Source organism: Juglans regia, chromosome 16, assembly GCF_001411555.2.
Source record: "Juglans regia cultivar Chandler chromosome 16, Walnut 2.0, whole genome shotgun sequence".
NCBI classification, from domain to species: Eukaryota; Viridiplantae; Streptophyta; class Magnoliopsida; order Fagales; family Juglandaceae; genus Juglans; species Juglans regia.
In genome coordinates, this window is record NC_049916.1 from 8,277,121 (window position 1) to 8,334,063 (window position 56,943).

At 36.0% G+C, this 56,943-nt stretch overlaps 3 protein-coding genes across 5 annotated transcripts; 2 read left to right on the forward strand and 1 right to left on the reverse strand.

Annotated features, from left to right (window-relative positions):
• Positions 1-12,555: 12,555 nt before the first annotated feature.
• On the forward strand, positions 12,556-12,924 carry LOC118344785. Its single transcript, XM_035686183.1, has one exon. It carries the CDS (start codon positions 12,556-12,558, stop codon positions 12,922-12,924), a length of 369 nt encoding a protein of 122 aa, XP_035542076.1.
• Positions 12,925-23,364: 10,440 nt separating this feature from the next.
• Positions 23,365-37,379, reverse strand: LOC108997632 (actin-histidine N-methyltransferase). 3 transcript variants are annotated; one of them, XM_018973983.2, is made up of 5 exons: positions 37,001-37,379; positions 33,121-33,287; positions 32,246-32,545; positions 31,877-32,140; positions 23,365-24,014 (listed from the first exon to the last, which is right to left on the reverse strand). In XM_018973983.2, the coding sequence occupies exons 1-5, from the start codon at positions 37,329-37,331 to the stop codon at positions 23,637-23,639; spliced, it is 1,440 nt and encodes a 479-aa protein (XP_018829528.1). In that variant the 5' UTR covers positions 37,332-37,379; the 3' UTR covers positions 23,365-23,636. The 3 variants fall into 3 exon arrangements, with proteins under 3 accessions (XP_018829528.1, XP_018829530.1, XP_018829529.1); XM_018973985.2 differs by having other exon boundaries at positions 33,121-33,297; positions 37,001-37,163; XM_018973984.2 differs by having other exon boundaries at positions 33,121-33,309; positions 37,001-37,163.
• Positions 37,380-43,713: 6,334 nt separating this feature from the next.
• LOC108997631 (ankyrin repeat-containing protein At2g01680) lies at positions 43,714-48,887 on the forward strand. Its single transcript, XM_018973981.2, has 3 exons — positions 43,714-44,384; positions 44,951-45,360; positions 47,810-48,887. Exons 1-3 carry the CDS (start codon positions 44,075-44,077, stop codon positions 48,683-48,685), a joined length of 1,596 nt encoding a protein of 531 aa, XP_018829526.1. The 5' UTR covers positions 43,714-44,074; the 3' UTR covers positions 48,686-48,887.
• Positions 48,888-56,943: the final 8,056 nt, after the last annotated feature.

A 56,943-nucleotide genomic window follows, 5' to 3' on the forward strand; every position in this document is an offset into this window, starting at 1 on the left:
TTTGGTTATAAAGGATGGTCATCGAGGTCTATCGTATGAGAATGCCTCCATCTTCGCTGGTCGAATCACATAGATCGTTAAAATATATGTTGAACTAATGCATTTAAGTTGGAGTTATATACCTGAGGAGAAGAAGCAAGAGCTTATTGACCTCGTTAGGGTAGGACTTTATATTATATTGACCCATTAAAATGTAGATGTTTATGTCATTTCTTTTAATGAGCATTTGATGACAATATGTGACAACAAATGTTTTGAACTTGCAGGTAGACTTTGTACTAGATTGGACAAAAGACAATGTTTGTGAAATGGTGATAACGCATTTGTCTGATAAATACAATGCGTATCATTATGAATTTCACCAAGTATACAAGAAATATGAATCGCATGAGGAAGCCCTATGTGGTGGGCTATCAATGGTGGAAAAACCTGCTTGGCAGCGGCTTTGTGACATGTGGGCAAGCGGGGCATTCAAGGTATATTCTAATTTTTATTTCAGCTTCTGCATATTTTATATTTACATTGCATATGTGACATGTATGTGTTACATGTGATATGATTTATTTTGCTACATTTTTAAATAATCAGTGAAGGAAGGAGGATGTAGCTAGCATTAAATATTGTTATAATGTATAGAAAGAATTACAAAATAATTTATTACTAACTTGAAGCATCAATCAAAACCATTAATATATAATCAGTGACAATTGCTTAGAATACACATCATATATATGACTGAAGCACATTTAAAGGACTTTGAATACACATCCTATACATTTAAACAAAGCCTAGGCAACGATCTTCATTATTTAATTACTAGATATTTAAACCCAAAATAAAGCAACCAAGTAAAGGAAACTTTCATCATTGTTCAAACACTGCTCAGGTGTCATGGGGGTTTGTAGGAATTAGCTAGCCAGCTAGGCCGCACGCTATGAATTCCTAGAGAAAAATGGGCACATTATTTTTCGCCCATTTTTCTGATTTTCTATCTATCAAATTAGAAAAATGGGCTAATTAACTTGTAGCACAAGAAGTTATTTTTAATAAATTGCACAATTAAAGTTTATTTCTCTAGTAAAGGACTAATAAATGCCATTTATCATACCAATTTTCTCTTTTCTATTCTTTTAATTAAAAAATTATGTATAAATGATCTATTTTCTGTCTTATAGCATTTATACCAATTTTTTTTTGTCTTATAGCATTAAGGGCTCCTTATATACCATTGCACAAATGCCATATAGTTGAATAAATGGTATTTGATATCCTTAAAAAAATGCAAAAGAAATCTCGAAGAAACATTACAAATAGGCAAAAGCTAAAGGTGAAGCATACAGGCGGGAGGAAGTCATTTGTTAGGATTTTGGAAGAGAATATTTGTACAATTTCTAATGTATAATATAAGTATTAAAACTATGTTGAGTTGAGCCTTAACTGACATGACTTGTAGCAGCGAGAGACATATGGACGCTTTCTATAAAGAAACACACTATTCAGTATGAAAGGGTAAATTTATCAATGTCACGACTGAACACAATTACAGGAGAATGTGTTCGATTTTATTTTTGGTAGATTATATATTGCATTAAAATCACAAGCATAGCTAGTTTTATTTTTCAATTATTTTCAAAATTTAATAGTGGAGAGATTGAATGAGAAAGACCTCGAAGAGGACATTGATGAAGTGACTAACGCTATTTTCAAAAACGTGTTAGGCTTCAAATCAGGGTACGCACAAGGGATGGGGTACATGGTCATTCCTGACCCCTTTCCTTTAATGAAGAAGAACAAATCTTTTATGCGTCTAGCGGAGGAAAATGAACAAAATAAGAGTGATGTGAAAATGTACAAGAGCAAACTAGACAGGATGATGGGTGATATTCAAGCTATGAGGAGGATTTTTCCGAGTATGAGAAAGCAATGAACTTTCAAGTGTCTGAGTTGGAGGGGAATAGTGAGTCTCATAGAGAGACTCAGCGAGATGGGAGCAGCAGAATTTTTTTGTGGAGGTGTTTTGTTGGGGTAACAATCCAATGGTCATGGCATTTTGAAACATACTGGAAATATTTTGCTAGCTACAACGTGTGAAGTGTTAGCTAGGATGTGTTAAAACCAGTGGTAGGGAAACGAAACTGGTTTTTATAGCAAAATTGCTAGAGTTTTGGGAATTCTATGATGAGATCTAACTTTTTATTGGTTGGTTAGATTCAAGATAGTGTATGTATTTGTCTACCTATTCAGATAGAGTTGTGGAAATTATGAAGGGGTAATTTGTCTATATTTTTTCCTTTAATTAATGGTTTGTAGATTGTGTATTTATTAAACCAAACTTGGGAGGCCAATGTCAGTGACTTTCATTCAGTTTCCAGGTTTCAACAAACTCATAATCAGTCAAATTTCATGGAAGTGCGTCATTTGTAGTTGGTGGTGATGAAGAGTAGTTCTGCTCATAGGCATACGTGAGATATTGCAAACATTGGACAACAGTAAGTATAAAACTTGGATTTGCTGAGATTGAAGTTATTTGTTGAATACATAGTTATGAATTATCCTACTACATCTCTGTTTGCACATATCTGAAGGTGTTGATATGCTTTGCAGGTTGGTTATATATATCAAGTAGTGATTGCAACTTCTAACAATTAGTTGGGCATGAGAAAGTATCCTTTATAAGATACTTATAAAGTTGGTTATGAGAAAGTCACTGGAAAATGTTATAAGATAGAGAGGATTTGCCTTATAAAGTTGGAGTATCCTATATAAGATACATGTAGATCTATGGGCGTTATAAGATAGAGAGGAAGTATATGTAAATGGATGAGAGGCCAAATATGTTTATTTATAAAAGTAAATTAAGAGAAATAAGAAATCTTTTTAAGAGTGAAACTCAACTTGTATAAAAATAACATGTTTGGGCACGAAAACCCAAATTTTACTTCAGAATGAAGCTATACATAATCTATTTGTTGGATGGGGAAGGCTGTAAGATCTCTGTAAAAGTTAACTAAATTCATGTAAACCTTTCAAAGTTAATGATAAAAGTCCATTGCCGATTTCTCCATATCAAGCATACCATGCAAATTCTCTTTTAAGTTTCAAAATCAATAATATATTGATCTCGGGATAGGCTGGTATTTTATAGTAATATTTTCATAATTAATTTGCTTGTTTTTCTCTCTATTTCTCATTTTCCATCAGTGTGGTTTATCGTCTTGAAAAATCTTAGCAAGATTTCCAGTGGGGCTAAGTCATCTAAAAATGACTACAACCTCGTTAAATGGTGTAGGATGTGCACTTAATAGATTATGGCACAATATATTGTGTGATCAGCCTTTAAGAACATTTCCCAGTATTGTTTAGCACCTCCCGCCATAAACAGGCTATGAATGGTTCTGTTCATGTAGATCTCTGAGAAATAGACCCCAATGAAATGTTGACATATATAATAAAGTGCATGATTGTTGTGTAAAGATAAATCTCTTGTTTCAATCAATTGTATGGTCAAGTCAGATTGATAATGTGCAGATTAAACGCTTCACATTTGTCATTTTCCATGCATCACCTTACACGTTTACTTGTAGAATGAAGAATTTTAAACTTTGGTTCAATGTTGCTGGGGGAGATATTTCTTTTTGATAGGTAGGCTAAGAAAGTGATCTATTTCTTGGCCAGTAGTGGAAGTTAATATTAAATATATATATATATATATATATATTAAAAGTGTTAATGATGTTGAGTTGAGCCTGAATTAATAATATACTTTATTTTTTTCAAGGAATTTTTTCTGCTTTCTTGTCCAATATTTTCCCATGCAAGTGGAGTAGCCATTGAAAAATGCTTAGATCTTTTTCTCTTCTTGGCACCTTTCTCGATCGGAAACTCTATGGTGGCCGAGTCTAGATCAATATTATACTTATTTAAATGTGTATTTGGATTATTCATGAACTGGTGGGACCACAATATGAACACTTGGGAATAGGTGTATGAAATCAAAGTGGTTGGATATGGAGTCAGTTTTAGCTAAGCAGTAGGTTAATCTCCCAGATTACATATTAGTCATCAGCTTGATTTTATTTGCTATTAGTAATGTCCTAATAGCTAGGAAATAATGTTTTCTATTGGCTAACATAGTTAAATACATGGTTTTTTCAGATAACTATGAGACACCATGCTTTGTGGATTAAGATGGGTTGTAGAATGACATCAATTGGAGAACACAAGAGCAACGACATGTTGCTGTGTGGAGTAATGTGTGTATATGTCACAAAATTATCATACATGTACTTGGCACAAGGATTTGTTATATTCATTATTGAACATGTTTGGTAATTCCCGTCTATACTTGAGTTCTATTTGCATTAATTGATGTATTGTCATGGCTTTAATACCCAGTGGACAAAATTACAAATTAATGTATTAATTATGTTATTTATATAATGTTGGTTATATTAACCTAGAGCATACATCATGGTCACTTTAGTCTTTATTCAAGAAACAAATTTTATTCTTTTATTCCATTCTTGTAACATAAAAGAATTCAGGACTTTTGCCTCTCCTAACAGGTTATAATTAGACTTGGTTGGAATCATTTGATATGGTATTGGTTTTATTCGTTGATGGTTTGTTGAGTTGCCATGAGGTGCAATAGAGTGATGTTTGAGTATTTGATTGTTAATTATCCCACAAAAAAATTGTAGGAAATAGGCTTTTTTCCTATAGGCAGATTTTGGTGGCAATTTCTCTTTTTAACAAGAGTTGATGTGGTCACAAATGGGTTATTTGCACAATAGTATTTCCCACAACTAATGTTCATGGAAAAATTGCATTTTCTGACTAATATTGGTAATGGATAATGCATATTCCTGACTGACTAAGTGCTCTTGTGATTGGTGGAAAATGGTTATTTCCACCAAAATTTGTTATGAAAATAACTCTTGTCCTATGAATAATGTGCATGGAAAATAAAGTTGATTCAACTTTTTGCGACGAAGAAACCAATGATTGGTGTCCATGGGAAATGTACATTTCCGACCAAAGTTAGCAATGATAAATAACTTTTTCCCGACCGACATTATTTTTTTCCCACTAAGAATAGACTTTTCCCACGAGTGTCACTCCCGGGAAAAAGTAGTATTTGTTGATTGAACTTTTTGCAATAAAGAAACTTTATGAGGAATTAGTACTACCAATGGCTAGTGTTCATGGGAAATGCACATTTCCGACCAAAGTTAGCAGTGGTAAGTAACTTTTTCCTGACTAACAAGCTTTGGTGAGAAATATTAATTTCTACCAAATTTCATTGTGGCAAAAAATCTATTTCCATGAATATTGTGCATGAGTATTTGCCACAACTTTTCCCATGGAGAATGATAGTATTTCCCACCACATCATACTATATGAAACCTTATTTACTACAAATAAAAAATGTTTTAATCACTACGGATGTCGTGGGAAAAAGATTAATGTTTTTCCCCTTAGCTTGTGGTGTTGGTGGAAAAAGATCATTTATTCACCAATTATATGCCACGAATCTCCCACGGAACAAATTGGTGAAAAAAAAAAAATTTCCCACTAAAGATAGGTTTTTTCCCATAAGTGTCGCTCCCAGGAAAATTTGCTATTTGTTGAAATGGCAATATCTTGCATGCAGTACCATTAATCATAGAGTGAGAGAGAGAAAGAATTAATGTCAAATATTGCAACTAATATAATGAGACACAGCTTAATTATATTATTCTTTGCTTGAATTCAGGTAGCCATAAATCCACCAAATTAACTTTGTGGTCTTGGCTAATGAGAGTCTCTCTAGCTAACTATATATATAGTACGTGCGTCGAATACCACTTGCAATTTTATTTTACTTTTTTATTTTTTTGGGGTGAATGGTGGCTTTTAAATTTGGCTCCAGTTACATGAGGCAGTCGTACGTTGTATATATATTGCCCATACATGCATGCATCCTCCCAGCTCGATCGTCCATCCGAGATTCCTACTGCTTGATTCTTTTTGCAATTCTTAAGGTCGTAGGATTAATATTTAAGGAAGTTAATGAATGTCGGAGAATAAAAAAGTCACACCATAATTTAACGGTTTGCACCAAACAGTGAATTAATATTACAGAAATGCTAAACGTTTCGAATTGGTGTTTCGAAATCTTTTTTTTGTTTTTTTTACATAGTGATTAAGGAAGTATTTTTTAATAATATTATGAATTTTTTATTTTTTTAAAAAATATTTTTAATGATTAAAAAAATACATAAAAATAAAAAAATAATAAAAAGATAAAATGTACTTTTCGGGATACCAATTCGAGATAAATTTTCGGTGGATGTAGTCTTACTCTTAATATTATGTCCTATATATTATTTTGCAATTCTAAGTAGTCTTCTATTTGCTAATTAATTATTAATTATGTGACAGTTTTCTTTGTTATAAAGGTAAGCGCATTATATTGTTATATTGTTATCCAAGTTATCCAAAAAATAAAGTATTCAATGAAATACAGTATAAACATTGATTAGGACTCTCTCAATATATATATATATAATGCATTAACATTAAATGCTAAGGTTTTAATTTTAGACTATTTTTATTCAATTTTTTCTTTCCCCTTTTTCAAAACCCTTTAAAACATTTTAATTCAAATTATTTTACTGTTATTCACAAACTATCTTACTATTATTCACATATTTCTTATCTTATCTCAACTCTTCTATATAAGGGGTGTAATCAGTCTGGTCCTTGGGGGAGGTCACGAATTGAAAATTTTGGTCCACGCTTTTTATTAGACCGGACTGATTACACCTATAAACCAGACCAGACCGTTAGCTTTCTGTCCGGTCAATCCGATTCGATCCATGATTGTTTTTTTTTTTTTTTGACAAATAAATTAATACAAAAAGGTGATTAAATTAGTAAAATTAAAATTAAATGAGCTCTTTAATGTAGATTATGTAACTAACTCATTAAAAAAATAATTAATTATAATTATATTTATGATGTTAATAGTTACTAATTTAGTACTTTAGTATTCATGATGGCCTATATTAAAATTTTAATATTTTATATATGGTTAATGAATATTATATAATTTCATTGTCCATAGATTATTCATACTTACTTACAACTTAGGTATATTAAAAAAAATTACCTAATTACTTTAATTAGATGTAAATAGTAGAGTATGTATCTACATATAATAACATATATATATTATCGTATGATATATTAGTTAATTGATAGCATATATTATTTTACATTTTATATAGTCAATGGTGATAGATTACATGAAAATTACATATTAACTTATACAACAACTATATAAAATAATATATTATATATTTAAAAAACTATATGTAAATATTTCGGTCCAATTTAGTTCTGTCCGGTACAAAAAAACCACATCTCGGGACCGAATAGAAAACCGAATTTCTCATACACCATGGACCGAGACTGACCAACTTGTAAAAAATTAAATTGAATAAAAAAAAAGTTATAAAGGTACAAAATCCATGCTCTCTAATCCGATAAAAAAAAGTAATTTAGATATAATTTTAAGACGGGCAAATCTTATATATTTTTTTTAAAAACTAATGGAGTTCATATTAAAATATGAATTTTCTCATGTAAATTTTAAATTTATCTATTTTTTTAAAATAGGATATATAAGACTTGTACACCGTATGACTGTAAAACCTTTTTCTCCCGTCTAAAATTCTACTTATATTTACGAAAATTTTTAAAATATATATATATTAAGAAAAAGAAAAAAAAAAGTGGGGTGGGCTGGGGTGGGGTGGGTGGGACAATGGAATTTGTAACTTTCTTTTTCAAAAGCCCAACCTTATCAAACTGACCATCCACCCTCGAAAAATTAAAGTGGCCCAATTAGGCTAAGTATAAGAACAGTAGCGTTTGATTCTTATCTGGGCACAACCTTGATATAAGAAGCCCAAGGAGACAATAAAAAACCAAAAATAAAATTATTATGGAACATTAATGTTAGACGCTGGCCTCGAGCCTTAGGCTTCGTTTGGAATTAAAATTTCTTTCAATTCATCATTATAATTTTTTTAAATTTTAACATAAAATATAATAAATAATTCAACTTTTTTAAATCTCAAAATAATAATAATAATAATAAATAATATTCTAATAATATTTTATTATCTCAACTCAACTTAACTCAACTCACTTTAACATCCAAACACACCCTTAGAGACAGGCAGCTGGGATTGGTCCAGTTGGTCACATGACTCCAAGTTTAGGCTTCCATGTTGCAGGTCATATACCTCATATCATAGTGCATATGATATTTTTTATATATATATATATATATATATATATATATAATATCATATTTATAGAATAACTTAATGAGGGTTTTATGTTCCCCTGACACAATTAATTTTCCCCAAACTTTGATATATTTTCTTTCGGAATGGTTAGAATGGTTTTTGTTTATTATCAATAATAGAGGGTTAGAATGGTTTTTCTTTATCCTATTTGATCTAGCGCGCTCTCTCTTGTTATATATGGGTGCTTTGGATATCTAAGAAAATAGGCACGAAACAGTACTGGGGACAAAGAGACTTACCTTTTGAGCTGAAGTTCCAACACAAAAAGCCAACAAGATCAGGTTGACGTGGTGTAAAGCTATTGGCTGGTGAGAAGCTGTGGTTTACGTGGCACCAATATCCCATCTAAAGATGGACTCAAAATATAAATGTAATTGAAACTTCTGAATAATTTAATTTTTGCAACTTGAATCTATAATATGTAAATTCAACTGTATAATATGTACATATAACTACTTTTGATTTTCTTTCTTTTTCACTTCATCATTTTTAGTGAAATGGAAAAGAGTAATACTACGTATAGTCGTAGAGTGTATAAGTATCGTGTAATTATTATAAAAAAAATAAAATTCATTATTAAAAAATTAATTTTTTATGTGAATTTTATTTTATTTTTTTAAATAATTATATAATACTTACACATTCACAACTATTATTACTCAATGAAAAATGCCTAACAAACTCCACGCTTTTTGTTATATCATTTCTTGGGCTTGCCTTGGAATTATCCAATGCATGAACACGTACACGTGGCAATTCAATAAGATTGCATGTCATGTTAGGTCTTTTTCTTCTTTCTTTGTTACAATTTCATTTCAATATTAAAATATTATTTTTATTTTAAGATTTATATATTACCTATTACTTATATTACATAATTTAATTTAAAAAATAAATTTTAAAATTTGAATTTTATAAATCAAATCTTATCATTTAAATAATGTAAATGATGTCATCTATATAATAATTAAATAATAGAATAACTGTTTATTATTTTTAATACTTTTTAATGAAAGTGAAACACAACGTGCCATCTCAAATAAAATGCTTCTTTTTTCTTTATTTTTTAATGCCGGATGTAACAATCAAGAGAGACAGTTGTATGTGGAATGAAGTGTACAACTATTTCAAGCAAAAAGTTACACCATGTGAGATCATTTATGCCAAATGTCTCGAGCTCATTGGAATTTGGTGGAACTAAAAGGATTAACACAAATCTCATAATTAGTCTATATGGAATTATATCCGCCACGTGGCAAAGATGCCTAGCTAGCTAATGCTTCGCGCATGCATACTGATCAATTACGTACACACCTTCCGGTTTAGACCATAAAACCAACCTTTCGTGTAAGAAATGCACAAGATTAGAATATCCTCATCCTCTTTGATTATGCTTTATTTTTTCTGAAATAAATAGAACTTTTATTCAAGATATTCCAAGTTACAAATTAAATGACAATTAGAATTTTCAGCCATAACAATATCTTGCAGTTGCGCGCAGTGTCATAGGATAGTCTTCTATATCCAGATTCTTACCTCAGCCTCCCTAATTGTCATGATCTTTGTCAACTTGTGAGCTACCCTAAGGTAATGAGTCTGCAATTAGTCCCACATATCCAAGAAATTATCTGAATAATTTAATTTCTTTTGACCCTCAGACCACCAAACATCATTTGTAGGACAGATCTAAATTAAGGATAAGACAAACTGATTCTTCTTCTTGTTGACATATAGGACGTAAGGAATCGTCATCTGTTATTTTCCTTTTATGCAAGTTCTGTTAGAATATTTTTAAATATGGACTTTATTTGATTGCATATTTTATAAAACGGTTTAGACATATATATATAGCTCACAATGGAATTTTTTTTTTAACCCATTAAGTTGAGTGATCATTTGGAATTTATTGCACCTTAGTAATATATGATTATATCCTATTTATATTATAGTATAATTACGTATGTAGGCATGAAAACTTAAGGGTTTTTATTCTGAAATTTTTATAGACCCATTTGAATTTGAGTTCTTAATGGGTGGACTCCATAAGTTTTCATTTATAAGAGACTAGGTCCCTCTTTCTCTCCATATGTCCATTGGCTTGCCCCATTGATAGCTGATAATTTGTGAGTAGCAAGGAGGAGAAGATATGTCTATCTACATTCTGCAAACATGGCTTTCGCAAGTATATTTTCACCATTTTCGTATTCTGCATTGCCATCTTAGATTCTGATTTCTAGCATGTATTTTTGTGTATTTTACATTTGGTATCAGAGCCACCATGCTAGGATTAGAATCTCTCGTTAAGAATACGATGATGCTGTTTTTCATGTTTTTTTCATAAGAATGCGATGATGCAGTTTAGTTGTTCTGTTTTTCGGTTTCCATAACTCTATGCAAATCGATCACTCATAATCAAATTCGTGGGATTTATTTATTGTAAATCTTCAATCTGTTTGGGCTTTTATTTTCTCTCCATTCTTTCTGCAGCCTTACTATTATGGTTTCACCATTAATATTTTTTTTTTAAATTTTCGGAACCATTTTTGAGCAAGAAAATCATATTACATAATCGATTGATCAAACTCATGTCAAAATCGATTTTTTGGAATGCTATTTACTTGTTTTAGATGTGTTTAATCATTGCTTTGTTTCGGTTTTGAGTTTTTACAAAACTAGGGTTCATACCCATTTCAAAAATTTGATTAATCTTCACTAAATATAGATACCCACTGTTTTAAAACAATCCTTCTGCCAATGACCCTTCTTCTTACAAAACTTGCATTAATCATTTTTCTTCATAGTTTCTTTAGGACCACCAGAAGTCTGACCTTCAAACCCTTTACTGTGCTGATTTCGGTGTGACTTATTTCCCTTGTGGAACTTAGACTTATGATTATGAAAAGACCACTTGTTCTGTTGTGGTTGAAAAGCTAATTGCACAGTTTCAACAGTCTCACGACGCATCCTACACTCCTCTTGGGCACATACTACTATCAAATCATTTAAATCTCATTTATCTCACTGGGCATTATAAGCTACCTTCAGCTGATTAAACTGGTTAGGAAGACTGTTAAGAACATGATAAACCAAAAAAGGCTCAACAATGGAAATTTTGAGGGCTTCTAGCTTAGAGGATATAATGTATCATTTTCATAATGTACTCCCTAACTCCACTAGAACCATCATATTTCATACTCATCAGTTTATCCATGAGCTCTCCAGTTTCAGCTTTATCGGATTCAATAAACCTTTGTCCTATGGCACCCAAAAATTGCGTAGCATTATCATTGTCCGGATTAACTCTCATAATGGAATCTGATATAGAACGTTTGATGATCTTTAAACAAAGTCTATTTGCTCTATCCCACTTTTGAAATTCAGCTTTATATTCAGCAGTGCTCTTATCAGTAGGTTTTGAAGGTTGCTCCTCCAGGGCAAAATCTAATCCCAAAAGGCCAAGAGCAATTTCTACGTCTCGTTTCCATCTTACATAATTATTCTCAGTCAAAGTTTCAATAGCAGATAATTGACTTGAAATAGATGAGGCACTCAAAACTGTGGAAAACATGAAATAGTACATTTTATTTAATTATCATTCAAACATAATGCATGCAGTCAATGGATGATATCAAAATTTTCTAATTAATATGAGCTATTAATTAGACAATCCATAATTAAGCTCGGAACCATATGAGCTTCATTACGGTAGAGCCTTGGTGCATCATTGTAAAGTCACATTTGGGCTGACTAAACAACATGATATAGGGTACTCTTAAAACATATCACAAAACTAATTAATAAAATCACATCAATTTCAAAATACCGTCACATTTAGGCAGAAGGAAATTTCAAGACTAATATAATCTCATTAACTAGTTCACACCATTTTTTAAAATGTCACACACAATAACACCTTTGGGCAAGATATTATGTGCAATAAATTAGAAAACAAAAATATCCTTTTTTTTTCTTTTTTTTTTTTAAATATCAATGAGTGTGCCACTTTGGCGGCTACCACCCACTAATATTTCAAAAATTTTATTTAATGAAAAAATAAGGATAATCTGAATGCCCATAAATTACAATCACAAAATGATAATAATAATCATCAACATGATACAATCAAAGTTAGAGTTCAAATGTGATTGTGAGACTAAAACAATGTGAATAGATCAAGCATATAAGACAACAGATAATGCGACAAAAGTGGGATAGGGCAAACAGACTTTGTTTAAAAATCATCAAACATTCTATATCAGATTCCATTATAGGAGCTATTCCAGACAATGATAATGCTAAGCAATTTTTGGGTGCCATAGGACAAAGGTTTATTGAATCTGATAAAACTGAAACTGGAGACCTCATGGATAGACTGATGAGTATGAAATATGATGGTTCTAGTGGAGTTAGGGAGTACATTATGAAAATGATACATATATCCTCTAAGCTAGAAGCCCTCAAAATTTCCATTGCTGAGCCTTTTTTGGTTTATCATGTTCTTAACAGTCTTCTTAGCCAGTTTAATCAGCTAAAGGTAGCTTACAATGTCCAGCGAGATAAATGATATTTAAATGATTTGATAGTAGTATGTGCCCAAGAGGAGTGTAGGATGCGTCGTGAGACTGTTGAAACTGTGCAATTAGCTTTTCAACCACAACAGAACAAGGGGTCTTTTCATAATCATAAGTCTAAGTTCCACAAGGGAAATAAGTCACACCGAAATCAGCACAGTAAAAGGTTTGAAAGTTAGACTTCTGGTGGTCCTAAAGAAACTATGAAGAAAAATGATCAATGTAAGTTTTGTAAGAATAAGGGTCATTAGTAAAAAGATTGTTTTAAGTTTAAAACTTGGTTGGAGAAGAAGAAGAAGAACTTGACAGGTACCTCATTGGCCTTAGTTTGTTTTGAGTCTTCGTTAGTAGATGTGCCTTTAAATTCTTGGTGGATAGACTCAGGTGCAAGTATTCATATTGCGAATTCCTTGCAGGGGTTCGTAAGCAAACGGAGGCCAAGTGAGAATGAAGTGCGTTGGGAATGGAGTTCAAATAAAGGTCGAGTTTATAGGAGTAGTAAAGTTATCTTTGGAGTTAGGTTTTTCTCTTGTTTTGGAGAACACATTTTTTGTAGCGTCAATGAGGCAAAATTTGATTTCTATATCAAAACTTGATGAATCTGGTTTTTCTTTTAAGTTTGGCAATGGAAAAGTTGAATTGTTCTATGATTCTCGTTTGGTTGGAAATGGTCTTTTGTGTGATGGTTTATATAGAATGTATTTGCCTTCTTTTGGTGAAATTTCTTGTATTACCAATATAGCAAAGAAAATGTCTTTAATCCGTGAATCATCTTCTATGTTGTGGCATAAGAGATTAGGACATATTTCAAAGGAAAGAATGGAGAGATTGGTAAAAGTTGAGATACTTTCCTCTATTGATTTTTCAGATTTTAACACATGTGTGGACTGTATAAGAGGAAAGCTGACTAAATCCACAAGAAAGGGTTCTACTAGGAGTGACGGTATTTTGGACTTAATACATACCGACATTAGTGGACCTTTATCTTCTACCATATGTGGAAATAAGTACTTCATAACTTTTATTGATGATTTCTCACGCTATGAATATGTTTACCTGATTAATGATAAATCTCTAGCTCTTGAGAAATTTAAGATATTCAAAATGGAAGTAAAAAATCAATGTGGGAAAAGTATTAAAGTTGAAAGATCTGACCGAGGCAGCGAGTATTATGGAAAGTATGATGAGTCTGGTCAAAACATGGGCGATTTTGTAAAATGTTTACAAGGGTGTGAAATAGTGCCTCAATACACCATGCTAGGAACACCTGAGCAGAATGGTGTCTCTGAAAGACGAAATCAAACTCTAAAGGACATGGTTAGGAGTATGATGAGCAGAACAAATTTGCCAGAATATCTATGGAGTGAAGCTTTGAAAACTGTTATGTATATTTTAAACAGGGTTCCCAGTAAAGCTGTTTCAAAAACTCCTTTTGATTTGTGAACAGGCCGTAAGCCAAGTTTGGCTCATTTCAGAGTTTGGGGATGTCTAGCTGAGGTTTGGATTTATAATCCTCTTGAAAAGAAACTAGACCCAAAATCTACTCCTGGTTATTTTATTGGGTACCCAAATAGATCAAAAGGATATAAGTTCTATTGTCCTAATCGTGGTACTAGAATTGTTGAGTCCATTACTGCAAAATTTTTAGAGAATGATGTTGGTATCAGTGGAAGTTCTATATTGAATGACCTATTTCCTTATCCTAATACAGTTGTTGTTCCAGTTCCTTTGTACAGGAAATAGTTGTTTCTCCGCCAATTGAGATTGTTAGTGAAGAACCTGAACAATAAGAAAAAATTCCAACAATGGTAGAGTCAGTTTCTGAGCCACAAGTCAGAAGATCTCAAAGAGAAAGAAGGTCTGCATTGCCTAATGATTACATTGTCTATTTGTTAGAAAGTGATTTTAATATTGGGCATGTAGTTGATCCTGTTACTTTTAAGCAAGCCTTGACATGTCCTGAGTCAGATAAGTGGTTAAGTGTTATGGAAGATGAAATGAATTCTATGGAAAAGAATAGAGTATGGGAACTTGTTGAACTTCCTCCAGATGCTAAAGCCATTGACAACAAATGGATTTTCAAAAGTAAATTAGACTCGAAAGGGAATGTTGAACGAAAGAATGCAAGATTAGTTGCAAAATGGTTCACTCAGCGGGAAGGCATTGACTATAATGAAACATTTTCACCAGTTTTGTCTAAAGATTCTTTTAGAATTATCCTGGCACTCGTGGCACACTATGATTTGGAGTTTCATCAGATGGATGTAAAGACAACATTTTTTAATAGAGGTCTTTATGAAAAAGTTTATATGAGACAACCTAAAGGTTTTGTTGAAAAGGGAAAAGAAAACCTGGTTTGTAAGTTAAATAAATCTTTATATGGCCTGAAGCAAGCATCTCGACAGTGGTATTTGAAGTTTGATGAGGTTGTAACTTCACTTGGTTTTGTTGAAAATGCAGTTGACCAGTGTATATATCGCAAGACCAGTGAGAGAAACTTTATTTTTCTTATTCTGTACGTAGATGACATTTTGCTTGCCAACAGTGACTTGGGATTACTTCATGAAATAAAGAAAATGTTATCTGCTAATTTTGAGATGAAAGATCTAGGAGAAGCTTCTTTTGTACTTGGCATTAAAATATGTCATGATAGAGCTCGTGGTTTGTTGGGACTTTCTCATAAAGCTTTTATACGGCATGTACTGCAAAGATTTGAAATGCATAACTGTGCACCTGGTGATAGGAGATAAGTTTAACAAAACTCAGACTGAACTTGAAAGGGAATCTGTAAAGAACATACCATATGCTAGTGCTGTGGGGAGTTTGATGTATGCTCAAGTTTGCACTAGACCAGATATTGCCTATGCAGTTAGTGTTTTTAGCAAGTTTCAGTCGAATCCAGGGCAAGAGCATTGGAAAGCAGCTAAGAAAGTTATGAGATACTTGAAGAAAACTGAAGGTTACATGCTCACATTCCAGCGTTCAAATCACCTTGAGGTGGTAGGCTACTCAGATTCTGATTTTGCTGGATGTCAAGATGATTTGAAATCGACCTCAGGTTATGTTTTTATGCTAGCTGAGGGTGCTATTTCTTGGAAGAGTGTTAAGCAAACTCTGGTGGCATCTTCTACTATGCAAGCTGAATTTGTAGCGTGTTATGGAGCTACTATCCAAGCTGTATGGTTAAGGAATTTTATTTATGAACTGAAAGTTGTTGATTCAATCTCGAGGCCAATTACTATTTATTGTGATAATAGTGCAGCGGTATTCTTTTCAAAGAATAATAAAAGTTCTAGTGGATCCAAGCACATTGACATCAAGTATTTGGTGGTTAGAGATAGAGTTAAAGAAGGGCAGACAAAAATAGAGCATATTAATACAAAGGGGATGATTGCAGATCCTTTGACTAAGGGACTCGCTCCTAAAGTTTTTAAAACACATGTTAATAATATGGGTATTGTGGAAACTTTTGATGTTTTTGGTTAGTGGGAGTTACTTATGTAAAAAGAACTACGTTTTAGCTTGATCCCTTAACAGGGTACGTAGGCAACCCATTTGTTTTAGGGTGCAGCCCCTTTCCATTAAAAAATAAATAAATCTCCCCTATTCATACACTAAGTTTTTAAGCATGCATTTGGGTTATGTCTTTTATTATAATATCATTATGATCTCGAGATATATGACAAAAGACATAAGATGAGTCTCTTTTAGAGACATGTGGCTTCGTTTTGAAGCATTATGAGGACTAATATGAATTAGCACAGCTTTTGATCACATTGGTGCTAAGTTCATACTACGTACTACCACATTGGTCAGAGGATGGGGATCCATGTCGATAAGGATATTAGCATTTGTAGCTGTGGAGTGGTCTTACATCGTTTAAGTGGTGTAACGATTTCCATGTTAGATAATGCTATTCTTGTTGGATCGGATCGTATTTTCTAAGGTGCTGTCATTTGAGCTATGTATTTGTGTGGCCACCTATGTAGTCTAACCCAAGAGTCATTTTTCAAACAAGTTTTATTTTATAGCAATCAATATTTACCCAAGTGGGAGAATGTTAGAATATTTTTAAATATGGGCTTCATTTGATTGCATATTTTATAAAACGGGTTAGACATATATATATATATATATATATATATAGCTCACAATGGTATTTTTGTTTTAACCCATTAAGTTGAGTGATCATTTGGGGTTTATTGCACCTTAGTAATATAGGATTATATCATATTTATATTGTGGTATAATTATGTATGTAGGCCTGGAAACTTGAGAGTCTTTATTCTGGAATTTTTATAGACCCATTTGAATTTGAGTCCTTAATGAGTGGACTCCATAAGTTTTCATTTATAAGAGGCTAGGTCCCTCCTCCTCTCCATGTATCCATTGGCTTGCCCCATTGATAGCTAATAATTTGTGAGAAGCAATGAGGAGAAGATCTGTCTGTCTGCATTCTGCAAACATGGCTTCCGCAGGTATATTTTCACCATTTTCGTATTCTGCATTGCCATCTTAGATTCTGATTTCTAGCATGTATTTTTGTGTATTTTACAGTTCTGCATGCTTTTCATAAAAAATTCTTTACTACTCCTGGAACATTAATGAACTTCCAAATTGCTTTCTAAGGTCCATTGTTATTGTTGCTCGAGCACTCTCCATCGATATCCTTCCTTTTATTTGCTCGATCCGTTTGTGTAATACTAACTTATACATGGAGTATAGTATTTTGCTCAGACTTAGCGGCAACCAGCCACATATCATTTCTGCTTCCTGGTTAGTGAATATATACTTCATGAATGAGAGAGGTATTCCACCATCCTGTATTTGGAGTTTCTTAACTTTGGCTTCTTCATGTAGAACTTTGACTTGTGATTACACCTTGAGTGAATAAGGTTAGGGTAACCATTTATGTTTCCATATCTTGATGCTATTACCATCCCACTCTTCGTATAAAATCCTCTTGGAGTATACCAATAGCAAAATGGATACGTTTTCAAGACATGGAAGGTCTTGTAGTATTTTTCCTTGAACACTCTAGCTGCTAAGGACTGAGGGGATTGTAGAAATCTCTAGGCTTGCTTTGCTAGCAAGGCCATATTGAAGCATTCTAGATCTCGGAACCCCAAGCCTCATTGACTTTTTGACCCATCTTGCTCCAACTCATCCATGTTATAGTGCATCCCTTGTCATTTTGATCCCACTAGAATTTTTCTATTATTGAATTGATCTCCTAACACAAGGATTTTGGGAGTTTAGAAACACTCATATATCATCGTATATGTGGTGTTAGCCTGTATCACTGCTTTCAATAGGACTTCTTTGCCAGCTTGAGATAGGAAGTTATATCTCCAAGTATTCATCACTTGCCATATCCTCTCTTTGATGTTCTTAAAACAACTATACTTTGATTTTCCTACTAGAGAAGGCAACCCCAGATATCGTTCATAGCTATTGCAAGTTTGCACTCCCACCTCATTTTGAATATGCCGCTGTAATGCTTTCATTTGCTATTTTTCTTGTCTCTCTGTTTCTTATTTTCTTTTATTTTTTGGTTTTTCTTAAGCTTTCGAATGTATTCTTAGGGCTCGACAGAAACCACCTATTCACAGTCAATGGTGGCCAACTCAACAGAAACTCTACTCAAAGGCTTTCGATTCTTCACATAGGATTATTCATGTTCGAAGGAAACCAACTTCGGAATCTTTGCCTAGGGTTTCTCTCTCACCACGCTATCTCTCTCTCTCTCTCTCATAGCCTGTCTCTATTTTTTTTTTTTTTCTGCTCTGCTTGTGATCTAATGGTTTTTGTAATTTTTGTGATCTGATGGGTCTTTTGATTTTTGTGATTTGATTTTTGGTCGAGGGATTAACCATGCATGTTACAAAGTTGCATTGGGTTGGAGGATGATTTTAAGGGTCTTGTTGACCTTGTACAACAAAAAGCATTTTATTTTCATGATCCCAAAGAGTTAGTTTCTAAGGATATCATATTTGTTTTGTTTGATCTTTATTTATATTTTTTTGGTTCCCTTTAGACATGATCTTATGTTTCCAATCATACTAATTTTTATTGCATATTGCAGTGAAAAAGTAGTTATTGAAGAAATACCTTTCAATATGGAGAACTTTGTTGTAGAAAAAAGACGTGAACTAATAGAGGTTGGTTCTGAGGTTGATGATAAACTTGCCAAGGCATTTCTAAATGATGAGCCCATATCGCCTTCTAAACTTGAGGGGTATGTTTTATAATATTGATGTAGAACCTATCTACATGTGCTTGTGGAAGCTTTGGGTTTGAAAGATTTGTGAACTTAGGTTCCAGAATTTTAGAAGAGTAGATTAAGGTTTTTAGATTGAATTTTGAATTTTGATGAGCTAAAGAGTGGGCTTTTTTTTATACAAAATTCACTGCTTTGGATCAGCACATAAAGCTCATATTTGTCACTAATACTATCCAGGTTTTGAAAGGACCAATATAAAGATTTGATACTAATAAAGCTTGCCCACTACTCCATGCAAGTTGGAAGTCCTCAAGGATGGACTAGGTAGGAATGGGAGATTCAAAATTTGCAGCATGGATATGGAAAATGGGATTGGTAAAGGAGAGCAACCCCAAATTTACTTTTGCAGTCAGTAATATAAGATTAACCATTATTTTCTTGCACATTGATCTTGTGGAGATTGCATCCCCATAGAACTGACCATTATTTTTGGGAATTCTATTTGCCAAAAATTCCTATTATTGTAGCATGTAAGATTTGTTGAGAGATGAGAATCTCATGATTGTATTTTTATAGTAAAGAATTAGGATGCCGATTCTTTTTGTAGAAATCATTTTCCACCAAGATTTTAGCTCCTTGTGTGCATTAGCTTTGATTTGTCATGACTTTAGCTTACATTGATACCTTGTCTCAAGATTTTGTTTTGTTATTCAAACAATTACTTATACATTGTCTTGAGGTTCTGTTTTGTTATTCAAATAATTATGCTCATTTTGAACTTTTCTTATTTTTTATAGTAAAAACATAATCGAAGATGAACTCATGACTGTTTCATAATATGCATGGAGATCTCCCTCAAATGAAATAATTTGCTATGTTATAAGTTATTACAACTTTAATACTAGTATGTATGTAATGAATACATTTTTTTTAGTAATGCTACATATAGTTATGGAGTGCGTAAGTACTGTGCAGTAGTTTTGAAAAATAGTGGGGTTTATTATTAAAAAATTAATTTTTTTAATGTAGGTCTCATATTTATTCACTTTTTTCAAAGTGATTGCGCGGCGTTTGCACACTCACAACTGCAAGTATCATTTCTCTTTCTTTTTTTTTTATCATTTTGTGCTATTATTGTTATATTTTTGTAATTTTTTTTTCTTCCAACTAGGGAAATGTGCATCGGCTAGTGTGTATGTATAGATAGAGCAATACTACACAATTCCTCAATTTCCACACATCATATTTTTAAAAATAATTTAAATTTTTTAATATTTTTTTTAGTTTTTTTTTTTTTTTTTTGAGTTTATTCTTTTTAAACTAATTCAATTCTTTTATTTATTATTTATATATTAAATATTTAATAAAAAAAATAATAAAAATTAAAAAAAATGTGACGTGTGCGAAGGTTGTTGTGATTTTTTAGTACAGATAATCCTCCAAATCCAACTGGGGAAAACTGTCGCGTCAGCATTGGACAAGATTTTATAACTAGAGCAGTGCGTCAAATGTAGGAACGCCTGAAACACGTGTAAAACCGGTTAGCTGTCCAACCAATCACTATGCTTTTTCTAGTACTATACATGCTTTGACCAAAACTGGTTAGCAACATTATTAACCAATTAATTAAAACCAAAACAAAATGAATATATAATTCTTTCTTTTTCTTAGTAAATGAATATTAGATGGGGCATGTTTGAATTATGTCAAAGTTAAATTATATATTTAATGATGTCTAAAAACCCTACGCCACGAAGATCATCTCAAATTTCTACACGAATTTTATTACCTACATTTGTGAATTCCACGATATATATATATATATATATATATAATTTTATGAGTGTAGGTCTTTGTAACAACATTAAATATACCATAAATGTTGTAGAACAAAATTTTCAATAGTTGGATTTGGATTTTTTGGAGGTTCTGCTTTGAACTCAAAAATTTAAAGTAGGAGAGAGATAAATACATAAAATAAATCTCACAATATTTATTGAATAATTAATACTATCCGAGAAATTCAATTGGATAATCATAAATAATATCAAATCCACTTTATATATTTATCTCAAGTCCAAGATTTAGACAAAAACACTAAAAAAATGTAAATGCGTAGGCAATAAGAAAAATATTTCATCAATCAAAAGTAATAATATATAATGATCTCAAGGTCCACTTAATAACCCGACGGTGGTTGACCAACCCGTCCAACAATTAAACCACACGTATATATCTTGATCAGCTGCTCGTTCGTATATAACAAGGGTTCAAAATCAGTGATCCAAAAAATATATATATATATATATATATAATATTTAAAAAATAATATTTACAGTCATACAGCACACAAACGTCACGTAATTTTTTTTTTAAATAAGGACTCACATAAAAAATAAAATTTTAATAATAAATCACACTTTTTTAAAAAATAATATATAATACTAATATAATTCATGATTGTATCTATATATATATATATATATATATATATATATTAAAAAATAATACTTATATAAAGATATTAACTCCCCATGGGCACTGAGTGGTTGACCATGGTCCATGCATGCGCGCATCGGCAGGCGGTCTAGTAAATTAGGAAATTAATTATATGGCAGCCGAAGGGTCCAATTTGGTAGGATGTCGTGTAGCATCTCTCTCTCTACGTACAGGGTCCAATGGATTTTCATCTGCCTTTTTCGACCACTTCCCTTTTTCACATCCACACTATTCATAAAGAAATTGTGTCTTTTTCCTCTATTTCCATAAGTACCATATCCCCGGCCTCCCTATATTATATATATATATATAGTTTTCAAACACATACAAACCAATACACGTAGGGTCGACGTGATATATATCGAGTTCCACGCAGGCTCGCAGCCTAGGAAAAGGAGAGAATTTGGGTTGAGTTTTGCGTGAAAGGTTTTGGCCTCCAATGGAGCCCCACAACAGCAGCAGCAACAACAAGGAAAACAAGAGTAACAAGAAGAGCGTAGACGGAGATGGATTTATGGGTGCTCCAGTTCACATCCAAGTTATAAAGATCAAGAAAGAAATCGAGATAATCAAGCACCCGTCGCTGCAGCAGCCGGAGATGAGGCGTGTCAATGTTATCCGAGGATTCACCCGGCAGCCGTCACCTTCGCCGCTGGGATTGGCCTACAGGCAGCCCATGATCTCAGTTATTGGGAACGCCTAGAAAATCTTAGTTTAGCAGTATCTATCTGTCTGCCATGCATCATCGATCTTTCGTTAGCCAGTTTCTGCACTTGGTTTTATTTTATTTCAGACGTTCATGTATGTACATATTCTTGGTGCAGGATTTGATGGAAACTTTACTACTTTAGGATCATAGGTTGAAAGCTTTTATGTGGTAGAGTTTCATATTTCCATGCTTTTCTCACTTTGGATGGAATATGCATGGTTTAGATCAGTTTTAGGTAATAGATATCTTTCTGTGTTTGCTGGCAAATCTGAGCATAATCGGAAACCCCTTTTTTTTTTCTTTGATATTGTATTCCTTTTGGTTTGGATAGGCATTTATTTTCCCACCATATTTTCCCTTGTCATTCAAGGAACCTCAAGAATAGCCTTCCTTCTTATCAAAAGCGGAAGGATAGCCTTCCTTCCACAACAAGTGACAATTATTGCAAGATGAACCATTTGCCAATGCAAATCTTTGTCTCGGTTAGCAAGTAACGTGACTTGTCTAAGATTCGTATCTGGCCGAGGAAAAGGGGGAAGAAAAAGAAAAAAAAAAAAAAAAAGAAAAAGTAGAACCTTTTACACTCACCATGTGTACACAAAGAATGATTGGTATAGAAAAAGTAAAACCTTTTACACTGAACTATTATTATTTGTGTAAATCTTCCAGCCCACACTCTCTCTCCCAACATCACATAACTCATTCCATGGTAGCGGTATTACAAAAAAGAAAACATCAAGAACAGCATGTATGCAGGACGGAAATTGATGTCTTAATCGAAAAATGCAGACCAAGTGTTCAGAACTCTTTTGCATTATTACATTCTATTGCAAGACAATAAAACAAAAAGAAACCTGCTTTTTTCTACTTGATATCTCTATATCGGTGTATTTATTGAATTTGGACATGCGTGAAATAGCGGTAGGATAAACCCAAGATATCCGCTTCATAGCATTTGAAAAAGAAAGTGACAAAGCAAAGGAAAAGAAAACATGATGGCCATATCTTGACAAGGGCAGATGCAGTCATGGGGTAACGTTGACATAAACCCAGATGCAAAACCATAGATAACTGAAAAAGGAGTTGTCTCCAGAATAGCCAGTCAAAATTTTCTACAAACACAATCGATAGGTAACCGAAAAGCAGAAAGATAGCTGAATCGAATACAAGAATGAAAACAGTAAAAACAGAATGACAACATACATGCCAATATTTGGAATAGTGAAGATCCCTGCGCCAACAAATCACATTGAAAATGACTCCATCATCATAAATTAGCCTTGTGCCGTAGCTTCTTCCTTTGAAGAGAATAACTTTACCCTCCTTGTGAGATCTCTCATCACATCTATAATCATATATTTCTTCTGCCTTCTGAACTGGATGGCCAACTCAGTTGAACCTGAGACACCCTCTTTCAATAGTGATTCATCCTCCATTATTTTGGTGGGGAAATGTCCTAATGCAATAACGCAGAGCGCAATAATGGTTCGGAAAGCAGCTACTTCATTTGCAATACCAAGAGGAGCTTCAGCTGATAAAGATGCAAGTGTGTTCAAATCATGCTTGTGCACTGTATCCATGTCGGTCGCAAGGAGTACTCTTAAGGCTGCCAAAAATCGGCCATCTACTAACTTTGGACCTCCCAAGCTTACCTGTTAAAAAGACAAAAGAAGGGACAAATGAAATGGCCACTCTAAAACTATGAAGTGGAAGTTTTTCATGAATTTTGTTTAAAGCTCAAGGCTCCAACTTATGCCCAGTGAAAAGCCACTACCAGCATACAACTTACAACATTTTTTTTTTTTATAAGTGTAAGTATATTAATAAAAGGATAGGCAAAAGCCAAAACACCATTTTTCTTGCTTTGATTCCGAAGAGGGTTGGGGCTGAGGAGATCAGGGAGTTCCGACCCATTAGCCTAGTAAATGGGGTTTACAAGATCCTCTCTAAGGTACTTGCGAATCGCCTCGGTGAGGTAGTGGGAAAGATAATCTCAAAGCCTCAAAATGCTTTTGTAAAGGATAGACAGATCTTAGATGCGGTCCTTATCGCAAATGAATGTCTGGACAGTAGACTGAAAGCTGGCAATACTAGAATTATATGCAAACTAGATATGGAGAAAGCGTATGACTATGTTAACTGAAAATTTTTACTTGATCTCCTAAGGAGGTGTGGTTTTGGGGAAAGATGGAGATCTTGGATCCGTTGGTGTATATCCACAGCAAAATTTTCAGTTCTGATAAATGGAAGTCCAACAGGTTGTTTTAACAGCACACGAGACCTTAGACAAGGAGATCCGCTGTCTCCATTATTGTTTGTTATTGTTATGGAGGCTTTGAGTAGAATGACCTCAGCTCTGGTTGCAAATGGGTGTGTGGATGGTTATTCGATAGGATCCCTGGGTGGGGGACTTATTAATATTTTGCATTTATTGTTTGTAGATGATACTCTTATCTTCTATGAGGCAGATAATAATCAGATTCGTGTATTAAAGGCCTTCCTTCTTTGTTTTGAAGCAGTTTCAGGGTTGAAAGTGAACTTGGATAAATTAGAAATGGTGCCTATTAGAGGTGTGCAGCGTCTAAGACAGTTGGCTAATACTCTGGGGTGTAACATTGCTTCACTCCCTATGACATACCTTGGTCTTCCATTGGGGGCCGCCTCAAGAGCGGCTTCTATATGGGATACAGTGATTGAGAAAGTAAAGCGTCGATTAGCAGGATGGAAGAGATTGTATCTGTCAAAAGGCAGTGTGGGATTACCTTGATAAAGAGTACGTTATCTAACTTACCGACCTATTTTTTGTCTTTGTTCCCTATCCCAACAAGTGTGACGGTTCGCATTGAGAAACTTCAACGAGATTTTCTGTGAGGAGGATTGGGTGAAGAGTTTAAATTTCACCTAGTCAGGTGGGAAAAAATACGCAAACCTATCTTTTCTAGTGGTTTGGGCATCAGAAATTTGAGAATCTTTAATCTGGCGCTACTTGAGAAATGGTTGTGGAGATACCATAAAGAACCTGAGGCTTTATGGAAACTGGTGATTGAGAGTAAATATGGTGAATTATGGGGGGGATGGTGTACCAATGAAGTGAGTGGGGCATATGGTGTGGGTTTGTGGAAATATATAAGAAGAGGATGGGGGGTCTTCTTCAAGCACACAAGATTTTGTCTTGGGGATGGGAATAGGAGACTAAGCTTAGGGTGGGTTATGCCTGAGTTTGTAGTGGAGATGTTGGCTAGTTGGACAGATCTAAAAGGTAACCAACAGATCAAGGTTGTATGGAAGATGTTGTCTATTTGCGTCATGTGGTGTTTATGGCAGGAGTGCAATGAACGGACGTTTGAGAACAAAGAAAGATCAATTGAGGAAATAAATGCTTTCTTTTTTAGAACTCTTTGTAATTGGGTCATTGCCGTTAACTTTAATGGCCAAGATTTCCAAGATTTCCTTGTTTCAAATGCTCCTACTTACCTAGGACATTCTTTGTTTTTTTTTTTTTGATAAGTAGCTAGGACATTCTTTGTACTGAACATGGCTTTAAATTTACAGATGACATTAGGGAGTTGGATGTGTAATGAGGGTAGGCCTTGGTCAAGAGGCACCGAGTCTTGGCTACTTTCCCGATGAGAAACTAGCCACAGAAGAATATCTATTTGTATAGTCTAACGAGGCAATTTGTTCAAAGTTTATCAAACTTAAACAAAGGGAAGCAAAGTATTATGTCAAACATCCTACAGTCTTTATCACGAGGGACAGCACAAGCCTCATTTTTTTCATATTCCGGCCAAATTCTAACAGATTATCATGCTAAGCATAAAAACATCAGAAATGATCCATTTTGAGACAGATTTCATAAGCAGTTTAAAATAACTGAATTATGACACCAAGCGCTCGTGGTGGTGCTGAAGGAAGTTGGAAATAGTGGTGGTTCACGACTGTTTCCACCAGCCACGACTCTGCAAAATATGAATTTAGGATCCTACAGTGATGTTGTTCGTGGTAGCAGAGAGGTGGAGAGGACTCGAGACGTGAAATGGGCAGAGAAAGTAGGTCTGCTGAAGCAAGGTCCTGTCACTTCTTTGGGTAATGATCAGTTACGGTATGGAGATGGCAGAGTTCCTGTTGCTCTGAAAGAAGAAAATGTGCTGAAGGCTTTATGTGATATGGAGAAGCACTTGGGAGAACTAACTTATAAAGTGGGATGGCTTAAACGCTGTGTTGAAGTAAATGGGTTGAGGGAGTTGGGCTTGGGTCAGGGATGGGAGTTTGAAGGCCAATGGGCCAGAGAGCCCAGCGATAAGGGGAAGGGAAAGGGAGTGGATAAGGAAAGGGAAGAGGAAGAATGTCGGGCCAGGGTATGGGCCACGGGCCTCGAGACTGGGCCTCAACCCAGCAAAGACCAAAACAGAATTGGCCCGTTCTGGAGGAAGACGAGCCGTCGCTTCCAAGAGGAGGAAGCTGGCCCATCGGGGGGTGAGGCCGAGCCGACGCTACCGGAGTTGTCTCAGACAACCTCGCCGGAGGTGGGAGCCCTTATGGCGGCAACGACGATGCTGGTAGAGTCTGCGACAATGCCCGAGATTCCAAAAAAGAGCAAAAACACGGCTGAAGTTGGGGCAAATGTCACGGACCTTGCACAGAAAGCTGCGACGGAGGGCAGCGATACCGTTACAGGGTCAGTTGCTCAATCTGTGGAGGCGATGGTGCGTGCGGAAATCGAAACAGAGCCTGATGCCCTAAGAAAGAGTAATATCACGGCCATTGTTGAGTCAAATCTCTCGGATCTAGCACAGAGAGGTGCGATGGAGGCTGGCGACTCTTGTTACACACCAATGGGGCTGGAAGTTTGTGCGATTGAGGAGAGTGGGTTGTTACAGGACCTTACCAGCGACGAAGGAGAGGTAGTGGTGACTCAGAACCTTCTCAGCGACTTACAAGTGATGGCTGGTAAAGTAGTGGGCCCAAATAGTGTTGACTCACACTGTCAGAAGGAAGAAGAAGCAAGATCAGTAACGAAGGAATCAGAAGTTGACGATACGCAGCTGGTCATATGCGAAGAGGTATGCATAGATAGAAGAGATGTTGAACCTTTACGAGTGCTCCATCCTAGTCACAACTCTGAAATTCCAGACTGGGTTTTCAAGAAAGTGGAGGAGTTGCAAGTTTGGGCTGGGGTGTCCTGTACAGGTTTTGAAGAGCAGTTTAGAGCTCTTATTATTGCCATTGAAGAGAGTAGATTGAAGTCGGCGGTAAAGAGAGATAGGGAACTTAAAAGACTACAATGCTCTATAAATTATGATGTGAAGGAGGGAAGTGGCAGTAAGGGTAGAACGAAAGGGAGGGGGATAACCATTGTTCATGAAACCTAAGATCCTCTCATGGAATGTGCGGGGGCTTAATGATCGCAACAAGCGCCTTCGAATAAAATATTTGTTGAGAATGTGGAAGGTGGATATGGTGTGTCTTCAAGAAACAAAGTTAAGGATCGTTGATCGAAGACTTATCCGTAGTTTATGGGGTTGTTCTTATGTGGGTTGGTCATACTTGGCGTCGGATGGAGCATCGGGTGGGGTGCTTTTGATGTGGGATAAAAGAATTGTGGAGGAGGTAGAGGAGTGTGTTGGGACTTTTTCAGTAACTTGTTTATTTAAAAGTGTAGTAGACGGGTGGGAATGGGCATATGCAGGCATATATGGGCCAAATTTAGATAGAGAAAGGAGCAGGATGTGGGAGGAGTTGGCGGGGGTTTATTATCTTTGGGATGTGCCGTGGTGTATGGGCGGGGATTTCAATATCATACATTTTCCAAGCGAGCGATCCGGGAATACTCGTCACACTATAGCCATGGAGGAGTTTTCCGAGTTCATGTTTGATTTGGATCTAATGGATCTTCCGCTTGCTGGGGGTGAGTACACATGGTCTAATAGTAGGGGATGGTCGAGATTGGATAGGTTTCTTGTCTCTCCTTCTTGGGAAGCCCATTATTCGGAGTTGTATCAAAAGAGGTTGACCCGGGTTAGTTCGGATCATTTTCCTATTATGTTAGATTGTGGAGGCATTAATAGGGGTCGTCAGTATTTCAAGTTCGAAAATATGTGGTTAGCAGTGGACGGTTTTGCTGAGAAAGTTCGTAACTGGTGGTCTTCTTATCAGTTCTCAGGTACCCCTACTTTCATTCTTGCAGGTAAGCTAAAGGCCTTGAAGCAAGATTTAAGGAGGTGGAACATGGAAGTTTTTGGTAATATTGATAATCAGAAGACAATCCTTTTGGAGGAACTTCAGGAATTGGAGGAACAATTGTTGTTGGGAAATGCCTCTGAAGAAGCTTTGTTGAGGAAGAGTGTGGTGGTGACTGAATTGGAGAGGGTCTTGTTGATGGAGGAAACATCGTGGCGTCAAAAATCCAGGGCCCTTTGGTTAAAAGAAGGGGATAAATGTACGAAGTTTTTCCATAGGGTGGCCAATTCTCATAGGCGCAACAACACTATTGAGACTCTTACAGCAGGTAATCAAGTACTTTCTTCTCCCCTTGATCTAGAGAATCACATTGTGAACTACTATAAGAATCTGCTAACGGAGACGTTTGGTTGGAGGCCAAAGCTCGATGGTCTGCCTTTTGAGTCCATTGATACGCAGAGTGTGAGCTGGTTGGAAAGACCCTTTGAAGAAGATGAGGTGCATAAGGTCATTAGAAATATGGCCAAAGACAAAGCTCCGGAGCCGGATGGGTTTTCGATGGGGTTTTTCCAGCATTGTTGGGATATTGTGAAAGGTGATATTATGCGGGTCTTTGTTGAATTTCATACTTTCCAAAAGTTTGAAAAGTGCTTAAACGCGACATTCATAGCCCTTGTTCCGAAAAAACAGGGAGTGGTGGAAGTTGATGACTTTCGCCCCATTAGCCTAGTGAGTGGGGTGTACAAAATCATCTCGAAGGTTCTGGCTAATCGATTAAGTGTGGTAATGGAGCAAATCATTTCGAAACCTCAAAATGCATTCGTTCGGGGGAGGCAGATACTTGACTCAGTGCTTGTAGCTAATGAGTGTTTGGATCAAAGGTTAAAGGAGGGTAAATCAGGCATACTCTGTAAACTTGATATGGAGAAAGCCTATGATCATGTAAATTGGGATTTTCTCCTTTACTTACTTGGGAGATGTGGTTTCGGGAACAGGTGGATTTCATGGATTCGATTTTGCATAACTACTGTGCGTTTTTCAGTGCTTGTTAATGGTACCCCGGTAGGTTTCTTCAATAGCTCACGCGGGTTGAGACAGGGGGACCCGTTGTCTCCATTTCTATTCGTAATTGTTATGGAGGCACTAGGTCGGATGGTGAAGGCAGTTGTAGATGGAGGTTTTATGGTGGGCTTTTCGGCAGGCAATGGTACTTATGGCTCTGTTATGATCTCACATCTTTTATTTGCAGATGATACACTGTTCTTTTGTGAAGCGGAGTTGGGTCAAATCCAAGCCATAAGAGCACTTTTGTTGTGTTTTGAGGCTGTTACGGGTCTCAAGGTTAATTTGGGCAAATCTGAGATGGTAGCAGTAGGAGTGGTGCCTCATATCAATCTACTAGCAGAAACGTTGGAGTGTGAAGTGGGTTCTTTGCCTATGAAATATTTGGGCCTTCCTTTGGGGGCTAATTTCAAAGCTAGAGGTATTTGGGAAGGCATTATTGAAAGAGTGGAGAAACGGTTGGTTGGGTGGAAACGATTGTATCTATCAAAGGGAGGGCGACTTACATTGATCATGAGTACTTTATCTAATCTCCCAACTTATTTTCTATCTTTATTTCCGTTGCCGGCAGGGGTGGCGCATCGTATCGAGAAGTTATTCCGGGCTTTCTTGTGGGGAGGTCTAGGGGAAGAAACTAAATTCCACTTAGTGCATTGGAATAAAGTTTGTTCCCCTATTTCGAGTGGTGGTTTGGGATTGCGCAATTTAAGGACCTTCAATAAAGTTCTTTTGGGGAAGTGGCTATGGAGGTATCAAGAAGAAGGGGAGTCTTTGTGGAAGGAAGTTGTAGACTCAAGATATGGAGGTGCTTGGGGGGGTTGGTGCACTAACGAAGTGAGGGGGGGGCATGGTGTGGGTTTGTGGAAATATATAAGGGGGGGATGGCAATGCTTTAAAAATAACACTAGATGTGTGGTCGGACAGGGCACACGCATCAAATTTTGGCAGGATATTTGGTGTGGAGAGCAGACTTTGGAGAGAGCCTTCCCAGCCCTCTATAACATTGCGGTAAATAGGGAGGCTTCAATAGCGGATTTATTTGTGTCTGCCCAAGACTCGTATCAGTGGAATATCTTATTCACTCGGGCCAATCATGATTGGGAGATGACCATGGTTTCTGAATTTTTCAGCTTGATCTACTCTTCAGAAAGTTTAACGGCACAGGATGACAGGTTTCAATGGAGGTGTAAGGACAATAAGAAGTTCTCAATCAAAACTTATTATAAAATTCTGACGTCGCAAGGTAATGTACAGTTCCCGTGGAAAAGTGTTTGGAGGTCACGAGTTCCTTCCAAAGTAGCGTTCTTTGTGTGGACTGCTGCATTAGGAAAAATTCTAACCACGGACAATTTAAGGAGGAGGGGTCTCATTGTGTTGGATTGGTGTTATTTGTGCAAAAACCATGGTGAATCAGTGGACCATCTTTTATTGCATTGTGAGGTGACGAGAGAGTTGTGGAATGGGATATTTAGTAGAGTCGATGTTGCGTGGGTTATGCCGGAAAAGGTGGTTGATCTACTTGCTTGCTGGAAGGGTTTAGAAGGCTGTTCTCAGGTAGCAGCAGCTTGGAAAATGATCCCGTTATGCATAATGTGGTGTATTTGGATGGAAAGGAATGCACGTTGTTTTGAAGATAAGGAGCGAACAAAGGAGGAGCTACAGAATTTTTTTCTGCACACTTTACTTTTATGGTTTTCAGCTATTGTTCTTAATGGAATTAGTGTACAGGAGTTCTTAGCCATAACTTAGTTTATTAAGAATGTATTTAGGTGTTTTCTATTGTATACTTCCTGTGTACATAGGCTATGCCTATCTTCATTCATATTTAATGATAACTACTTTTTACTGATCAAAAAAAAATGACACCAAGCGCAACTTCAAAGTACAAGCCAACAAAGGGGAAAATAAACAGGGTTTAAAAAATAACTAAAATTTCCTTCACCTGAAATCAAGGAAAAAAAAGTAGACAATGAAGCTTTTGCTCCAACACAAAGTGTAAATGAGGAAACACATTTTTATTAGTTAAAAACTCAAGCCAAAAGAGGACCAATAACATTAAGACCTCGTTTGGTTACATAAATATTCTCAACTCATCTCATCTTATCTAATCGTTATAATTTTTTCAAACTCCCACACAAAATACAATAAACAATTCAACTTTTTCAAATCTCAAAACAAATATAATATTAAAAAATAATATTTTAACAATATTTTATTCAACTTTCAACTCATCTCATCTATGTAACCAAACAAGGCCTAAGAGAGCACAGACCTTGAGAATAGGAGTTTCTCCGTAAAAATTTAGCTGGGATAAAATGTCTTCCTGCCACGGAGCTGGAGCTGAGAAGCTGGGTGAAGAAACTCCAGCAGCCATGCTTGCAGCATCCAAAAGAGCTCCATCATATCTGAGTTCAATACAGTCATAGGGGTTGGAGTGTATCACAAATCCATAATCCAGAAGGAAAAGATCATTGTTTAAACAGCCATAATTAAGTAATAAGGGATCATTTTGTTTGATCACTCTTGCTGCTACAACCTGGTTTGAAAGAGAGAGAGTGTGTGAGAGAGAGTTCAGCGACCAAGTTTTACAAGTAAATCAGATTGGATTTAAAGAATATTGGAAAGACAATATAAAACATGCCTTTATTGGAATCTTCAAGTTCCCAGCATCTTGTTGCTGAACTATTTCGGAATTTGGAATGAAGCTATGGTTGCACATATCGATGAGTGGAAGCATCATGGGGACATAGTTGTGGGTCCCATCTGGGAGCATTTTACCGTGCAAACGAAATGCCCTAGAAGAGACTGCCGACATTGCCCACCCTAAGGAGGATGCATCTACACTTTGGCCACCAAAAGGGTGATCATCTGGTTTCAGATCTTCAAGAATATGTCTCACTTCTTGCTCAAAGTCAAGAAGAAACCGGCATCTCTTGTTTACCTGTTTGAAGAAAATTGCTAGAATCTTCAGATCATAGTGCAAAATCAATACTCAAGGAATCTCTACAGGGACTATAATTGAAAAACTCGGATTTAGGTGTTGGATGGCAGATGCATGTCTAAGTATCAGCTGTGCCTAAATCATTAACTTAATTATTGAAGAGTCTGATGTTTTACTTTTGTATTATAGAGCAAAGCAAAAGGTGTATCAAGCACAAGTTGACATAGAGTAACTAACTACTATTGAGTTATTGAAAATTTTCCTTTCTTACCCTTTTACATGCTTCAATATGTTTGGTTGGTATCTAGCAAATATTCCACGTTCATACCATCTCATGTACATTAGACATGGGTACTTGACACATTCCGTATGTGTTCATGTAACACAGAACAAGCATGTGTACAAAATCATAACCAAGAGAAACCACAGGCAAAAACATAACCGAGAAATTCTGTTGCGGTTTTGGCCTTGATTGGATTTGTGCGGCAGGATTTTGCTGCATCCCCCCCACCTGGCCTTTTAACAATTTTTTTGAACATTATATATATTGTCTTTAAGCAACTCAAATGTCATACCTGATGAAGAAGAGGAGCATACTGCAAGCTCTTTATATCCTCCCCAGGGAAGAAGATGGGTACACTGTAAGTTTCAGGGAGATTGCTGATGTATGGCCACCAGTAGGATCCAACCTTTGCTCTTTCTTGCAGAAGCTTCAAACCCAATTTCATTGCCCACAGTTCCTCTGCCAAATCCTTCCACAATGTCTAATTTACTCATATTCAAAACTCAATACAGCCTAATTTACACAACTTGGTGTTATTAACCTATACCACAAAAAGAATCCAACGAGCTATCCCACAAGAAAGGGTCCAATGTTATGTGAAATTAGATAAATGTATGCATGCCATAGCAAAACTTACAAATCAATAGGGAACTTAACCACAGTTCCTCAGATTATTTGACCAGTAAAACTTATATGTAAAAAAAAAATCTCACCGTAATAGCTAATGTAGGCAAAAGTTTCCAAAACAAAATACAGTTTTTTTTTTCTTATTAATATAAATCGTTCACTTCAAGGGATTAGAGTCATGGTCCTTAGCTCACCGCCTCAACTTAATGGGTGGAAGTGATGTGACTTAGTAAACTACAAAATACTTGTTCTAAACAATAATCACGTTTCTGTTCTTAAGAGGAATCTGGGTATCCTGGACATAACGTAACAACAAGCAAAAATAAACTTTATACACCTTATACCATTACATTACATCTTAAAATGATTTCTCAAGTTAAGGAATGATTAATATTGAATAAAGCTTGGTATATCAGCCTCAGGCCCTTAAAAATAAAGTAAAATGGAAGCGCATAAGAAACTCATCTCTAGGCCCCTGAGATTCTAAATGCTGAATGAAATTTTTTAACAATGTGATAACATTCTGCAGAAGAATGGTTGTTTTAAAACAAAAATCGTCACTAACCCTTTGGAGTCATTATGAATCCCATAAGCAATTCTCTATTCACTGTTTTCATTATAAACAAAAGTTTCACTAAGAAGCTCAAAATGTGTACTAGTTCACAGGTTTTATACAAGAAAAATACCTATCTGGAGAGAGGAAAAGATAATAGAAAATGATGTAAGTTTAGCCCATTAAAGTCTGTAGAAGAAGTCAAAAAATTCTGAATTGAAAAAGAAAATCTTGAGCTCCTTCATAGTTGGTTCCAGGTCCTCAGAGATTCTAGCATTTTTTCCCTCCAAGTACACCATAGCAAGTAGGAACTATTTTCCATGCTGCAGCAATTTTTTAGCTCCACCTACACTCTACAAGAGTAAAAAAGATTCTCTATTCGGCTAATATATAACCCAAGACAAACCAACCAGACAGAAAAATCCAATCAACAAAACACCAGCTATCTCGCAATAGAGTAAAAGATGACCCACAAACTCCCGACTCCTTTTACACATGCGGCACCACTCAATCACAACAATGTGGTCTTTCCTCAAAATTGTCCATGGTGGGAATATTTACCAAAGAGGCTGTCTAAGCAAAAATTGCCACTCTTGGAGGCACCTTAGTCCGCCATATCTTCTTCCAAGGAAACAGGTTGTTATGATGAGGAATAAGGACATTCTAGAAAGAAAAAACATAGAACATCTCACTTTCTTGGTGGGAGCCCAATTAATATTGTCTTCCCCTCCTATTCCCAAACTAGTGGAATACAGCTGATTAAAAAATGCATTAAAGGTATCAACCTCCCTATTCATCATTAGCTTTTTCTTAATGTAATACGATATATACCAGGCTCTCCCCCAATGACATAATCACAACTAAAAATCCACTGAAAAAGCATTCCCATATATACGCACATGATCACTCTTAAGAACATTCTACATCACATTATTTGGCTACACAAAATCTAGTAAGTGATAATGACAAATCTTAGGTCCCCAACATCAGTGGCAAGAAGGGACACTTTTTGGCCATTTTGCAACCAAAATATGATAAAAGCATGACCTTTAGATAAGATGATGAAAGAGAAACTAAAAGCAAAAACAATGAACTCTCATGAAACCTGAGGAAATGGAAACCAAAGTCTTCAAATACTAAAAGAATATCTATACAATCTCATCAAACTCTAAAGTAGTAGTAAGCTCCAACTTCCCAAAGTCCAGGAAAGCAGAATGCCGATTCTAAAAGGTGGAAATTGCCATTCGAGGAAATACACGAGTCACAGCAATACGGAAAATGGTCCCTATATGTATGTGTTGGTGTATTTGGCAGGAGCGAAGTGATAGAAGCTTCGAAAACCAAGAGAGAACAATGGAGGAGCTGAAAGTTTTTTCTTTAAAACATTGTTTTCTTGGATGGGGGGTATTGTTTGTAATGGACTCAATGTCCATGACTTTGTAAATTATAGCTAGGTATTTCTCATGTATACTCCATGTGTACTTGGGCTTTGCCTATTATTATGAATAAAACTTCTTGATTACTTATAAAAAAAAAAAGGGTGGAAATTGCCATTGCTCCAGATTCCTAATGAAGCAATAACTTTGTAGTTAATACTTATCAGTTCTGATGTAAAGCGGACTGCTCATTCCTTGTCATTCATCCTAGGCTTTTCATGCCTTTTTTTTTTTTTTTTTTTTGGCATACACATAAAACCAGCACATATATTAGAAGCTTGTAAAGTACTTTACCCTAGGCGAAGCCTATTTTTTGGCACAATAATAAAAATTACTTTCCATAAGCCTTACTCCTCTCATGATAAGTATGAACATAGCAGAGACTAGAAGTCTTGGCTGTTATCTAAATATGCAAGGATATAGGCTGACTTCCTTAATTGGTAAAGTATACTGAGACCACATTAATCATGAGTTGAGACATAAATCATGGATTCTTTCACATATGTTAGTACCCATATTTATCCTTAACAATTCTCCAGTAACCAGGTTTGATCAAAAGCCTAGTGATAGAGAATGCCACCAACCAGCTAGCAACAACTTTATCTCCAAAAGAATCAGCATTTATTTATTTATTTGATGAGTAAAAGAATCAGTGGTTATATCTTAGCTTCATCCCAAGAACACCCATACATCAAGGACACTTCTCAATAAACCATAACCATCATTATAAACTGAATACTGTTAAGGAAAATAAATTAAATATCAATAAGAATCCTACGTTGTACCACACTACAAAGACAGTAAAGGCATGCTTAGAACTCAAAAGGCACCAATAACATAACAAACTGCAATAGCTGACAGGAACCCTAGAATTATAAACAGCAAGTATATAACTAAATCTAAGGCCAGGAAAAGTGTACTACAATCGCTTGCCATCATCTCATGCTTTACCTGACTGTTGACCATCTTAGTAAACAATTAATGTTATGCAACTGTAGCAACTTTAGCATTGAAATGCTGCGGACAAGCCCAGACAAAGAATTCAATTTTCACCAGACGTCCAGAAAGACTTGATTTGCATAGTGTGTTACTTTTATGGAGAAAGAAACTACTATTTCACCTTAACAGACATTATGTTACTAACAATCAACTAGTTAGTTCCCTTTAAAAACCAATAAGATGCCTGCCTCATTAACGTGATTTCCCCATTCTGCATCATTTTCTTTTTCTTTAAGTGATAAAGGAACAACTGTTTGTTTGCAGCTGAAACAAAGTTCACATAAAAGTAGTTCAAGAAAAATTTAAAATTGCACATTGTTGCCCACACAAGAACACTCCCAGAATTTCCAAAAGAAAAAAACCGATCATATTAGCTATAATTTTGAAGAACCCAGCATCCACGACCATACTATTGGTCAAAATCAAACGCGTTGGTTTTCCAGGGAAAAAATGCAAAATGTAAATATCCCCTCGAATAAAAAATTTCAAAAAATACAATCTACAACATGTCAACATAAAGACTATCTGAATTAAGTCTAAAAGCAAAAGCTCCATACCAGGAACTCGGTGAACCAAATTGGCCAAAACAGAGTCAAGACCATCTCCAACGTCTGACTCAAACCTCAAGGGAACGTGGTCGGGAAGAGCAATAAGGTCGGAACCTTTCGGGATTTCTGCAGATGCAGCGAGTCCAAGACCTGTGGTGCCATCCTCGGCTATCTTCACCGCCGGATGTACGAACCCACCTTCCCTCCTGACCCACTTGATAAGGTCAGGTGGGTGTGGCACCAGGCGCGCAGGACCAGAGGCGGACGCTGAGGTTGTGGCCGCGCACGTTAGAGCACGGCAGTGGGTTAGCGAGGCCATCACCATCTTTGATGCAGCCATGTTGGAGCGGAGCCACTTAAGTCGCTGACCACACGCCCATTTATGGCTCTAGCCTTGTTCTTGATTTTCCTTTTCATTTTTATTTTTTTTATCATTTCACTTAAAAAAAAAACTATGTTATTAATTATTATCCACCACCATTTCACATATAATTATATATTTACAAGAAAATTATATTTCCGACCCAATATGTAGAACACACTTAATAAAATATTTAAGTGGCGTAATTTAATTTGGAAGAGAATGTTTATAGTTTGAGTCCTATAAATTCAAATTTTGTTATTTAAGTAATATGGACGGTATATTTTATACACCGATTTAAAAATAGAATAAATCTTCTTACAATATTTCTAAAACCTTTTTACAATTCTTTTACGATTATTTTATAACTATAAAATATTTCTAAATTTACTCAATCGTTCGAGACATGAGTCACACCCGTTTAAATGAATAAACCATCATTCGAATGGTTTCTGGATTGAGCTCAGTAATAGCCGAGTCAACTCGGTGGCCATTGAAATGAAAGGAATCCACCGATTCCTTTTGTTCTTCCTCAAATCATACACATACAAGGCTAGGATGTGCATAGAGGCATCCCGGCCTTGTGTTTTCCGACCACATACTATGTATATCGATGAAAACTTTCCATTTTCCTATTTGCTATAAAAAATCAATGAAAATAACACGGAATAAATCTATTAAACGTTACTAAGTTGTGTACCTCTTGTCTAGAAGTGGTATTTGATGGTGGCGGTGACACGATAGTGATGATGGCGGTTCAAGGGTAGGAGGAGTGTTCAACATCGTACGTGGAGTGTATAGGGAGAGAGAGAGAGAGAGAGAGAGAGAGAGAGAGAATGCGATCGATCGAGAAGTTCAGACGTCGTTTATATGTGTTATACCATTCGTACAAATGTTAAAATGAAATGTCCGATCGATATTTCATACGAGGTACTGTTCGAAGGGTACCTTGTATGCATTAATATACTACTAACAATAAAGTTAGGAAAATGATAGTATGACTCTCAAATTTGTCCACCAAATGTGCCCATTCATCTTTTTTTCTTTTTTTCTTAATGATTAAGGAGACGTTTGTATTCGCAGCTCATCTCAACTCATCTCACTATTATTTATTACTATTCAGCAATTTTAACTCACAAATCTCACTACTATTCATAACTCATCTCATTATTATTCACAATCTATCTCAACTCATCTCAAGTCATCTTCGAATCTAAACGTCTCCTAAGAAAGTGACTATTAGTGAATTTATATATTTTTTATTATTTTTTTAATGGTTAAGGATGTTTAAAAAATACTTGAAGAAAAAAAGAGAAAAAAAAAAAAAGAAGCCATTTGCACAAGTGTGCATATTTGGGGTGCACATTTGTTGTGCACCCTAGCATTGTCCATAAAAAAACCTTAATTAATATATTATACTCTATTAAACAATACTAAACTATATTATACTATATAATACTATCATATAATAATATACTTTTTTAAAGGGAAACTGTCATCATTTATTCATCAGAGAAACTTACATCTATGACCGAATATATTTTGGGATGTCCTCATATCAAATATGACATCATAAATCAAATTAATGCATTTGGAGCTCCACCAGTATACTATTTCCTTTTGTGACTGGTCTGGTTTTCACTATTACTGGTAGTCTATACAAAAAAATGTTCAAGAGACAACACTTTATGCCTAAACAGAGACTCAACCTCACCCTTCATAGAAAAAGATGGCTCAACCTCTACAGATAAACGTCCGATATGTGAATTTTTTCTTTTAATTACCAATAAGAAAACCAAAAAGAAAAGCAGTAAGATTGATGTGAAAAAGAACTGATTATAGTTTGGACCAATTCCAGTAGACTTCGGAATATGTGACAGCCCATGAAGGCAGTACACTTGACTCTTTTCAGCCATAAAGGTCATATTTGAAAGGTTCGGTGGTGGCGAGTCCGATGATCTGGTACGTGTATCGAGAAAAATTATCGAAAGAGGTAGCGTGTGAGGACCACGCGCGGTGATATTTGTAAAATCACCACTTTCCTCCGAACGATTTTCAACCTGTGTATCTGCTTGTGCCGCAGGTGTCTCTCAGGAGTTTCCAGAAGGCTGTAGATTTGTCTTTTTCAACCTTAAATGAAGAAAAATAAAACTAAGCAAAAGAAACATTGATAGACGAGGTGGGTGAATGGAGGAATGAGGGAATGAAAGGGAGAAGGAGGAGGAAGCCAATGCCTCCTCCCCGTACAGCGAAAATCATATCTGAAACCTTTGATTTTTTACGAGAGAGAGAGAGAGAGGGGAGGAGGTGCTTAGGGTTTTTCTTAAAATATACTATATTGTACAATACTAAATTGTACCATACTATACAATACTATACAACATCATACAATAATATATTATACTATACTATACAATACTAAACTATCAAGGTTTAGTATTATGCTAAACTAATGAATAAAAGCTAATAATAGATTAATAAGTTGGTGATTATATTGTTATATTATTATATTTTATTATATATTGTTATTTTATTTTGCTATATGATATATATATATTATATATAGTGATATCAATATATATAGTATAGTATAATGTACTATACTAATACTATATATAAATAAGTTAATAACTATATAAATTACTCTAACTATATTATAGTATTAGAATATATAAACTAATACTAATATATATATGATACTATACTATAGTAAAACTATTATACTATCATACTATCATACTATTATAGTATCATATACTTCACTATATAGTATGATAGTATATGTCAAAGTATATATCATAGCAAGGACGAAACTACCTTAAGGCTTGTGGGGCTTTGGCTCCCCCCCCACCCCCCCCCAATTTTTTTTTTTTTTTTTAAATTTGATGAATATTAGGTTTTAGAATGTGTTTTTATAAAATAGAGTATATAAAAATTAGTATTTAGCCTCCTAAAATTATTTTTTCTTAACTTAGCCCCTCCAAACTAGATTTTCTGGTTCAGCCCTTGTAATAATCATAGTATATATATGATAGCATATATGTTATAGTATATATATTATAATATATTTATATATGATAGTATATATGGTAGTATATATATTATAGTATTATACTATACTAGTTTTAATAAAGTATTTATAATATATACTCATAAAATATATTATAGTATAATATATATATATATATATTATGATGTACGACTGTTCGATTGGTAGTACCTTATGTTTGAACTGGATAGGAACATTTGAACGTTTTTTTCCAGTAGCTAGGGTTTTTTGGTGCCTGCTGAAATGGTGACGAGAATTTCTCCTGCCAATCCTTGAGCATCGGATTAAAGTTTGAACGATACTTTAGTACCGTTCGAACAGTGTCACGAAAATGTTGTCAAAGGAAAAAATGCCGCTCTAAATTTTTACATTCAAACGTAAATGTGAGGGGTTCGAATGGTATAAATTTTAAAAGGTCGTACAGGTGACGACTTGTTTCACTGTAATAAGCGTTGTTTTAATTGGAATGTCGACGTTTCAATTTAAGGAACTTGTTATAACAACATTTTCTCCCTATAATTATTTAAACAATGCTATGTTTGGGTTGAATATCGTAGATCACTAATAGAGCTGCACACTCCTCATTTGAGACTTCTTTGATTTGCAAAGAGAGCTCATATATTTGAGCGGCTTTTTTCTTCAAAAATTCAGGGAGAAAGGTAATCACACTTGGGTTTAGAGAGAGACAAAAAGTGAGAGAGATAGAGATAGAGATAGAGTGAGTAAGATTGAGGGAGAGTTGGAGAAAGGGTTGCACACGAGTTTTTCCAAAAGACGATCTTTGGTAAATATCTATGCACATTTAACTCATGTTCTTCATTGTAAATTTTAGATGTTTACTAATTTTATTGTATCCCCTAAATGTGGTGTAGGTATTTTGTTGTTTATTGAATTGCTTGGAATTGCATTGAAGGTAAAATATATGATTTCTACTTATTATAATCTATATCTATGTTTGCTCATTTGTGTTGTCCATGATTTGTGAGGTTGTGTTTGTGAATAATCAATGTATCTTGAAGAGTATATTTGTCAATGATGTTTTGTGTTTGAGTCAGGAAATTGGGTTGCAACCGTTCAAACAGTATCTGTTACCATTTGAATGATCATGCTGCATTCAAATGTACATTATATACATTCAAAAGTGAATTTCCATTACAGATTGTACTCTGTACTCTAATTAAATTATAAAAATGTATTTTAAATTATCACAAAATAGAACATCATAATTAAATTTAAGAAGTTAAATAACACAATTGAACAACATAAAAATAAACTATACCTAATACTTATAGAGAAAATATATTTACAATCATGAATTGTGCAACTGCCGTGTAATCGTTTTGAATAAAATGAATAAAATATATGATCCACATGAAAAAAATTAGTTTTTTTAATAGTGAATCCCACTCTTTTTCAAAATGATTATGCGGTGTTTACGTATTACACGGTTGTATGTGAAATTACTCTAAATATAGTAATAAAAAATGCTTTATCAAAAGTAGTTAACATAATGAGAGTAATTCTAATTAAAATACTTAACAAAATACTTAATATAAAATGGACATATACAAAAATATACTAAATGTCAAATGATGTAAAATTTAAAATATTCTCAAGAATAATATTATTTACTACGCCAAAACAATCCAATTAGATTTAAGAAAATCATATAGCACAATTGATTATATTTAAGGTAGATTTGGATTCAGAGATGAGATGTGATAATTTTAGATAAAAATTGAAAAAAATATTGTTAGAATATTATTTTTAATATAATTATTATTTTAGAATTTGAAAATATCGAATTGAGATTTGAAAAAGTTGAATTGTTTATTATATTTTGTGTAGAAATTTGATAAAGTTGTAATGATGAGATGAGATGAAACAATTTACTGAGTCCAAACGAAGGCTTAAGAAAATCATATAGCACAATTAAATCATATAGCAAAAAAATAATACCTGAATTATATAATTATCTGTTATTTGATATGTTCTTGTATCATGAATTGTTGTTTTGTATTACTCTCGTATCTTGTATATTTTATCAAAATAAACCTTAGATCCGTTCAAAAGTTATTAATCACATTAAACGGTTGATTGATAACTCTTGAATTGTCCAGAGTGGATAATTTGAGATTGTAAGATCATTATTGCAAACTATCCAACTGTATTTATTCGCGTCCAGCATTATGATTTTGGTAGTCATCCCATGTTGTTATTTGGATATGCAGTTTTGGTGATGGTGCATCGATGTGTTATTCGTCGGTGCACATGACCAAACGAGACACACACGGCTTGGGTAAAACAAGAGTCACATACTTGTCGGATGACGGTGGTTCTTACTCATCTTATAGATTGGATTCGAGGAATGAGGGATGCTACTTATCATCCCACACTACATATTACAAATTTTAAAATTATTTTAAAATTATTTTTATTATTTTTTATTTTATTTTATTCTTATTAAATTAATTGAGTTGTTCTACTTATAATTCATACATCACATACTTGTTTTAGGGAAAATGAAAAAATAGTTAAAATAAGGGGTTTTGCTACACAACCTCCACCACACTCCACACTCCACCTTTTTTTTAATTTTTAAAATTTTTAATATTTTTTTAAAATTTTTTTTTGAGTTTATTTTTTTAAAATTATTTTAAATTTTCTATTTATTATTCATATAATAAATATTTAATAAAAGAAAAAAATAATAAAAATTAAAAATAATGTGGAGTGTGGAGTGTTAGGAGGTTGAGAAGATTTTATGATGTGTAGTGTGTGAGGATGATAAGTATAATTATTTTTGAAGAATAGAATAATGAGGTGCATGTATTCTTTTGGGAATCTTACTTGTCATTTCTATATCACACACTATATTTAATTTTTAATATTTTTTATTCTTGTTAAACAAAAAGAATTTTTTTATTTATCATCTATATCATATATTTAATAAAAATAAAATAAAATAAATTATATATGATGTGTGATATAAAGATAATGGATAAAATATTTCATTCTTTTGTAGCCGAATGACAGTTTTTAATTTAGTAGAGAAAAAAGTGGAAAGAAAATATAAAAAATTTTTTTGCAAGCAAGTTCGTGCACCGATATTGATATATAATGCATATGTTTAACGAAACGATATAAATTGAAGATAAAAATAATTTTTATAATATAAAAAATTTTCTTCTTCTTTCAAAATATTTTTTTTTTAATTTTTTTAAATAAAAAAAATTGTGCATAAATTCGTTTGTACCTAACAAAACTCAAGAAAATATGGGAAAAAAAAAACCTACGTGGACAAGGGTTGGCAGCTCCCCCCTCATCTCGAAAGGATTGAAGGTTTTTTCGGTTTTCTTTCTAGAAAGGACGAAAAAGGTGTTTAGAGAGAGAGAGGGCTAACTTGTCCATGCACCCCCCCTCGTCTTCAAAGGATTGAAGGTTTTTTTGGGTTTCTGAGAAGAGGAAACCGCATAAACTGAACTCAGTTAACAGACCCGCATCGTCCTCTTTCTCTCTCTCTCTCTTCCCGAAGACATCAAACAAAATTTACCAGTCTCTTCCCGTTGAATGATAAGCCACATACAATCCGTTTTCCTCTGTTTCTCTTCTATTCTTCCTTCCGTTAATGGAAAGTTAGAAACTAGATAATCTAGTGTTACTCTCTCACACGATGGACTCCAATTCTCTGCGCTTCATCAACCACCAGTCCTTCTTCTCTGCCGTGCGTTCCGGTGACCTCGACTCCCTCAAACAACTCTTGGATAAGCTGACCGGCGCCGAGCCCACTGATGGGTCCACCGTCTCCGATCTAATGTCTTTGCAGAACGACGCAGGCGAGACCGCCCTGTACGTCGCCGCAGAGAATAATCTTCGGGAGCTGCTCACCTACCTGCTCAGATTCTCCGATCTTCAGACTCTAAAGATCAGGTCCAAGTCTGATATGGACGCCTTTCACGTCGCTGCTAAGCGGGGCCACTTGGGTATTGTTCTCAAAACTGTGGCTATGCTTTAGCTTTCAATTCTTTGTCTTGTTGGTTTGTCTGTCATTATCGGATTTTGATTGGGTTTTGGGGAATTATCTAAAGTTTTCCTTTTCTGTACGGTTGTAAGTGATATATAGATTATTGGGAATATAAGCTGCTTTGGCTGCATGGATGGTAAGAGGAAGTGATTTAAGTTAGTTAGTTTGGTTACTATTTCGTCGCTGACCGGAAGTACCAGCTTTCAAGGCTAGAATCAGTATAATTTTTTGCTTCACGAAGCAAGCAAAAGTGTTTTGAGAATCCTAACAAAGAGATGCCTAATTTTTTCTCGCTTCTGAGGCATATATTGTTGCTTATAGGTGCCATTAAATTGTTGATTTCATGTAATCAGAATTTTGGAGATTAAAATCTGACATATCTGGGATCCGAAGCCTCTCTATTGAGTTCTAGGTTTTTACCCTGACTGTTCATTCGACATTTATTATAGTTTTGGAAGAATTTCCTTGACCCAACGAAGAAAGGATTATATTTTCTAGTATGATATTGGTCATCTTGTTCTTTAGGTATTGTGAAGGAACTTTTGGGCATTTGGCCTGAACTTTGTAACTCTTGCGACTCCACAAACACCAGCCCCCTTTATTCAGCTGCTGTTCAGGACCATTTGGATGTAGTGAATACCATCATGGCCGCTGATTCCGGCTCAGTTAGGATAGTAAGGAAAAATGGGAAGACTGCATTGCACACGGCTGCCAGGTATGGCCTCCTTCGTATTGTGAAAGCACTTATAGAGCACGATCCTGGAATAATCAGAATCAAAGATAAGAAGGGCCAAACAGCCCTCCATATGGCCGTAAAAGGTCAGTCTCCTTCAGTCGTCGAAGAGATATTGCTTGCAGATTGCTCTATACTGAATGAACATGACAAGAAGGGTAATACAGCTGTGCATATAGCCACAAGGAAAGGCCGTTCACAGGTATTCTTCTGCTAGTTTTAAGTTAAAGATGTTATCAAATTTATTTTCTCATTTAACTCTGTGGGGATTAGTTGTTGCTGGGACTATAAGTTGGAATGGAACAGTTATTACTAGTCATTAGTTTGGTTGTAAGCCTAGAACAGAACCCTGAATATGTATTCCACTGTTTGGAACAATGGCAACACGCTGGTGAATAGAATCATGTTGCAATCTATTCCCTAAAACACCATCATGGCATAATTCTAGCTTACATTTTTAAGGACTGTTCAATTTATCTTCAAATTGAAACATATACAAATGTTCAATTTATACTTCAAACCCGCCAGCTAAGCTCCACATATACTATGCTGCCACATTAGATACAAGTCAGATTCATAAAAAACAAAACAAAACAAAAAGCAATCAAGAAAACTAAAACCAAAAATTATAAGAAACTAACAATTTAAATTACAAAAAACTCTTAACAAAAACCAAACAAGAAAAATTGAAAACCAAAACTGGAAAAAAAAAAAAAAAAACAGACAAAACTATCACGTATAACCTATCAGGATATCTTGATCACCTCTTTATGTGATGGTACATGGCCTTGTTAGTAGTTTAAGATGAGGAAGAGGTTTAGGAAAAGCATAAAGTAATTGCTTCCTTAATGTTTGTGGCATTGCATGATGGCAGGCAGGGTATGATAAACTGATGAGGCTTCAAGTCATAAGTGAAAAAATTACCTCTTACATTTGTTAGCATTTACCATTAACCATGAAGGTCGAATTAAACAATTAGATGTATCATGTGAAGACTTACTGGGTGATTTTTACCATCTTTCTCATTAACTTTTTTTGATTGGTAGACAAGATTGTATTGATCATAAGAGAAAGCAAGAGGCCAAGAACTGTTCACCTTTTGGCTATTGAAAACCTTATCGGGGGCTTCAGCCTTGACTATTGGGAACGCTATATTTTTATGGGTAAATTAGATCGATGAAATTAAAAAGTACAATAGCAGGGGGTGAGAATACCCAACAAACACTAAAAAAAAACATTACAGTGCAGAAAATTAAGATAAATTGGGAAATGTCAGTTCAGAGTTTGGAGTTCCCCTTAGGCTTTGGGTGGGGCTCGGCCTCCGAACTGTACGTGAGATGAGTTTCTGTCTCATGCAGTTCGGGCTGGTGACCAAGGAAAGTTTAGGAGATATGGGGAGACCCAAAAGCTGCCAGCCAAGGCAAGGATAGGCTTGTTGGAATCTAGAGATTTTGATCCAATAACTTCTCGACTCATGATCGAGAAAAAGCCATCATGAAGATGGTTTCGTCGGCTGAAGGAAAATTCATGAGCACCGCAAGTCTGTAGTTGGGTTGATCATTGAAGATCTCCTCGCACATTGTTAGTGGAGCATATGAACGTAGCTCCCGGAAAAAGAAGCGTGAAGCTTCTGGCAAAAGGGACATCAGAATCCGCTGCACCCGGACACAACAGCTGGGGTCAATGCATGCTGCCGGCAGTGCGTGTGGCCCACGAGCTGGTCAAAAGTTGGAAATTCTCGGTGGGGGGGTGGAGCCGGACACGAGAGAGTCTAGAGGGTGTGTATGGTGGTAGCTAGCGGTTGGGCGTAGATCTGAGGCTAAAAGTCCCTGAAAAAAAAAATAAGCAAGAATAAAATTTGAAAGAAATATAAAAACAACATAATTTGTCTGGAAAGACAAATTGGCAGCCAGCTAGAAGCGATTGGTGTAAAAAAGAGGCTGAAATCCTAGTAGGTCTGGCCGCTCTTGGTGGCCATGCGGTGGGTGGAGGGAACGGCCAGTGATCATGGGCTGATGAAGAATGGGCAGTGCTTCCAATGATGGTGGTAGTGTAATGAGTTGGATTGAAGAGAAGGGGAAAAAACTAATGAAAATGGAGAAGAAAAGAGAAGGAAGATGGAGGGATGGAAGAGAGGAGAGGACTGTTAGAGGGAGAGGAAGGGTGGAGGAGGGGAGAAGCCTTCCTCCAGTTGAGATTGTGGGTGGGGGGGTTGGTAGTGGTAAGGATTTGAGGGGAGGGGGTTGGGGGAGAGCGCAAGAATGGGACAAGCATTCAAACTATTGGGAACACTACTTTCCTGTTCCATGAATGATATAAATTGAAAAAAAAAATAACAGCATAAAGAAAAAAAAATAGAAATTTGAAGGGTTTCATCCTTTAGGTTTGCAAATTGGTAAGTATACCCCCAAATTGCTTGTTAATATGCTCTAATATCTTTATAATCTAAATATAATTCCACCACCATGTTTATATATCTTACTTTTACGCTATAGTAAACTAGAAACTTGGACATAATATCCTCTTAAGTTTTTTCTTGATCACATTTCAAAAACTAAGCTTATGTTTAAAATCTGATGCCTTTACATTTCTTTTTTGTTGTCTCTCTGATGTTGGCTGTGGTACTAAATATTGTTTGCATTTTTTCTCAGATACTTGGCCTTTTGCTGAGCTTTACATCTGTTGATGTCAATGCTATTAACAATCAGCATGAGACTGCAATGGATTTGGCAGATAAACTGCCATATGGGGAATCAGGATTGGAAATTAAGGAATTCCTAGCTGAAGCCGGTGCCAAGCATGCCAGGCATGTTGGCCAAGTGGATGAAGCAACTGAACTCAAAAGGACTGTGAGTGATATAAAGCATGAGGTGCACTCACAACTCAAAGAAAATGAACAAACCAGGCGTCGAGTTTCTGGGATTGCCAAAGAATTAAAGAAACTTCACAGAGAAGCTGTTCAAAACACTACGAATTCGATCACAGTTGTTGCTGTTCTTTTTGCCTCAATAGCATTCTTGGCTATATTCAACTTGCCTGGCCAATATTTTAAGGATGGACCGAATGCAGGCAAGGCTAACATCGCGGGCACTGCTGCTTTCAGAGTGTTCTGCCTTTTGAATGCTACATCTCTCTTCATTTCTCTAGCCGTTGTTGTGGTTCAGATCACTTTGGTGGCCTGGGACACTAGAGCTCAGAAGCAGGTTGTGTCGGTAGTTAACAAGCTAATGTGGGCTGCCTGCGCCTGTACTTGTGGGGCTTTTCTGTCAATAGCATTTGTAGTTGTTGGAAAAGGAAGTTCATGGATGGCTATTACTATCACCCTTACGGGAGGACCGATTCTTGGGGGGACTCTTGCTAGTATGTGCTACTTTGTTTTCCGACAACGCTTTGGGTTCTTCCGCAGCGACTCCCATAGACGCATCAAAAGGGCAAGTGGGAGCAAGTCTTTCTCGTGGTCTCACTCTGCAAATATATCAGATCCTGATGACTATAACTCTGAGATGGAGAAAATATATGCTCTGTAGACAGTCATAAGAACACGAGTTAGCTCTGATGATGAATGGCTATCCCAATGTAAGTAGTTGCTCTTGCATGTTAGCTATGTATGTAGTTTGTAGTTTTGAAGGTTGTGCGAGGGAGAAAGTTGGTGCATAATGTATATTTACGAACATGTAAGTGTATCATGCAAGTTACAATCTATATGGGAGGTTTTTTGTTTGCAACCAATTAATTGCTTGCCGATTGTTATAGGAACTACGAATCTAATGCGTCTTGGGTAAAATTGTGATGGTTTGACTTGGGTTGACAGTAGGGTAGTAAATCAGGAATGCTTCCACTTCAACTCAATCCTAATCTTCTCAAGCAACTTGTTTGTACAATGGTTTAGGTGGCTATGTTTTTAATATATCTTCAAACCAGCTTGAATTTTTCAATTTTCTAAGCACCTGCGAACTGGATCAATTAAAACTGCCAGATCTCAGCAAACTAATGCCAAACCAATGGATAAGTAAAGTTAAATCAACATATAATGAGAAATAATATACATATTTATCCGGGGGGTTGGATTAGCTCTATACACAGCCACAGATATGAAGTTGAAGAGAGTGGTTATAAAAAAGGCTTACAAAAATTGGAATGACTAGGACTGATTTATCTAATAGGCCGATTCAAGCTGTTGAATAATTTCTGTCGGTATTTGTAAAAAATCTAAATAAACATGTACAATGCAATATGACTTCCTCCTAATTGCTTTATTGGATTTCAAGTTTCTCATAATTGTTCTATACACTCACAAATGAAATGTTCAATTTTATCATTTATCCTACTATAAAAAATGATGGTATGAAGGAATATTCTCCTACCATAAAAAATAAAATAAAATGAAGGAATGAATATTCAGTTGGAAGACAAAGCAACGGTTGATGCGCATTTGCTCTGAAAATTCGTTGAATAACAACAATAAGAATACGATGAATCCAAACACAACGCAATTTATATACGTGAGCTCAAACGTACTTCATTTTTTACAAAGGGAGGTGTGGCTTTTTTCATAATAAATAAGGAACCAAGTCGGTGTCAAACTCATCTACACCTATCTTAAATCAAATAATTAATGAGACTCACTATTTTTTTAACTTCTTAGAAAATATTAAATATATCTCAACATACTTCATACATTCAAGCACATCTCAATAGGACTCATTAGACACTACTATTCATAGATCAACTCAGATTATCTGAAATCATCTTAGCACCTAAACACAGTAAATGCCTTAATGTGACAATTCTATAAAAATATTTTTTTTATAGGTAAACGGTTAAATTATATTAATACAAATAGGCATAACCCAAGTACACATAGAGTATACAACATATAACACCTATTTAGGAGGTATAAATAGAAATAAGAAAATCATGAAAATCGAGGCCATTGAAATCTACAGCTTTGGCACAAAGAAACAGAGTTATAACAAAAAGTAATTTAATCTCCTCCAATGAACACTCCTTGTCTTCAAACGTCCAGTCATTTCGTTTCTTCTAAATGCATCATAGAATACATATAAGAATCATCTTCCACACAATTAAGATTTGTGGAATACTATCGAGGTTCGACCAACATGCTAGAAGCTCGACCACTATAGCAAGCATAATCCAGGCTAGCTCTACCTGTCTGTATACATCGACCCATAGCGCTCTAACAATCTCGCAATGTAGTAGAAGATGGTCCATAGTTTCACCACTTTGTTTACACAAACAACACCATTCCACCACTATCACATCGCGTTTCCATAGGTTATTCATCGCCAAAATATTTTCCAAAGACACTGTCTATGCAAAAAATGCCGCCCTAAAAGGGGTCTTATTTCTCCAAATTCTTCTTCATGGAAAGTGATTGTTCTGTAGTTGTGTGAGAGCTTTATAGAAAGAACAAACTGAAAATATACCTTTTCTGGTAGGTATCCACCACAAAGTATTAGCTCCCTGAGTGCTCGGTATTATGGAGTATAAGAGTTGGAAAAAATCTACAAAGTTGCTGACTTCCCAATCTTGGGCCGTCTTAGTGAAGCTCACATTCCATTGGAGTAAATCACCATCCCTCTCCATCAGGTCCACCACTGATGCTTCTTTCTCACGTGCAAGTATGAACATTATAGGGAATGAGTCCCTGAGAGCTCTATCTCCACACCATATGTCATGCCAAAATTTAGATCTTGAGCCATCTCCTATCACAAATTTACAATTATAGTATGATGAGCAAACACTCCCCACCCTCTCGTCTAATATGCTTCCATATACCCACACCATAAACCCCATTGACCTCCTTAGAGCATCATCCCCCCACGTGCCTCCATATTTGAAATCAATCACCGACTTCTATAAAACTTTGTGTTCCATATTATAGTGCCAGAACCATTTCCCAAGTAAAGCTCGATTAAACATCTTGAGATTTCTAATTTCCAAACCACCAAAAGTGATTAGGGAGCATATCTTGTCCCACTTGACCAAATCAAGTCCGCTACAAAGGAAGTCACGATGCAATTTCTTAATACGTCCGCCACACTCGCGAGAATTAGGAATAAGGATAAGAAATAAGTAGGTAGATTAGAGATAGTGCTTTTAATTAGAGTAATCCTTACCACCTTTCGACAAATACAATCTCTTCCAACCTGCCAATCTTCGTTCAATCTTTTCAATTAGTGCATCCCAAATAGTTTTAGCCCTGGAGATAGCCCCCAGAGGAAGCCCAAGATAATTCCTAGGGAAAGAAGAGATCTTACAACCAAGGGTGTTAGCCAATAGCTGGATATTACGAATGTTGTCAACTGGAACCAACTCTAACTAGGATGAGTTCACTTTCAACCTAGACACAACCTCAAAACAAAGTAGCAGTGCCCTTAGTGCCTGAATCTGGTTTAGATCTGCCTCGCAAAAAATAAGAGTATTGTTTGCAAACAACAAATGGGAGATGTGAAGAGTACCTCGATGTATGTCACCAACTGAAAAACTAGTCAAAAATTAATTGTTAACCATCATTGAAATCATTCTGCTACATGCCTCCATGACTATGACAAAAAGAAGTTGGGACAAGGGATCCCCTTGTCTTAGACCTCGGGAGTTATTAAAAAAACCAACTAGGCAGCCATTCACCAACACTGAGAACTGTGTCATCGATATGCACTGCATTTCCCCAAAACCACATCTCCTAAGCAAATACAACAAGAAATCCTAGTTAATATGATCTTAAGCCTACAAAATATCTAACTTGCACAAGAAACCCAGATTGCCCGATTTTAATCTATTGTCTAAGCATTCATTGGCAATGAGAACTAAGTCCATAATTTGTCTTCCTCGTATGAATGTGTTTTGGGGTTTCGTAATGATTTGCCCTAAAACTCCTCCCGGCCGATTTGCAAACACCTTGGAAATGATCTTATACACCCCATTCACATGCTAATGGGCCAGTAATCCTTAACCTCTAATGCCCCAATCTTCTTAGGAATAAGTGCAATAAAAGTGGCGTTGAGACTTTTCTCAAATTTTCAAACAAAAAAGGATTCATTAAATACCTTCATTAAGTCATATTTCACCACTTCCCAACAAAATTGGAAGAAACCCATAGAAAATCCATCTGACCCAACTGCTTTGTCTTTTACCATCTTTCTCACCATTTCATGAACCTCAGCCTCCTCAAACAGCTTCTCCAACTAAATGACATTCTGCTACTCAGTGGACTCAAATGTTAGCCCATCAATCTTCGGCCTCCACCCCCTCTAGTTTGGTAAGTAGCTGCTCAAAATAATTGGCAACATGTTCTTGGATCACCAAGATCTCCATACAAACAACTCCATCAATATTCATCATCTCAATGGCATTTGTTCTCTTATGGGAATTTGTCACTCTATGAAAAAACGTAGTGCTACGATCACTCTCTTTCAACCACAAAGTCTGAGATTTCTGCCACTAAGAAATCTCCTCCAATAAGGTAACCCTCTCTAGTTCTGAGACTAGTTCTGTCCTCCAAGTAAGTTCCTTCAATGAAAAGGCTCATCCCTCTTGTGCCCTCTCTACCTCATGGAGCTCCTTCAATAGTGACTTCTTTCGGTTGCCTATATCACCAAAAGACTGCCCATTCCAAAGCTTTAAATCTTTTTTCAAAACTTTCAATGTAAGAATGAAACTAGGGGTATCTTGGATCTGATAGGAGGACCAACATTGCCTAACTCGTTCCACAAAGTCTTCAATATTTAACCACATATTCTCAAATTTAAAGTATCTCCTTCCTCCTTGAATCCTCCTATAATCTAACAAAATAGGGAAATGATCAAAAAATAAGCGAGCCAGTCTTTTTTGACATACTTCCGGGTAATGAATTTTCCACTCCAGGGAGACTAAAAATTTGTCCAATCTAGACCACGTATGGTTATTTGACCATGTGAATGCACCACCCATAAGAGGAAAGTCCACCAACCCCAACTTAGATACAATCCAAGAAACTCGACATTGCTGGCCGCAACCTGCTATCTCTCGACCTTTCACTTGGAAATCTAATAACATTAAAGTCCCCGCTTATACACCAAGGAAGGTCCCACCAGCTATGTTACTTGACCAACTCTTCCTATAGAAAGTTTCTACTAATGTCCAAGGTCGGCCCATAAATTCCAGGAAAAGCTCATCTAAAGTTATCCTCCACATTTTGAAAAGAACAAGCTACTATGTATTCCTCGATATACTCCTCCATTTTTTCCACGACCCTTCTAGCCCACATAACTAGTACTCCATCTAATGCTCCAATCAAAGCAAGAAAGACTTATAGATTGTTTGGATTCAGAGATGATGTGAGATGGGTTGAGATGATTTGTGAATAGTAGAATAAAAAGTTGAATTATTTATTATATTTTGTGTGAGAATTTAAGAAAGTTGTAATGATGAAATGAGATGAGTTGAGGTAGGTTATGAATGCAAACGAGGTCGTCAACATATAGATAGCTCCACAAACTTCTAATGATGCTTCTTGAGATATTTTCCATCTTGGTTTCCTGCAAGCACACAATATTCTCCTTCCAGTTTCGAAGCAAATTTTTTATCCGCAGACGTTTATTTACCTCATTAAGCCCTCGGACATTCCATGATATAACCTTAGGCTTCATGGAGACAAAGTCAACCCCCTCCCTTTGGATCTTTCTCGACTTGAACTACCCTCATAATTGATTGACCAAGTTAATCTCCTGAGCTCCCCCTGTTTTTTTTTTTTTTTAACCAGATTTCTTGATCTGAATATTTCTAACTTCAATGGCAGTTAACAAAGCTATAAATTATTCTTCAAAACCTTCACACTCAATCCTCACACAACGTTGGATTTCCTGCACCTTATCCATAACCCAATCCGAAACAGTGTGTTGATTGGTGGTAAAGACTTTAGTGGTATAGGCTCCTCATCCATCTTAGCCCCTTCCTTTGATGCCCATTCAGGCCACCAGCACCCTTGCCTCCTCCTCAACAATTGAAAATCTACATTCTCAGTCAATAGTTTCATGCAAAGGGTCTATCAGCTATAAGGCTCCTTCATTGACGTCCCCATCACCTCCAACCCTTGCTAGCTCCAGTTCTCCTTCTATGCTACCCATCAGCCATTTTTGTCCACTATATGCCGAATAACAGCCGGTCAACAGTATGTGAGGTTGGTCACCCATGTCTACGACCGTCGGCTCTACCATAAACATGACCGTCGGAGGAGATTTCACAAAAAGTTCCACCCATTCATCTCTACTCTCGTAGAACCTGTCTGTCCACTTTGTGCCAAGAAACTGTCGGCCGATGGTAAGGGAGTTTGAAAACCTGTGACTGCTGTCGAGACTGCCATCTCCATAGACTCCACCATACCATATCCTCCCTCACCACTGCCGCCGATGGTTCCTCTGCCTAACGAGACCATCGACACCATCTCCAACGCAGTTGGTTGGTGCCCACCTGTCGATGGGCCTACGTGGCTTGTGTCCCGTCTCCTCCATACAGGACCCACCTGTCTCTTAGTGTTTATTTGGCCCACGAGTTGAGGCCCAAGTCCTTAACCAAAGCCCAGCTTTGCCTTCCCTCATAATTGGTCCTCATCTTGAAGCCTAGTGTAGTGGCCCACGCCACTTTGGTCCTTGCTAACTAGCCTTTCGATATCTAGGCCTCCCATACCATTTCCTTATGTATCCAAGCCACCCTTCTGGCCCAAGCCCAAGCCCATCACCTTATTCTCTTCAACACACTGTATAAGGCACTCCATTTTCTCCTACAATGTGTCTAACTGCTTTTTGATTTTCGTAAAAGTACGATGCACACCTTCTTCTGCCAGGCTGACAGAACACATGCCAACACTATCTTGTCTCTGTACGCCTCCTGTACTAGCAGCCCAACCAGCCCTTATTGGACCAACAGCTCCGCTCAGACTTTCCAACGTATCAGACCTTCCTCTTGGCATGTGTTGCTTGCAGAGTAGCACCGATGCCCTCGATTGTTGGAGAACCTCTGCGTATGAACGCGTTTGAGGTTGGTTCATGGCCACCATCGTTACGGGCGGTGATGTACGAACCTCTCCACCCTTTCTTCCAACCTCCTTTAGCACCTCCACCATTTCTGTCCCTCTCCTCTGGAATGAAGATGAAATTTCGTCGGCCACCGCCTTCATACTCCACTATTACCATGTAATAACCACGGGAATTAGAACATCTCTGTGAAATGAAACCTCTATCTCCTTCCTGATGAGATACAAACAGATTGAGAACTTTGATATCGGAGGAATGGGTGGCAAAAATCCTAGCATGGAAAGGTAAGGTGAGAGATGGAGAAGATATCTTGATTTGGTGGCCAAAATCAGATGGCCTTTTTTTTACAAATTCCACCTGGCATTTAATCAGGAAATATGGTAATAGTTGTCCTTGGAAGAGATGGTTATGGCATAAAAGTGTACCAAAAAAATGTCTTTTATCTGTTGGAGAGCCCGAAAGGAAGTGCTGCCAGTGGATGAGGTGATTATGAAGCTTGGGATACCAGTAGTTTCTAAATGTAACTGTTGTGAAGCACCTAAGCAAGAAACAATTGATCATGTATTGTGTGAAGGTAATGTGGCATCAAAAGTATGGGATTATTTTGCTGTTGTGTGTGGAATCAAGCTACCTCAAGTGCGGTCATGGCAAGCTGTTTTAAATCTTTGGTGGTCTCGGGCATCTTTGTCTTCTCAAACAGGAGTCTATCGGGGAATCATGCCAATATTAATTTCCGCGGCATTGTGGAGATCATGGTGTGCAGCGAGAATGGAGGAGGTGACTACGAATTGGCGTGCTGTGGTGTGGATTGTGCAAGGAAATTTTCTGGACATATGTTCACAAATGAGGCGGTTCAAATGTTAGAGTAAGAACAAACGTCTTCTAATGGAATTAAATTGCCCTTTTGTGCCGATACTCAATTGTATTCCTAGAGTAGTGGCATGGAGAAGGCCGAGAAGGGATTGTTTTACATTAAACGTGGATGGCAACTCGGCCGGAAACCCAGGTGCAGCAGGTGGGGGAGGTATTATACAGGATGGAGGTGGGTATGCAGTAGCTGGTTTTGAGAAGTTTTATGGTGTGTCGACGAACACTATGCCGAAGGACGGGCATTGCTTGCTAGTTTGCGGTTAGCTCAATAGCTTGGTCTCAGAATTTTTTTTGGTGGAGTTAGACTCTTCAGTAGTAGTGGGATGGATTAAAACTAGTGTATGTAACTTCTGGTATATGTGGGATTTTTGGGAAGAAATCAAAAAGTTGTTTAGGATTCTTCAATGCCGCATATGTCATATTTATAGAGAGGGAAACATGGTGGCTGATTATTTAGCCAAGGAGGGAGCTCAAAATAATACTATATAATTTGTTGGTACAGAAACTAGATTGGGAGGCTTCGTAGACTTTTGCGCATTGATAGTTGGGGGCTTCCTTATTTACGCTGTTAATTCTTTGATTTTTTGCTGAATTTTTGGGGCTTGGTCTGATATAGCAATTGATTTATAGTTGGTTTTGAAAACTTAGGTGCTTGAGACTTATTACTACGTTTTTCCTCCGTCATAAGTGAGGGTCTTTAATAAACTTGGGGTAGGGGCCACTATTGAACATGGAGCCCTAACTATTTATAAAAATTAAAAAAAAAAAAAAAAATCTCCCTCCCGATGAGCAATATAAAACTCTCTTCTTCCACCATTCAAATAGTCCTCCAATGCTTAGATAAACCAAAGTACCGTGGCCACCCCAAGCTCATTCCTTTC

Bases quoted from the DNA above. Each gene is read 5' to 3' on its own strand.
- LOC118344785 (XM_035686183.1), top strand. From the start codon at position 12,556: ATGCGACAAAAGTGGGATAGGGCAAACAGACTTTGTTTAAAAATCATC.
- LOC108997632 (XM_018973983.2), bottom strand. From the start codon at position 37,331: ATGGCTGCATCAAAGATGGTGATGGCCTCGCTAACCCACTGCCGTGCT. The intron at 32,141-32,245 runs GCATGTTTTATA...CTTTCAAACCAG, and splicing joins ACTTGAAGATTCCAATAAAG to GTTGTAGCAGCAAGAGTGAT. The intron at 24,015-31,876 runs GTCTGTGCTCTC...TCTTTTTAACAG, and splicing joins GAGAAACTCCTATTCTCAAG to GTAAGCTTGGGAGGTCCAAA.
- LOC108997631 (XM_018973981.2), top strand. From the start codon at position 44,075: ATGGACTCCAATTCTCTGCGCTTCATCAACCACCAGTCCTTCTTCTCT. The intron at 44,385-44,950 runs GTATTGTTCTCA...CTTGTTCTTTAG, and splicing joins TGCTAAGCGGGGCCACTTGG to GTATTGTGAAGGAACTTTTG. The intron at 45,361-47,809 runs GTATTCTTCTGC...ATTTTTTCTCAG, and splicing joins CAAGGAAAGGCCGTTCACAG to ATACTTGGCCTTTTGCTGAG.